The sequence below is a fragment of the Panicum virgatum genome, chromosome 8N, assembly GCF_016808335.1.
Source record: "Panicum virgatum strain AP13 chromosome 8N, P.virgatum_v5, whole genome shotgun sequence".
Classification (NCBI taxonomy): Eukaryota; Viridiplantae; Streptophyta; class Magnoliopsida; order Poales; family Poaceae; genus Panicum; species Panicum virgatum.
Window position 1 is genome coordinate 5411 of NC_053152.1, and position 72089 is coordinate 77499.

A 72089-nucleotide genomic window follows, 5' to 3' on the forward strand; every position below is an offset into this window, starting at 1 on the left:
CCTTCCGCCGGCTTCTCTTTCTCCTGGCCAGCGCCGGGCCACTTGTCGTGGTCGTCGCCGTCGGTCTTGGCTGTTCTGCGGAGGAGGCGCTTCATCATATTGCAATCTTTGAACTTGTGGTTCACCGGATAGCCATGGTTGGTGCATGGCTTGTCCAGGAGCTGGAAGAAGTGGTCGTTTCTCGGAGGACGCTTGTCCTGGCGCTCGGTCGCCGTGACCTCGCCGGAGGCGGGAGGTCAGTGGTTCTTCTTGTTCTTCCTATCCTCGCGGCTCGAGGAAGGCCTGTCGTGGTCGCGCCGCTTGTCTTGTGCCGTGCACTGGTCGCTCTCGAAGACGGCCCCGACCGCCTCCTCGCCGAAGGCGTGGTTGGTGGCAATCTCCAGGAGCTCATGCGTGGTACGCGGCTTCTAGCATCCCAGTTTGTGGACCAGGGTCTTGCAGTGCATCCCACCGAGGAACGCACCGATGATGTCAGCGTCGACGACGCCCGGCAGCGAGTTGCACTGCTTGGAGAAGCACTAGATGCAGTCACGCAGGGACTCACTGGGCTCCTGCTTGCAGCTCTTGAGGTCCCAAGAGTTGCCAGGGCGCACGTACGTGCCTTGAAAGTTACTGATAAAGACCTTGCAGAGGTCTGCCCAGCAGCCGATGGAGTCGGCGGGCATGAAGTCCAGCCAGGCGCGGAAGTTTTCTCCCAGGCAGATGGGGAGGTACTGGATGATAAAGCGTTCGTCGGTAGCTCCTCCGGCTCGGCATGCAAGCCGGTAGTCCTCCAGCCACACGCCGGGGTTCGTATCCCCAGTGTACTTCATGACGTTCGCCGGCGGTCGGAAGCGTTGGGGGAAAGGTGCCCCCGGATTGCTCTGGAGAAGGCATTTGGCCCGGTGGGATCCGGACTTGGACTCCGGTCGTGATCTGCGTCGGGGTCGCAGGGACGTCCTCTGCGGCGGAGCGGTGAGCGTTCCTGGTTGGGGGCATATGCCCACGCATCTTCTACCCGAGCGGCCATGCGATCAACGTCGGTGTGGTGCCTCGCCTGCCGCCGGCCTCGGATCACGCTGCGCGCGTCGTAGTTAGGACCGACGTGGTTGTGGATCGGTGGCCTCGGAAGGAGTGGAGCGGATGCCGCTGCTGGGGCTAGCGCGCCGCCCACATTGGGCTGCCGTGGGGGTGAGGTACATTGCTCTTGGAATGGCTCCCGCCCACCATGGCTTGCGCCGCCAACTGGGCATGAGGCGGCAGCCTGCCGGCGGTGGAACGAGAAACTTTCAGCCTGCTGGACGGCGGCAAGTTCGACCAGATTCCTCACTTGATGGTGAAGGTCTCTTTGGGCCGGATCTTGCGGCTCCAGCAGCGTTTGCAGTAGGATCGCGGCTGCTGCGATGTTCTGACCCACCCGGAACTCCTGCGGGAGCTGCATGCGGGCGTCGTTGATGATGTCGTGGTTGACCGCACGCGCGCGCCGGCGCGCGGAACTTCTGGAGTTCACCTCCTTTGACCCGGAGGGATCCCGTGGAGGCTGTCCCGCGGGCGGAGGCGCTTGTTGGCGATGGAGGGGATCTTCTCCATGGGCCTGCGCATTGGCGAGTGCGTGCTCGTGTTGGTCCGCTGGGGTGTGCGTCTGCTCGGACGGCACCACCCCTTGTGGTGGATCGCCATCGGCCATGGCACACATGCGCGGTGGCGCGGATGTACCTTCCAGGCAGTTATCCCCTGTGCTGGAGTAATCGCTCAGGGGATCCTCGTAGCACAGGAGGTCGTGGACGGAGTCGGGGTAGCTCTCCGTCATGCCCACGAATTGTGACGCGGGCTGGAACCATCGGGCAGCCTTGCGCGCCTCCCGAACGAAGGCGCTCGCGGCATTGCAAAAACCGACCGGGAGCCGCTCTGAGAACGAGCAAGGTGGGGCGAGCGGAGGTCCGCCCGCGAGCTGTCGAGACACGTTGGCCAAAGAGAAGAGGACCAAGTTGATGTCCTCGACGGCGGGGTTGGAGGCCATCATGAGCGAGATGCGGCGAAGCACCGCACGGGTTGGCTGCGATGACCTGTGCTTCTTGAGGCGCCAGCGAACCGATCGCCGACGCCTCAGGTTGCGAGGCTTGGGAGGAGGAGCTGGCTCCTCAATGTCCGCCGGAGTGGCTTCCTCCTCATTGAGGTGCAGTGCACCGAGCTGGTCGGTGATGAACTCCAGGCTTCCAAACTGGATGGTCTGGGAAGGCGAGAACGGTGGAGGCGCCCATAATCCATCACGAGGGATAGCGGGGAACTCCAGCGAGCCGAAGTGGATCGTCTCGCCGTTGCCGGCCGCCAGAGCGGCGAATAGAGTGATCGAAACCATCCGATCGCCGACGCAATGAACGCACAAAGCGCTCCCCACGGACGGTGCCAAAACTGTCGCTACGAGAAATGGGTGACTACAAAACAACTCGATTGCTTGATTGTTGTGCGCTTGATCAGATATGGTCTAGCACGTAAAGACTCGAGGATTTAGACTGGTTCGGGCCTGAAATGCCCTACGTCCAGTATGGGGGTGGTGTTCTTGCTCTATTGCTCTCGAGCCCGGGTGCTCAAAGTTCAGATGGGAGCTTACAAGCTGGTCTCGTAGTGTCGAACCCGTGGGAGTCCAACCCTTTCCGACATGGGGGGGCTTCCCTTTTATAGTCCAAGGTGGGGCCCCCATTTACAGTTATCTAGTGTTGTGCCTTTGCACTGTCGGGGCGCAAATCGTCCTTGTCAGTCGTCGGGGCAAACTCAGTCGGTCGGGAGTGGGTGAGCTTGATCCTAGCGATCTTCTGGCCCAAGGAATGATCCCAGCGATCTCCTTGAGTGGTGTGTCCCCCTAGCACTGTCCCATCTTTGGCTCAGTCGGGGCGGCGCGACCACCCGGTCGGTCACTCGGGGGTCTCCTTCGGTCTTGTCCGCCGGAGCCTGGGTTTCTTACCTGGGAGGCTATCTTTCGTAGCTCTATCACCAGACGGCGCACTTGGTGTGGGGTGTCTTACTGAGGCCTGGCTAGGTGTGTCCAGTCACGGTCGCTGGCGTAATGGAGTGGTGCGCAGAGGCGACCATCATTACGGCAAGTGGAGGCAGCATCTGCGGACGCCCCCTCCCATTATGTCAAGGGGCCCGCGCGAGCGGCGCTGTCCCCTTGTCAGGGAGGCCGACTGGCTTGGCCCTTGGCATAAGATAAGGAGAACTAGCGCCTTGGGTCTTGCACGGAGGCTGTCTTGGTCGGCACGCCTGTCAGAGCGCGCGGAGCCCTTGGAGCGCATGTCTCAGGCCTCCAGCTTGGCCTTGACCCGGGGCGCTAGGTCGGGGGGCTGCCATGTGTCTGGGAGGTCAGGATCTCGGCCTCGTTCGCTTAGTGGCGAAGGCAGCTCCCCGTTCGGCTTAACGGACCGTCCCGTCCTTGGCCCAATAAGTCTGCTGGGCCTTGCTTCCTATGAGTCGGGCCCGTCAGGGACCCCTGGTTTACTCTCCCGTCAAGAGGCTTCTCCCAGGTTCTACAAATGGCTTCCATCTCCGAGATCCCTCAGGTCCAACAACTCCCATCCTCTTTTGTGCTACCATTTCAATCTACGATTTGCGACTGCTCTTGAGTTTCCCCTTTTCCACCATTGTTTTCTAGGCCCTTAGGAACTCTATCTTCATCCCTCTGTCCGATCAACCTAGTAAGGTCTGTCTAGGTCCCATGGGTAACCCAGATCTGACTAGCATAATCAATCTAGAAACCGGCAGAATCCCCCTCAAGGCCTCAAATATGACATCAGACTAGTCCCTCGCCTTCAGATCTTGGCCAAGCATCACTCCAGGGTGGAGAAATTGGTTTCGCAGAGTCGTAGGCAGTCACCAAACCACTTGGGAGCAATATGATATCAGCCAATGTCTCAATTTATCTTTTGTCTGAAATGATTAGGAACAAGCCAATGCTCATATCGGCTTCCTTCTTTTGGTTTGATGCCATCAACACCTTCTTGTTTGGTCATAGTCCAATGACTCCAACCTTGCTAGATGTCATGATGCTGACCGGTCTTAATATCACAGCCTCCAACTGGTCCTTTAACTTCCTGGACAATGCTTCTTTCAAAATAGAGACCAGGACCATCGGCAGGTGGAAGGGATATATTACCAAGAACATGAGAACTGGTTCTGTATCTCTTAGAGAACACACCGCTTTCCTCAATATGTGGCTAGAAAAATTCATCTTTTGCGGCAAAATAGTGGGTCCAACAAACAACACCTTGAAGATGGCTGAAACTCTGGCTAGTTGAAACCCAGTACCGCTTGGTAAACATCTTTTTGGATCAGTTTATCATCTGCTTCACCAAGTATCGGCCAAACTTAGGGCCGATCAACCAATCTCTAACCTGGGTGGTCCATGGTGGTTCATACAATTATGGCTAAATATGTATATGCATAGAACCATGGGTATCAGATTGTCAGAAATGTCCTTTCCATCAGAAGACTTTGGTGAAGAGGAAAATCCAATTACTCGTCATTGCACTTCCTTTGGTGAAGCTGCTATCATGATTGCTAATGACCCCAATATCTTTGGCAAAACTAATTTCTTCAAATGCTTCTACAATGGCTTCACCGAGAATTCCACCATCTGGTTTGCATACCACAACGATAATAAGGAATATGAAAACCCCTTCAAGTTCAATCTTGATTCCTGGAGAGATGACGAAGAAGCCACAAACATCATGAGAGAGGCCATGTCCCCAAGAATTCTGCCTGCCAACTTCACCTCTGGAAAGAGTGCGATCGGTTACGAGTTCTGCTACCCATCAAAGCCAGGCAACTGGGATTTGTCCAAGTACTGCCTCTCCCTTATTTTGCCGATAAAGTTCAGACAAGGAACCCAATCGGCAATGCTCTTGCATACAATCGGCTGAAAAGTTTGGAACCTGTCATTGATATGACACAACTAGCTGATTGGCAAGTAGCACCTCTTACTACCATACCCTTCACACAATGGTGGTCAGAGTGGCAAGAACATCTCTTCTGTGGATCACTGAAGGTTTACCGCATTGCCTTGGACAAAGATTACCAAGGTGTTGGTGATGAGGTATGTTGACGCTCCTTAGAGCCCCAATTTACGTACCGCAAGCGCACGGATCTTGTAGCTTTTACCTTAGAGTATTCCCCCAAGGTTTATCAATCCACGGAACAAACGTTCTACTATGCTTAACTAAGCACTAATGATGTTGGTAAAAGATCTATATTGAGTGATTGAGTGTGAAATAGATCTAATCTAACCAATCTAATCTAATCTAGACTAGTGAGCAATGATAGGTGTGTGCACAAGATATGAAGAGCATTTGTCCATAGGGTCTAGGATCACTAGAGATGTAATCGCTGAGCAACAAAGAACGGATCTAATCTACCAAAGGTGTGTTCCAAGATCAAAACATTTCCCTCCTGCATACTGTCACTACACGAGGATAATTGGTAACGAACAACAAGAACACGAAAGTTGATGTAATCTAAGTAAACCATGCAAGAGCAAAGCAAACCCAAAGCCAAGTCACGATCTATTAAGCATCAAAGCACATCAACAAGAATCATGATAGATCAATCTCAAAAAGGATTCGGCAATTACAACTCAAGATCTCCTTACAACCCCATGAACAAACGAGGACTTTACCCCATGAAGCTAGGCGAAGCGTAGTCGATCATGGTGATGAAATCTCCGTCAAAGGATGGATCCCTTGCTGTCCTCCAACTTGCAGTGGCGCCAAGGGACGATGAGGCCTTCGGTGTCGCCTTTCTCTTGTGTCTAACTCGAATGGATTTTTGGAAATCATCTCTGGATGCTCTCCCCTTTCTTGACGGCGGCTTCGGGGCATATATAGGCAGCTCTGGTCGATGGTTTTGGTAAAACACCGGCTAGGGTTGCGAGTACTTCGCGCTGAAGAAAGTTGAGGCCGATTGGGCCCTGGAATGGGCTAGGCCGGCCGGCTTAAGGGCTCCAGGCCGGCCGACCTGGGCTCCTTCTGGCCCCTTTCGGCTCCATCTTTCGCGTGCGGGCTCTTCTCCTTATTCTTCATCTTAGCCCAGTTGTGACCTTGCGTCAAAACATCTCCAAAAATTTCTAATTTCCTACCAAAATGCAACATGCTCCAAAATCTAAGACAAAATCGAAAATGGTCAAGTTCGGGTGCCAAGTGGCGGGTTAATACATGAATCTTCCCGAAGAACTTACCAAAACCACTCCTAATTATATAATAAAATGGGTACTTAAGGAGCGCCAACATTCCCCCCATGCTTAGCTTTTGCTCGTCCTCGAGCAAATCAAATCATCAAGTCCTTCCATGGGTTGCTCGAGAGTTCTCAAACTGCAAAACTTACTTATGCAAACAAGTCTAACAATATTTCTTCAAACAAAGGTCAGAGGAGCAGCGAGGATATTCATATCATGGGCGTTTAAAAACTCATCCAATATTACTCCACGACTCTTACCTTTAGCCGGCAACTTAAATATTGACAACACTTGCTTTTCTTGCCATCCTCGGAGGTTTTTTTTAGTTTTTAGAAGCAAAATACCCTGCAACAAAGGTTAGACCAAAAATTCTTGCACAAGTCCTTTCATGTCTCTCGATATAAGTGGCTATCCTATTATTATTTGCAAACTCTCATCTCCCAAAAGTCTCTCAAGTATAAAGTGGGGCTATATGTGAGGCTAGCAAAGTATATACATATATTGTCAAATTAAGAAAACCTTCTAATGATTGCTTACCTTCCGAGGCAATGATCATGAGAGTTTCTCCATAATGTAAGGGGTTCAAGGGTAAGAAGATTTAGAATGGTGGACATGTGCAAAGGCATACAAAAAGATTGACTTCAAGGCACAAGCGTCGTCCTCGTTGTCGGATTGCACATGATTGGAATTGAGGATATTGTTCTCAAACAACAAGGTGATATCTCCTTGCACTTCTCTAACCATAGAATCCCTTCATTTATTCTTTTCTTTTCTTCTCATACATTTTTTTCCTTTCTTTCTCCCGAATTTTCTTTCTCTTTTCCGAACCTTTTCATAGGACACTTTCTATAAAACATAGATAGGAAAATCTCCGAAGTGGCTCCCTGAATTTTTGGAGCCCGAGCCGAGGCCAGAGGGGTCTAGGCCGGCCAGCTCAAGGGGTGTAGACTGGCTGGCCTGGGGCTTTCCCAACTCGGCTTCAGTCCGTCTTTCTAGTACTCCTTCCTTTCTTCATCCCAAAATTATTTTTTATACAACTCATGCGCAGGAACTGAACGTATCCTCATAATTAGGTTGTGGTCAAGGAAAAGGATAATAAACAAGATAATCTCGGGTTTGGGTTTTGGAATCCGGTAGATCTCATGAGTTGTTCCAATGAGGAATTCTCATTACCGAATATTGACGGGGCTAGCAATTCAGAGATGAAAAATATGGACATGATCATCGCTCGAAATTAAAACTCCCAAGAGAAAGAAATCCTAACTCAACTCAATGCACATCCAATGCTTATGGTGGAACAAATATAGCTTGTGGATGATAGGATTTTTACTCTCGACTTGTCAAGAACTTGATCAACCTTATGTTTGTAGGTGTTTTATTATTTTTATGAAATTAAAGTCCTCCAAATCATGCCTTACTCGCAAGCGTAATCAAAACCAAGCGCTAGATCAAAGCTCAAGTGTGGGTATTAACATGGACGAATAATTTACTAAGCTCCACAAATAACAATTAATTTTCATGACAACGCTCATGAACAATTGCTTTAAAGAAAATAAAGTAAAACTGAATGCATAAATAAAATTGCACGATCCAACAATTTAACAAAAAAAACAAAGACTCGTTTTATTTCGTTTTCATGACTCAACACTAATTTAAGACTCACTCTCACACATGCGAAAAAATAAAGCACACAACGCTAGACTATGACTCTCACACAAACGAAATTAAAGACGACGAACTTTCGACTAAACAAAGACTAACAAAATTCAATCTACGAACCGTCACACCTCTCCCCCATGCTTAGATTATGCAGCGCCCTCGTCGCAATGATATAAAAGATGAGTGTGACGCTCGTCAGTGTTCTCAACGGCACCTAGGGCAATTGCACCTAGGGCGCCCTCCTCCTCCTTGCTTTCATAGATCTCCGACCATCCCGAATAACTTCCTTATGTTGCGGAGAAGGAAGTTGTAATCTTTTTCGGCCAAGCGCTCGATGTCGTTCATCCTTCTATCCATTGCCACGAGTTGATCGTGACACCTATCGATGGTGGAGCAGAGATCTGGGATTACATTACGGCACTTGAAACAGCACCCGAAGTGATGGCCGCCACGGTTGGGGCCGTCGTCCTCGGGCTTGTCGTCGTCCTTCTTCTTCCCCTTATCGCGGTCACCTCTGGAGGGGTCGTCATCCTCTCTTTTCTCCTCTTCGGCCCACCCCGGCCAATCATCGTCGTAGTCACGACCGGCGGCTCCCCATGAACCGGGGCTCATGTAGCTCTCCCAATCGCTGTCCCCCGCATAGTCCTTTGGCTCCAGGGTGTGCTCGATGTAGTTTTTCCTTTTAACTCCGAGAAGGCGCAAGGAATGCCTAGGTGCGGGTGGCTCATTGTCTTGTCGCTTCTCGCCCTCGTCCTCGTCACTAATGATGATGACCACCCTTTGGGCTTGAGCTAGCTTCTCCTTGCGCCACAGAGGGCCCTTCCCTCTGACTCATCCGTGCTTGGGTATTAAATTTCTTTGGAGGGAGCTTCGCTTCGCATTGCTTTGCTTCGACAAGGAGGGGCGGCGCACCGGTTGCCGAGGTGGAGCTATGCATTTGCTGGTTTGGCGTGGGGGTGTCGGGCACCATGCCCCCTCCTTGATCTCCATCGCTGCAATCATGGCTCTTGCATTCACTGGAATGGCTATTGTCGATGTCTCTCACGAGGTGGTGGTGTAGATTGAAAAGTATGAGAGAATTGACCTAAACCGCGCCTCTATTTAAGTCCTGAAAAGACTAGGACGAGAAGTCCAATATCTCTGCATTTTTGGCATGCGAAATCTATAAAGCACGGGTTTAAAATTTCCTTATCTCGTACCTACCAAAAATCGAGACCGAGACGTGCACGAGACGGCTCAGGCCGGCCGGCCCAGGGGGTTTTTCTGCCCCCTGGACTCCAACTTTTTCCGAGGTGCCCACCAACAAATTCTAAGCCTATGTTTTACTCGAAGTTTGTCCAGAATAAAAATAAAACTACGAAAATAAAATCTAAAAGAGAATATTTACAAACTTACCTTGCTTAACGTCGTTAGGCTTGACGTTCCGGTTCCTCATCCATGGTGTATATGTCGATGTAATGAAGGGGCACGACGTCGGGCTCCAAGAATACCTTTAGTCGCTGCCTGTTCACCACATATTGGTCGCCTTTCGCATCCATGATTGTCACCGCTCCCGTAGGTGAAACCAAGTGTACGACGTATGGTCCGTCCCATTTGCTTTGCAATTTTCCTTTGCCAAAGAGTTTGAACCTTGAATTGTAGAGTAGGACCTTGTCTCCTTATTTGAATTCCTTGTTTTGTAATCGCTTGTCGTACCATCTCCTCATCCTTTCTTTGTAAATTGTTGCACTATTGTACGCTTTCAATCTTAACTCCTCCAATTCGTTTATTTGGATTCTCCTTTTAATTCCAACGGCTTCCGCATCAAAGTTCATCTCCTTCATCGCCCAATACGCCTTATGTTCTAGCTCAACCGGCAAGTGGCATGTTTTTCCATAAGGAGTCATACCAATCGGGGTTTTGTGTGCCGTACGATATGCCCATAGCGCATCATCTAGTCTCTTCGACCAATCTTTTCCTCCTTTTATCATGGTCTTCTTTAAAATATCCTTCAATTGCTTGTTCGAAGTTTCCGCTTGTCCGTTTGTTTGGGGGTGATAAGCCGTGGACACTCTATGTTCAATTCCCAATTTCTTCAAGCATTTACTAAAGTCTTTGCCCGTGAAGTGTGTTCCTCCATCGCTTATCAAGATTCTTGAGACGCCATGTAGAGGGAAGATTACCGATTTAATCATGTGTGAGGACTCCTCCGTTGATGCCTTCCGACATGGCATAGCTTCAACCCACTTTGAAACATAGTCCACCATCACCAATATATCCTCAAACCCATGTGAGTTCACGAATGGTCCCATGAAATCGATTCCCCAAACATCAAATAGATCTATCTGCAAGTTGTAGTTCAACGGCATGGCATTCCTTTGCGAGATATTCCCCGTCCTTTGGCATTCCGGGCAAGTCGAAACAAATCTTTTTGCGTCTTCATGCATCTCGGGCCAATAGAATCCACTAGCCCATACCTTAGCTTGAGTTCTAAAGTGCCCATAATGTCCTCCATATCCCGACGAGTGACACTTTCTTAGAACTTCTTCACGTTCCTCCCTCGATATGCATCTTCTTAGGACTCCATCTTCTCCATATCTATATAAGTATGGTGGATCCCAATAGTATTTTCTTATTTCCGCGATCACTCTTTTCTTTGCATTCTTTTCCAAGTGATCTAAGGGCATCCCTTTTATTGCCCTTATTATATCATTCATCCAACCATCTTTGTCGAGAATTCTATATAGGTGATCATCTCTCATTTGGTCCTTGATAGGTTCTTTTCCATCATTTCCATGGTACATCCTTGATAGGTGGTCGGCCACAACATTTTCCGCCCCTTTCTTGTCCCTTATCTCCACATCGAATTCTTGTAGCAATAGGATCCATCGAATCAAGCGTGGCTTAGCATCTTTCTTGGACAAGAGATACTTGATTGCCGCGTGGTCGGTATAAACTATCACCTTTGGATTTACTATGTATGATCTGAATTTTTCGAAGGCGAATACCATGGCAAGCAATTCTTTCTCCGTTGTTGCATAATTAACTTGGGCTTCATTGAGAGTCTTGCTTGCGTAGTAGATAGCATTTACCTTCCCCTCTTTTCTTTGTCCAAGAACGGCTCCTACGGCGTAGTCGCTTGCATCACACATGATTTCAAAAGGTAGGTTCCAATCCGGAGGTTGCATGATAAGAGCACTTATGAGAGATTGCTTGAGTGTTCGAAAGGCGTGAAGACAATTATTATCAAAGGTGTATTCCACATCTTTTTGGAGAAGTCGTGTCAATGGCTTGGTGATTTTTGAAAAATCCTTTATGAACCTCCTATAGAATCCGGCATGACCGAGGAAGCTCCTCAAAGATTTGATATCCGTAGGTGGTGGCAATTTCTCCACGGTTTATATCTTTCCTTTGTCCACCTCTATCCCTCTCTCGGAGATAACGTGACCGAGGACAATTCCTTCTTTCACCATGAAATGACACTTCTCCCAATTAAGCACAAGATCAACCTCTCCACATCTTTTAAGAACTTTCTCCAAATTTGCAAAGCAATTTTCAAAGCTAGTACCATGCACCGAGAAATCATCCATGAATACCTCCATAATCTCTTCTATGAAATCTGAAAATATAGCCATCATGCACCTTTGAAAAGAAGCGGGCGCATTGCACAATTTAAAAGGCATCCTCCGATATGCAAAAGTTCCATACGGGCAAGTAAATGTGGTCTTATGTTGATCATCCGGATGAATAGGTATTTGGAAGAATCCCGAGTATCCATCAAGGTAACAAAAGTGTGAATGCTTTGCCAACCTTTCTAGCATCTCGTCAATGAATGGTGGTGGAAAATGATCATTCCTCGTTGCCTTATTCAATTTTCTATAATCGATGCACATCCTCCATCCCGTGATGGTTCTTTGCGGTATCAATTGCTCCTTCTCATTTTTCACAACCGTGAGTCCTCCTTTCTTTGGAACGCAATGCACGGGGCTTATCCATTCACTATGTGGCACGGGGTATATTATTCGGCATTCAACAATTTGATAACCTCCTTCTTCACCACATCACGCATAGCATGGCTCAACCTTCTTTGATGCTCTACGACCGGCTTGTATTACTCCTCGAGTTGTATACGATGTGTGCAAAAAGTGGGGCTAATACCTTTCAAGTCATTAATCGAGTAGCCGATCTCCTTTTTGTGTTTCTTCAATAAATTCAGCAACTTCTCCATCTCTTCCGGGCTTAATTCGTCGCTAACAATCACCGGGAAAGTCTTGCCATCTCCCAAAAATTCATATTTCAATCCCTTGGGGAGCGGCTTCATCTCAACATTGGGCGCACCATCCTCTTCTTGATCTAACTCCCCAATGTCTTCAAATTTTTCTTCCTCCAAATTCCCGTGTTGCGGCTTCAACTCTTCCATTGTTTCTATTAGTTCTCTATCTTGATCATCTTGAGCGTCCCCATCCTCCAGAGCGCGTTGGAGAGGATCCCTGAAAGAATCAATGAAACGAATGCTCTCTACCCCTTCGTTATCAAGAGGTAGAGGTAAAGCACGAGACGGTTTTGAATAAAATTTGAAAGTGTGCTTCTCTCCATCTAGATCAAAAGTGACAATCCCTTTCCCAACATCTAGAATAGCATTTACTAATTTGAGAAAGGGTTTTCCAAGAATTATGCTTTCATGTTCATCATCACTAGCATTAATCACAAAAAAGTCGGTAGGAATATCTTTACCCTTATGGCAAAATTTAGATTTCTAAGCACTCCTAGCGGTTTGATTAATCTACCATCTCCCATGATCAATTTAATGATTGTAGCATCTAGGTTTGGTGTTTCGCTAAAAAGCCCAACATAAATCTTGGAACTCATCACACTAACATGGGCGCCAATGTCACATAGAACATTGCAACATTTTACTCCGTCAATCATGCAATCAACACGAGGTGTGGGTGATGGATTACCTTCGCCTTGATTGCTTCCGATCGCATATACTTGGGCTATGTGCGCGTAGGGTGATGATTCAGATTTCACTCCCATGATCCTTTTGACCTCCAGCACTTCGTCCAAGTCAATATCTTCCTCTTTTTCTTCAAAAAGTTTTCGAATAATATCACCGGCCGATTCCTTGCCAAATGTATATCCCGTGTGATTATCCGGCGGAAAGTCCTCCGCTATCACCTTCGCCATTCCTCGTTAATTTGGATGCGGTCTTGCTTTGTCGAACAATCTTCCGAAGTCAATTGGTATCCAATCAATTTGCTCGAATTCCCTTAGCGATTTGGCGGTGCCCAAGGTTCTTCCTTTTTTTTCTGGGTCATCTTTCGTTGCACTCCGGATCGATGCTTCTTCATCGTGGTTTGTCTTTATGACTTTCCCATGCTTCGATTGTTCTTCCCTCACTTCCGATGTCTCTTTTCTGAAAAATCCAGCAAGCACCCGCACTTGAGATTCTTCCTCGGAGCTTGCCGAACATCATTTTTCCCAATCTCTTCGCATGGCTGCACCCTTGCTTATTTTTTGTAGGAGTTGGGTGGCTTCCGTGAGTGTTTTCTCCATGAGATCTCCTCCTGCACACATTTGAACAAATTGCATGCACTCGGGGGTTATGGAAAAATAAAAGGTATGCAAGAGTACATCACCGGAAAATCCGAGCTTCGGTCCTTGTTCAATCAATCCATTGAATCTATCCCATGCTTGATCTATCTCTTCTTTTTCTCCTTGCGCGAAGTTGATCACTTGCTTCCGAATATGTTGAACCTTGCTTAACGGAAAGAACGACTCGCAAAATTTCTTCATCAAGTCATCCCAATTTCCTTTTACCTCGAAGGATGCAAGTGCAAACCATCTTCTCGCTTCTTCCGCAAGTGAGTATGGGAAAAGATTCCATCTAAACCAAGCAAGCGGAACTCCGTCTTGTTGTATCGTGTTGCATAGCATTGTGAACCACTTGATATGTCTATATGGGTTGTCCATCTCATCTCCTCTAAAGGGGTTTGCTGCCGCCATCTTGATGATTTGAGGCTTGATCTCGTACTCGGTGGCTCGCAACACTGAATGAGAAGGGCCATCTAGACAATCAAAACAAAAACAAAAACAAAAATTTTCTAGGGAAAAGGTTAGGTGTTAGTAACCAACAAAATTAATACAAAGTTAAACGTGGCAAAATCACTTGTTCTCCGGTAACGGCGCCAGAAAAGCTTGTTGACGCTCCTTAGAGCCCCAATTTACGTACCGCAAGTGCACGGATCGTGTAGCTTTTCCCTTAGAGTATTCCCCCAAGGTTTATCAATCCATGGAACAAACGTTCTACTATGCTTAACTAAGCACTAATGACGTTGGTAAAAGATCTATATTGAGTGATTGAGTGTGAAATAGATCTAATCTAACCAATCTAATCTAATCTAGACTAGTGAGCAATGATAAGTGTGTGCACAAGATATGAAGAGCATTTGTCCATAGGGTCTAGGATCACTAGAGATGTAATCGCCGAGCAACAAAAAACGGATCTAATCTACCAAAGGTGTGTTCCAAGATCAAAACCTTTCCCTCCCGCATACTGTCACTACACAAGGATAATCGGTAACGAACAACAAGAACACGATAGTTGATGTAATCTAAGTAAACCATGCAAGAGCAAAGCAAACCCAAAGACAAGTCGTGATCTATTAAGCATCAAAGCATCATCAACAAGAATCATGATAGATCAATCTCATAAAGGATTCGGCAATTACAACTCAAGATCTCCTTACAACCCCATGAACAAATGAGGACTTTACCCCATGAAGCTAGGCGAAGCGTAGTCGATCATGGTGACGAAATCTCCGGCAAGAGATGGATCCCTTGCTGTCCTCCAACTTGCAGCGGCGCCAAGGGACGATGAGGCCTCCGGTGTCACCTTTCTCTTGTGTCTAACTCGAATGGATCTCTGGAAATTGTCTCTGGATGCTCTCCCCCTTCTTGACGGCGGCTTCGGGGCATATATAGGCGGCTTTGGTCAATGGTTTTGGTAAAACACCGGCTAGGGTTGACGAGTACTTCGCGCTGAAGAAAGTTGAGGCCGATTGGGCCCTGGAATGGGCTAGGCTGGCCGGCTTAAGGGCTCCAGGCCGGCTGGCCTGGGCTCCTTCTGGCCCCTTTCGGCTCCATCTTTCGCGTGTGGGCTCTTCTCCTTATTCTTCATCTTAGCCCAGTTGTGACCCTACATCAAAACATCTCCGAAAATGTCCAATTTCCTGCCAAAATGCAACATGCTCCAAAATCCAAGACAAAATCGAAAACGGTCAAGTTCGGGTGCCAAGTGGCGGATTAGTACATGAATCTTCCCGAAGAAATTACCATAACCACTCCTAATTATATAATAAAATGGGTACTTAAGGAGCGCCAACAAGGTACGCACAAAAATTCCTTTCGTGGCATCTCCCTTTTCATATTGCTCCTTTATATTCTGACAAATACTTGCAACAGGTTGACAGTACCCCACCTCCAACGGTCAGCAGAAGCGGGCATCCGATCAAATATTCCCCACCAACAAACCATAGTCTCATCGGCTATGATGCACCAACCCTTGCTGATGTTGCTGCTGGCAAAAAAACGCAAGATGACCAGTACTAAGAAAACAGCTCAGAAGACCTACGGCTCTTCCAGTCAGGTCTTGACCATTGCGTTGGCACCAAATGTTGATGCTCCAACAGATGCTACTCCCCCTCGCTCAGAAGGTAATAAACAACTTTTATTTCCTTTACTGACTATAATGCATCCCTTACTGATCACATTGTTCAGCAGTTTAAGATATAGCTACCAAAGATACAGATGAGGAAGACATCCAAGAAACTGCTTCTCAAACATCTCCAATAGTTCAGGTATTTTACTCGTCCTTCCACCATTCTCCAGTATTCATCTGACATTTGTATTTTCAAACCAGATTCAACGCCTGCCCTCCAAAAGAGCTAGAACAACTGCATCGCCATCTCAGGCAACACAATCATTTTTCTCTTTGACTTACTTCTCGCATCCGACATTAATTTCATCATTCAGCAAACATTGGTCGTCGCGCAAGAATCACCAATCATCCCACAAGATGCTCTTCCTGACTCTGGCATCTCAGCATTGTTGCCCACATCTTCCTCTACACCAGCCACTGATGAAGTCCTAAGACAAGTAAGATATTTCTTTTATCTTCTCAGAAACCCAAAAGACACCACCTGATCATCTCCTTCTTCTTAATCAGGCACAGGACAACCCAGACAACAGTTTTTCTCTTTTCAACTTGGGACAACCAGTGCAGAAGATGAAACCGTATCGTCAGCAGAATCGGTTCCATTATCTGAAGAAACCAAGGCCAAATTCCAGGAAATTCTGCAGTTGTTGAACCAAGATATTGGCCAACTGGTTCAAGATGCTGAGCCGATTCGCATTATCTTGAAGTCTCTGAAGGTCACTCTCTCTGAATCTCTTAAGGAAGCGCTACATCCTGCTACTTATATTGAGAGCCACCAGATCTCTGTTTTCAAAGCCCAGAAGCGTCTCTCTGATCGGCTTCACCAAGAGCAAATGATCAAACAAAGAGATGACCTGAAGAATCTCATGGAAACGACTCGCGGGAAGATTGTTTCCCTGACTCATTCCAAGGTAGATATGGAACAATCTAAAAGAGACTTGGAAGCCAAACGGGAGCGCCTCATCAAAGAACTGGAACAAATAAATCAAGAAATTGCCGATGTGGATAACAAACTATCCCAGCTTTCAATGGCTCTTCAGCAACTTGAGGCAGAGAAACAAGAACAAGCTCGCCAGACTTATCAAATCCACAAAAGCATCAAAACAGTACCAGGTTTTCCCGAGGCTGACATCCAAGAGATCTAGAATGCTAATGATATTCGCCTGCGTGTGATTTCTGTGATCCAGAATGCCCTTGGATCCTTGTAAACTGCCCTTGGAAAAACTTCAATCTGATGTATTGTAAACAATGTTTAACTTTCAATCCTTGCCTCTAGCCAATACATCTTTTTCCTTTTGGATTTTATTGCCCTAAGGTCGATACAAAATTATATTGGCCACCCATAGCCAATGTTATCACAACATCACTGGCTTTCCTTTACATTTTTTGCTCTAAAGGCGACACTTACTATGTCGGCTATACTAAAACCTAGCCGATGTTCGTATCATCAGCTTTTACAATGCCATTCAAGACTCATCTGTAGATCCAGTTGCTGAATTTGATGACATCTCATAATCAGTGACCTTCAGAAACTCTGCTTCCCATGCTTGACTAGAAAAACATTTTATTCTTTCATAGCTTTCCTCACAGGCTTCTGCCGATGCAATACTGAACGATGAATCAGCAGCAACAACTTCAACAACATCACCGATCCATTGTATAAGGCATTGATGCATAGTAGATGGAATGCAACAATTGGCATGAATCCAATCTCTCCCCAATAGCAAACTGTATGACCCCTTCCCATTAATGACAAAGAAAGTAGTAGGTAGAGTATTACTGCTGATGGTCAAATCAACACACAATGCTCCAACTGCCGGAGACACGATTCCTTCAAAATCCTTGAGCATCATATCTGTCTTGGTCAGGTCTTCACTACCCTTCCCAAGCTTGCGTAGCATGGCATATGGCATTATGTTCACTGCTGCTCCTCCATCTACTAGCATCTTTGTAACAGGCTTACCATCAACAAATCCTTTTAAGAATAGAGCTTTGAGATGTTTACGTTTTTCATCCTCTAGTTTCTCAAAAGTAGCGGGTATAGGTTCCAAATTTAGCTGAGCCATGGCCTCTTCCAAATCTTGCTCCTCATCATCATCATCATCATCTGGAGCCATGAACTCACTAGGTAGCATGAAAACCATGTTGATAGATGTAGCCGATGATCCTAATTGTTGCCCTTCATCGGCCTTTGTCTTGACACGCCAAACCTCTGATCTGACTCCTCTCTTGGGAGCCTCTCTTCTTTCCTCTTCCTCCAGTGCCTCTGTTTGTCGTAGCCTCTGAACTCATCTCTTCTGCGACCTGGTCAAACCTCTCGGGCACCATCGAGGCTGATCAGTGTTATCATGAACAAGCTCTCTCTCTGGATCCCTGCGATGTGGGTACTCATCTGAAACTTGAGCAGCAGCAGCCTGCTCAACTCGCTCATCGGCAGAAATCCTTCCTCCTGTAGGGTCACATAGCATGGTCCTGCCCCCCAGCCGATCATGCACTGAAACCCTGCCCCCAAGCAGATCATGTACAGAGATGCGTCTGTCATCACCCCTCTCAATAATGATCGGCCATCGAGGCCTCTGGTCGAAACGTGGCTTCTTGTGCGATCGGTCTTCACGATAAAATCCGTTGCACTCTGGACAGTTATCTACTGTCGGCAAAGTCAACCCTTCCTCCCAACAGTACACAAAGAAAGGACATCTCCAGTGCCCTTCATGTCATCGTGCAGACTCTTCTCTGTACTGTCTCCTTTCTTGATCACATTGGAACTTGTTCAGCAACATCTGAGACGTGACCTTCTTCTTTGGCGCCGCTGATTCTTCTTTCTGTTACGGCTCCTTGCCTTTGGCTTCATCAGCCGTTATCTGTGCTTTGGGATCAATAGCTCCAGATTCCTTGGCTGATTGCGGTGTGAGCATCTTTGTTTGCAGTGTGTTTCCCTTCTTTCCAACATCTACCATGTTTGCTGGAAACGAATGCCCATCAATCTTCGTCAGCTTTTTGGGTGTCTCAAACTTGAGTCTACCCTGCTCTATAGCTGATTGTATCTGCTGACGAAACACTTTGCACTTGTTTGTGTCATGAGATGTTGCATTGTGCCACTTGCAGTACTTGATATTCTTCAACTCTTGATCTGTCGGGATCTTGTGATATGGCTTCAGCTTAATCTACACTTCTGACAGCAATAGGTCGAAAATCATGTCAGCCTTGGTAATATTAAACCCATACTTCTCGAGTTCATTGTTACCAAAAGGACATGAGATCGGCTTTTTGTTGTTTTGAACCCATTCAGCTGATCCCACCATCTGGTCATCATCTGAATCAGAAGTATCTGAGAAGTCAACGAAATTGACCTTTTTCTGAAAGTTGCTTCTTTTCTGCTCATACGGTCTTACCTCCCCTGTCATCCTGTTGGCCATCTGACTGATGTTATAGAACTCCTGGGAAGCATACTTCTCCTTGATGTGTGGCAGGAGTCCTTGGAAGGCAACCTCTGCAAGCTGCTGATCAGATAGAACCAGACTGAAGCACCAGTTCTTGACATCTCTAAATCTCTGAATGAAGGCAGCAACCGATTCATCATTCCTTTGCCTCAGGTTAGTCAAATTGGTAAGTTTCATCTGTTCTATACCAGAGCAGAAGAACTGGTGGAACTGTTTCTCCAGATCGGCCCAGAATATAATAGAGTTGGCAGGCAAGGTTGTAAACCATGTAAAGGCCGATCTAGAGAGGGACATACAAAACAAACGCACTTTTAATGCGTCTTACTGAGCTACTTCTCCACACTATATGATGAATCTATTGATGTGTTCCACTGTGGAGACCTCCCCCTGTCCAGAAAATTTGGTGAAATCTGGAAGCTTGTACTTATGGGGCAATGGCAGTTGATCATAAGCAGCCGTATATGGAGTTCTGTGCATTAGATTCTGCTGCTTTGGCTTCAAACCAAACTGATCTCTCATCACCTCAGCAATCTTGGATGCCCAGTCAATCTATTGACCACCATGTGATGCTGCCTGTGGTGTTGGTGGAGTCATCGGCAAGGTTGCCGATGTTGGCTGAACATTCGGTGTGGTCATCGGCTGAGCAGCCGATGCAGTCTGCGTGACTTGCTGAGGGGATTGATTGGATGGTGATTGATAGAGCACCATCTCATTACCATGACTGCTCTACGCTGTCCTCTGGCTAGGTTGTGTTGTGCCATAGGAGGCACGTTCACGTGACGCACAAAACCAGTCGCAAGATCATGGAAAACCCAGGTGACTCCATTAGCATGGGGAATCCTGTTTGCCAGGACTTCTGTAGGAGACTTGGGCTGCAGTATCATTACCAGATTCTGTTGTTGAGGCGTCATCCATGGGGCCGACACGTTGCTTGGGCTTGCTGGCGAAGGTACTGACGTAGGTGTAGTCGTTGGTTGTGAAGCTGGTGCGGTATCTTGAGGCTGGGTCGGCTGTGGAGCCGACGCATTGACTTGCTGATTCATCGGCTGAGAAGCCGATGTACTTGGTTGCCTTGTTGGAGACGGAATCGAGTATTCTGGAGGCATACCAAGTCTAGTAGTAGGATCCCATCCAGCTAGGTATCCTGACATAAAGCTTCCCTGTGCATATGTAGCCATTAGTGTGGAATTGGTGTACATAGGAGAAAACTGAGTCGACGCCACAGTACTAATCGGCTGTGCATCTATAACACCCTCATCTGCCTGAGCTTGAGGATGAATCTATGACGTCCCAGTAACCGATCCAGTAGGAGAAAAGACCATCTGACTGGCCTGTTGATAGGCCAGTCCCACGAACCCAGGTGTTCCCCTGTTTTGCAGCGTCTTGAGCACAGCATTGTGGACATAGTTAGCCATGATTGGAGCATGATTCACAAAAGCATGCCCGATCACCTGATTCATTTGATGTATCATCTTGTCCTCCTTTTGTGACTCATTATGGGGTGGAAGAGTAGGAAAATCATACTTTTTGATTACCTCTCCACTCCTGTTGGTGCTGTAGGATAAGAGGCACTGTCGCTCAAAAGCCTCCACAACTGCCCGGAGTTCTGCTTTTTGTTCTTCCTTCAGCTTATCCTTGTCGATCGGGATCTGGTTTCGCTCAGAAACTTTTGCTTTCCCGTCAGTTGACATCTTGATGTTTTTTGTCCCACCAGACGTGCCAAAAGATGTGTTGACGTGAGATGATCACACACCAAGCCCAGGAGCCCCGTACGCCAAGCCCGGACTGCACTTGATTTGAACCAAAGCATGCCAGTCAATTTGACCTATGAATTGACAAGGAAATAGCAAACTGTCAAATTCAAGAGTGTATCGATTGGATTTTCGAATCACTCTTACGCGGGGTATCGGCAAGGCCCTGCCGATATAGAAGACAACGATAGATCGGGTATGATAAGCGTGTAATACAAGAGATCTACAAGGGATCGGCAATGAGCTGCCGATGCCGATAAGCAACTAGACGGCTAAATCTAAAGCTGACACATGACAGGTAACAGTGTACAAACCCACGAATGTATGGATCTGGACAAAGCTAAGCTTATGATCAAATCTAATCGGCTTTACAAGATTTATCATGATAAACAAGGAGCTTACAGCCGATTAAACAGATCACTAAGCTGGGTAGTTTATGAATAAATCTAAACAAGAAAACAGCTATGCGCCCCAGATCAAAGCTTACATAAATTCGGTAAATTTTGAATAGATCTGAACGAAGCTACAGCGATGCGCCCGGAAGCTAAAGCTCAGATTTACTCGGTAAACGAAGACTTACCAGCAAACCAAGTCGCTCGAATGTGAGGCATCCTTGATCAGCTTGAAAGAACTCGTGGAAAAGAAAAGGATGGCAAAGTCGCCGACGAGAAAGTAAATTGCAAGTAGTAAAGTTTGTTTGTTTGGATGTGTATCAATCTTTACAATAGCCGGGGGGTTCATATTTATACCCCACGCTAACACAATCCTAGCCGATTACGGCAAAGCATGACTCTATCTTTAAGAAACAAAAAACTAACCTAATAAAATGATACTTTCTAAGCCGAGACCTCCTCGCACCAAAATTGCCCATAAATGCCACCGTATCTGAACGGTACCAAATCATGACCGATCCTTCCACGCACATTGCATCTTTCAATCTGGAATTCCTTTCCTTCTCCAATCCTTTGACACGTGCCAAAAAATGGTCTCAACAGGCGGCCAGTTGTTTGGGTATGGGTTTGTTGTCGGTCGAAACCCACTAGCGAGCAGCGACAGGCAACACGAAGAGCCAGGAGGTCGCCGGGGCGCTGGCAGGCACTGTTCCCTCGTCGACGGCCTGCAATTCTAGCAACGCGCCGCGGCTTGTGAAGACGCAGGGCGTGCCACCTGACCTATACCCGATCAGGAAGGTGCGGGCGTGCTTGCGATGATTGACCTGCACACACAAACACGTGGAAATATAAGTCCGAGCCGTGGTCGGCTCCCCGGGACGACTCTTGCATCGGCTTTAAAGAGCCGATCGAGTCCCGGTGTCAGATGGGATCTGTATTTATCCGGATATTGATGAATAAAGCAAATAACTGTAAAGCTGCTTCAATTAAATCTAATTGATCTAATCCACAACGGTAAAGGCTTCACTGCTAGATCGGAACATCCTACACGTGACTGGGCCTAATAAACGTAACAGATAACTAAACCATAACTAAAACAGAGGCCTAAGAACTAGCAAGAGCCGATTCCCAGATCAATTCCCCGTTAAGACTAAAGCAAAGCATCTAAGACGCCACCGGATCGTCCAACCCGTTTGCAAGGCCTAACCTAGCAGATATTACGCCAACTCTTAAGAACAAGAGCAAACCGTAACAGATCAGATCTACTAAACATGAAAGAAGTAGGGTGTCGTCTCTGTGCAACTAATCCTATATGACAAGAACTAGCATAAGATTGAAACGTGACTGCACAGAGACAACATGATATTCGTAGATGATAAATAACAAGGCATGATAGATCTACTAAAAGCCATGCTACGAATATCAAGATAAGTAGCATTACTCGCCATCAAAAATGCTTCAGTACGAGTAATACCAAGGTAAAAGCAAGAACAACGCTGCCCTGACCGCGAGAAGCGATCAGGGCAGCATGGCGCTTACTTGGATGAAACCCTAGGATTAGGGGTGGCGATGCGCCGAGAGTTGTTGTTTGCGAGACGTGATGACGTTCTCCTTTTCATGAATAACATAGGGTACATATTTATAGTCCGGAGACTTGGGAAACAATCTAAATTAATCTTGTCCCGATCGGACTCTATCTCTAATCTTAAACTAAATCTTAAGGATACATGGTCCATGTGGCCCAGATGCTCACGCAGGAGCCGATTTACAAGTCTTCTTAATCTTCTGCTTTAAGCCCATCTTGCTTTCGGTCCATAAATTAATCCTGTTAATTTATGGCGATAACAGGGTTATAGGAGAAAGCGGTCGTGGGTTGGAAGGTTGGATTGTACAGTGCAGGTGCTGGTGGGAACGGCGGTGCCGAAGGTCTTGACCATACAGTGTGGCTGACCATTTTTGCCTTTTTTTTTCTTCTTCCATCCGTTCTAATGTTCTCTTTTTCTCAGGGCAGAAATTGGTTGTATGATCTGACTCATTTCCATGGAAATGAAAAAAAAAAACTTTTTTGGTCCATGCGGAGGTCCACGACCTTTTCCGTGACCAAATCCGTAGCCTCGGCCTCTGTGTCCTGAATGATTGTGGCCTTGGCTGTTACTTTGATCTTCGGGGGACTTGTTCGGGGGAGTCATGAATGGGTCCTGATCTTGTTCGGGGTTGGTTTCCTGCGAAGGTTCCACAGGAAAAACGAAATGTGGGTTTTTGTTCTGATAGTTCCAGTTGTGTTTTTCAGCCTGCCTCATTATCCTTCATTGTTCGACCCTCCGTCTATGGTCTGCATCTGACCTGGCATATTTTTCTGCTTTTGCATATAGGCCACTCAGTGTTCTAGGTGGCTCTCTGGACAGGTGCGAAGCTAGCTGTCCTAGTAGTAAGCCGGCGATGCACTTGGCGATCGCATCTCTCTCTAGGAAGTTTGGGATCAGGGCCTTTTTCTGGACAAACCTTCGAAAGTAGTCATAGAGTGGATCTCTGTCCCCTTGGAGACACTGGAAATTTTTTATGGTGTTCGGGTCGAGTCGTCCGAAGCCTTGGAAATCTTGCCTGAGTTTCGCCTTTAGTTTAGGCCAGTTTGAGATGGAACCCGAGGGTTGGTAAGAGTACCAGTTAGCTACTGGACCTTCGCAGGCCACGATGAAGGATTTTGCCATGATGGGGCCATCGCTGCCAGCCAAAGCTATGATGGCTTTGTAGGCCATGATGAACTGAGTGGGGTCCACAGAACCGTTGTACCTGGGGAGCTGTGTTGGTTTGTAGCCCAGCGGCCATGGTGTGTGTTGCAGAGCTACGGAAAGTGGCGAGCTTGGGTCATATGTACTGGCCGAAGGTATAGTGTAGTGCTCTTGAAAGGCGTGATTAGTTCGAATGTGGACCTCATTCTGATGGGAAGCCCCTATCGGAGGGTGCTGTGGTGGCTGTTCATGATTGGTCTGAGTGCTTGCACATTCTTGCTGCATTTTGTCAATTTCTGCTTGCATGGCTGCTACCTTGTGCTTGGCCTCGGCCAGTTGGTTTGCTCGCTGCAGCATGTTTTGCTGTGTGGCCAGCTGTTTGGCGAGGATGTCTTTTTGTCTTTCCAAGGCTTGGAGCTGGAGGCTCACGATGGTGAGCTCCTCTTGGTTGGACCCCGAAGGTTCTGTGACTTCGGGTGTGGTATTGGGTGGCCGATTGTCATGTGGTGGGAGCTGCGTGGATGGGTGTTCCTGGGAGGTTCGGGAATCATTTTGGTTGTCCTCCATAGGAGGCTCTGTGGGTTTCCTCTTTTGCGGTGCCATCAGGGGTTAGTTTACGAGCTGGGAACACGGTGGGTGCCCTTGTTGGGTTCTCGGCTTCTTTACAACCCAACCAATATGCATACACGAAGGTTAGACAGAGTAAAGTGGCATAGTGTCGCCTTCGCATTAGCACGTGTCCAGTACAGATTGGTTAGGGGGTATTTATACCCCTAACTTTTGTTACATAATGACTATAATGCCCCAACCTATCCGGAATATCCTGCGAATATTCCGGGCTGGAGGTCATTTCACATAGGTTGGAGTGTTCAAATTGCCTACCCTATCCGATTCGTAAGCGGGACGCTACCCCGAAGGTACTTCAGTAACCTTCGGGTCAACCGGTGACCTTCGGGTGCTTCCGGGGATCTTCGGTAGCTTGTTAGGACCTTCGGCCTCATCTGGAAACCTTCGGGTGCATCCAATGACCTTCGGGCGACGGAGTCATCCTCGGGTTCCAGACACCTTCGGCTGGCTCGGCTCCCGCCTTGCACCTTCGGGCAACCTCCGATACCCGAGACGGTGATCCCCAACAGCAGACAGCCAAAGAAGAGCTAGCGTAAACTGTTCACAGACTAAAATATTATTTCTGATATCTCTAAGCCGACCATTGGAGAGGGCCTAAGCTTGTGCAGATCTGAAGCGACAAACGGGCGAGGATCCCAAACCATTGAGCATGGAGCTAGCCAGCTAGGTGAGGGAACGCCGAGCCTCGGGAAGGCGTGTTCGCAGCCCCGGTCCTGAGTGGGGGCAAGAGGGGTGGCCGCCCCGGGCCCCTAAAATAAAGGGGCCCCTTGGCACGTACGTATGCAGGAATGCAGCAGAGGTAGAAGTAGATTGATGCGTGTGAATACTAGAGCCCAAGTACGACGCAATGCATGTTTTGTCAGACCCGGGGCAACGGGACTGCTTATATGCATAGAATGTTCTAGAGTAAGGGATAGCTCATGGATGTACCTTACCTCTCTTGTAACTACCCGAATAGGTGTAGAACTAGCTACAGTACAAGGAAACTACCCGACTGTGTTGTAGTAGGACTCCACCTGTAGTCGGCTTGGATTTTCCATATAACCCTGTCCCCCCAGATATATAAGGGTGGGCAGGGACTCCCTCAAAACACATCAACACCTAAGTCAATACAAGCAACCACACAGGACGTAGTGATATGACTTGGTTTCCCGATCTTTCGAAAGGTTTAAGATACCTATCGATTTGGTGGATTCGAGACACACCGATCCGGCTTCAAATCCAAAGAAATGAACCCTGCAACCTTAGCACCATGAATCCTCTGGTTATCAACCTAGCTGCTGCTCGATTGACCTCGCCAAGAAGGCTTACTCTTTCCTGCGAATCGAAGAACACAAGCAAGTGCACGGAGAAGCAATCAAATCACAGAAAGCAATTGATTCAACTCACGATTGGGGTTCCACAACCGAAGAACGGCGTCCTGTTCTTGACAGAAATGAACTAAGCAAAACCCAAACCCTAGAGGAGGGGGTGGCGGCTGGATAAGTAGTCTCAGGGGCGGCCAAGACCCCCTGGGCGCAACCCTAATGGGCCTAAGCAAGATACACGGTCCAGAAGACCAAAAGGCAGTGGCACAACACTGAGACAGATTCTAGACGCCAACTTGTAGAACATTTTCCCGTCGACTCCGGAGGATTTTGGGCCTCGGACCAGTGCCATTTGAAAGGTTATCTTCTTAGCTTTCCATCCATATAAAGATCTCCCAAATCTGAGTCCATATGTGACCTGGGTGGGCATTTTAGTGCAGACTGCTCCTAGACCTCGAAACAGACCCGAGGCCAACTTGTTTTGGGCCTCCCTCTTGACTTGGTCGCCCGAGCTGGTCCTACATGCCTCCAAGACCATCTCCAAGCATTCCCTCACCTTCTCCATGGTTCCTAATCACAATATAATCATTAGGTAGCAATCTATTTTTATAATCATACAAAGAGGTACCTTAACGGACTGGTTATGCACCGTAAATTGATTCCGACTCATCTACACTGTCCACGCTAACTCCCTATGCATCACTCATGCCGCAAGGAACTCATCTACGAACACGGAAGGGCCCAGACATCTTCGTCAGAACTGCAAGATTTTAGTGATACGAGCGTTGCTCTATGGCCTATAGTAAATGAGTTTTAGAAAAATCTAGAGGGGTCAAATCTTTCCGATTAAGGTTCTGCGGGGTGAGGCTTTTGATTATGCAGTCATGAAAAAAAACCTAACTCGATTCCGTGTCCGGATGGCAAAGATACCAAGGTTTTACTGTCGCCGCAAAATCAGCATCGGCGGTCCACGGTGTCGGGGGGACTTGGTTATGTGCCGTGATTGATTCCGACTCATCTACACAGTCCACCCTACCTCCCTATGCAACACTCGTGCTGCAAGGAACTCATCTAGGAACACGGGTGGGCCTAAACATCTTCGTCAGAACTGTAAGATTTTAACGATACAAGCACTGATCTGTGGCCTATAGTAAATGATTTTTAGAAAAATCTATAGGGGTCAAATCTTTCCGATTCATGTTCTGCGGGGTGAAGCCTTTGATTCTGCAGCCGTGAAAAAACCTAGCTCGATTCCGTGTCCGGATGACAAAGATATCAAGGTTTTACTGATGCCGCAAAATCAGCATCGGCGGTCCTCAGTGTCGGGGTTGGCAAGATACCTTAACGGACTGGTTATGAATTGTAATTGATTCCGACTCATCTACACAGTCCACCCTACCTCCCTATGCACCACTCGTGTCGCAAGGAACTCATCTAGGAACACGGATGGGCACTGATTTTAGCGATACCAGAGTTGTTCCGTGGCCTATAGTACATGTTTTTTTAGAAAACTATACAGGGGTCAAATCTTTGGTCCTCCCTCCTATTGCAACGCAACGATGCCCACTGACCGCCGTGGCACGCCCACCAGCTGTTCGACGGAACGCCTGCCCCACGCGCACCTCGCATCGCGGCCCGACCGAGGCTTCTTCGCGCGGGGGTGTTGCGCAGTCGCTCAAGCTGTCATGCTAATGTTGCAAACGAGGCTACTTGCCAATTTGGTGCCTGTGGCGCGTGCGGCTCAGTGGCTGCTCGTTAGCATTGTTCAATCAGGTAATGCCTTAAAAACACTGCAGGGTTTCATACATCAATTCTCGTATACACAAGCCTGGCTACAAGCCTGGCTACCCGATTTTGTAGTTACGAAACAAAAATTAGACTTTTGTGATAGTTGAGGAAGGAAAAATAATCTTTTCCTTCTTTTATCTTTTTTAGGGGAACTGGCAAGCATTCTTTTTTTTCTTACATACAAAGGTCAAGGGATATTGTCAAGCCTTTTTGTTTTTCATTAGGGTAATTGACAAGCATTCTACAGACAGCAACGACATCGATAACAAAACCCATGCACGACACTGACATCACCACAGCATGCAAGTTTGTTGCTACACCAAAACTAGTAACCAGAAAAGCGCTACAAGGTAAGGTGGCTACACAATTTCATCATCCATCCCTCCTTCCCTAGGATTCATCTCACCAGAGCCCGTAGGCGCTGAAGTGCTCCACCCTGAACTTCCACTCTCCCTTGGCAACGTCAAAGGACACGAACTCTGCGCCCTGCTCCTCCGCCTTCTTCATAAGCATCTGCCTGTACCTGTCCACCCGCGGGCCATCTCGGTACTCATCCCCTGTCTTCTTGTTCATGCACTTGATGTTCAGAAGAGTCACCTCCGCAGCCTTGTTAAGCCCCTCACCCACCGGGGGCTTCTTGCTGTCGTCCTTGTACACAATAACCTCCCTGTTGTTGAACTCCACGATTGACTCCAGATCCAGGCCCCGCACATCCGTCTCCCCAAGGAACTTGATGCTGCCATAGCCATGGCGCCCCACAACAAAGTCCTCCACACGACCGCAGTAGCCTGGCTCACCACGTTCTTTGGCAGCAAGCTCCTCCAGATTAGGTTCCGTGAAGTAATCTGCCTGAGGGAGCTTAGGCAACAGCCCCTCAACTGAAGTGCCCTTCCCATTCCCATGATTGCTGGGCTCATGCTGCTTGCCATTTTCCACCAGAGAAGGATTGCTACTTGGTGGCTTGACAGCCTTATCACGCGCACTTTCAGTGGATGCATCTGCACAAATATACCAAACCAGAACCTGAAATCCGCCCTTGCTGGAGATAAATCTACTACAAAATAAATAAAAAACCTTCATATTTGTCCAAACTAGCTGAATCCTTTGGAACTGATTGCCTGTTAATTCCACTCCGCGAGGGCCACTGCTCGAGTGGGCGGATTATCAGATTCCTCGGGTTCTCTCTAGGGATGAAGAAAGCATCCGCTTTCGGTGTTGCAGGAGATTCAGCATCATCAGCAAAGAATGGAACCTAGAGAAGTAATAAAAGAAATTTAGCACCACCCTCAATGTGTTCTTAATGACATTCACAAGCTCATGAATCAATCATGTAAAAGAACATTACCTTGCCATCTGATATTGGATTATATTTTCTTGGCAGCAATTTGATCCTTCTCTGTAATAAATGCCTAGGAACTGTCGCGGACAATGTTCTACTCGGAAGAGGTTTCTCAGCAACCTGCAAACCATCAAAATGTTGCAATCAAGCTAACTCATAGCACCCTTCGTATCAAACATTCCCAATGAACAACAACCCATCTTGCTATCTCACACCTGCTCTATGAAAACAATTAGAAAACGTAAGGGGGAAATACTAACCGACAAACTCGATATTCCATATTGAACCGAAGGAGAAGATCCACCATTCCCGATGGACATCTGAGGCATTGCTGGAAGTGTCCCAAATGGATTCGAGACAGGAGCAGGTTGCATGACCATATTGGATTGGCTAGGAGTTCTGTTTCAAAATGCAACAAGATATTGTCAAGTTAAAACAAATAATGTATAACGTCAGAATAAAAACATTCATATGTGCTGCCAAAACTCATTTGCAAATTCTGAGGATAACTATGATCTAAGATTCTAAGTCAACACCATGTTCTTAGACAACAGGTAACATATATGGCAATTCCATGTAATCACATATAAGCTACTAGCTCAAAGAATCATTCAAGAACGTTTCTTCTTTGCCCACAACATTCATCTCCAAATTCGACTGATCACAATATAATTCCTTCACCATGTTAGATCTAAGAGTTTCAAACCATCAAAAGGAAATTATTAAAAAAAAAGGGAAAAAAGGAAAAAGAATATCAAGCTGAGAAGTAGCAAAAGATCATACTGCTGTCCAATGAGGGCCTGATTAGCAATGTTGGAAAAAACAGGAAATCCACCTGAAGAAGCTGCAATATCAATGAAGGCATGCATTTGTTTAAAATTAAGATGCTCATGTTAGTTTTGAAGATATAAATTATAAACAGAAGAGAATGATTTGGATATAAAATACTGACCTGGTTGAGGCGGAGGTTGGAAGGAGAACATGCTTGAAGTTTGAGCAGGGGCAGATTGCAGAAATGTTGGCTTAATAAGAAACAAAGATGAAATTGTTAGAACATTGCAACCAAAAAGATGTTAAATATGATAAATGATTATCTAGTCTATAATACAACAACAACAACATAGCCTTTTTTCCCAAGCAAGTTGGGGTAGGCTAGAGATGAAACCCGAAAGAAAAAAAAAAGCAAGAGATGCTCACCGTTGTAAAAAGTGAAGGTCCGCTGCCAAACAGACTGCTAGTATTAGCTGCGCTAAATAGATTTCCAGAGGAGAAAGCTGGTGTACTTGATGGCTGTTGTGTAAATGCAGGGGATGATTGAAATAGTGGGGCTGATTGAGTGTTAGCCAACGACAATCCAGTGCCGAATAGACTTGAATTATTTGGTGCTGACGTGCCAAATAATGAAGATGAAGCAAAAGCAGGAGCAGCATTTGGAAACAAAGATGATGAACTACTTGCTGGAAATGCAGAAACACCTGTTTGTCCAAACATTGTGGTACTAGTGGACGATGTGAATGGGCTTGAACTTGCAACTGATGTATTGTTAAATGAGGTGTTGAATAGTGATGCACTAGTTGAACCATTCTTAGCAAATGGATTGTTTGATGAAAATGGGTTTGGAGTAGTTTGGCTAAATGCACTGTTTGTTGTAAAAGTATTCAGTGGTGTTGATGATGGAAAGGTAGGCATCACTGTTGGAGTTCCAGAAGGGTTTGGTCCACCTGTATATCCAAACATTAAAATTTAAAACATATTTTACAGCAACAAGTCATATGGATCAAACAGATCTAGCAACATTGTAACAATAATAACAATTAATAAAGGGAGTATGAAATAGTGTGTTTCTTTAGTTGATTCTAACTACAGTTTAGGCTGTCCAATAACACAGGGAGTAATAGTGACTTGGTTACTGTTCATACAAAAAATAAGCACGCTAAAATAATATGAGTTTAAACATGTGGTCGATGTGAGGGCTTGCAAATCTAGCAAAAATATTTAAACAAATTTTATAGGAACAAGTTACATAGGCCATATAAATGTAGCAATAACAATAAACAATTAATAAAGAAAGTACCAAATAGCAGCATGTTTTATTCATATATTCTATTTATGGCTTAAGATGTAGCATGGAGTCATGGACCACGGCATAATAGTTAATTGGTTACTCCAGAATCATACAAAAACAAGCATGCTACAAGAATACACGGATTAAACATATAGTTCAAAAAGTGTTTGCAAATCAAGCAAAGCATTCCCAAATTATTTCCCTCACCCTTGTCTCCACGCTGGTAATCTTCCCACCTCAACTCTTCATGACTCTTATCTTTGTATTCTGGCATCGCTGATATGGAATCAAGTTTTGCAGCAGGCTGAGTACCACTGGTAGCACCATCAACATCTGGTGTTTGAGCGTAAGGTTTTATTCTAGTCCCTCCAGCTTGATTACCAAATTGTGCTTGCCCAAAAGTGGGTGCTGCTGTCTGTGAGCCTGAAAGTAAAGAGTGAGCAAACAATTGTTAAGATGGATAAATGATGCCATAGCCAGGGTAAAAACAGCGAAAAAGAAAGATCTGCAGTAGAGTTGGACTGCTGAAGTAAGAAAAAACAAAAGAATCAGTAAACATACTCGATTGCTACATTATATGGAGTTGAATAGAACAATTGATTGATCACAAATTACAGCTAAGAAATTATGAGATTTACAATGGGAAAACCTACCAAATGCTGGAGTCTGCACACCGAAAGGTGATGTTGTTCCAAAGGGGGAACTACCAGAGGCAACTGTTGTTTGTCCAAAAGATGGTGACGGACCAAAACTGAATGCATTGGTTGATGTGCCAAATGATGGTGTGCTGGAAGATCCAAAACCTGTAGTACTACTACTCACACCAAATGCTGTGGTCGCTGAAGTTCCAAAACCAGGAGCTGATGAGCCAAACGCCGGGGTGCTAGAAGCACCAAATAAAGATGGCGATGTTGAACCAAATGCTGGGGTAGTCGTGGCGCCGAAGGCTGGTGTAGTTGTGGTGCCAAAGGCTGGTGTAGTTACACCAAATGCCGGCGAAGTTGTGGTACCGAATGTTGGTGTAGTTGATGTACCAAAAGTGCTGCTGCCAAATGTTGGCTGTGTTTGCTGGAACGTGCCACCAAAAGGACTTGACTGGCTAGGAGATGATCCAAAACCCCCAAAACTTGGCTTTTGTCCAAATAAAGATCCTATAACATGAGCAGAGCACAGTGTAGTATAGACATCATATATATATACACATCACTGTTGATCTAAAGAATAACATATTCATGAATTGAGATAATGTAGCTTGGGTAGCTGTGTTGAACAATTGTAGAATGTGGTATCAGAAACTAATCAAAAGAATTAAAGAAATCTTGGAAGACATGGGAAAAAAAAACAGCAATACTGGCAGGTGATGTTTCCAGCGTAAGAACTTTAGAACTTCAAAAACCTAGGACAATCAGCACAGTGACTCGGCAGGAAAGGAAACAATCAGAGAATGCATACTACATACCAGAGCCAAAAGTAGAGGATGTAGCACCAAAGGCAGGAGTGGGCGATGCACCGAAAGCTGGAGAGCTCCCGAACGGAGAGGAGGACGGAGTACCAAATGTGGGAGTGGATTGCTGCTGGCCAAACGCAGCAGTGGATGTAGTGCCAAATGTGGGAGTGGACTGCTGCTGGCCAAAGGCACCAGTGGATGTAGTGCCGAAAAGTGAGCTTCCAGTCTGTGCCCCAAAAGTTGTGGTTGGGCTGCCAAACGGTTTTGGCGCAAAGGGGTTGTTAGCAGCAGGGGTAGCCTGGCCAAATCCCTGCTGGGTTCCGAATGAGTTCTGGCCAAATGGGCTGGTTGATGACTGCCCAAATGCTGCAATGAAGATAGCACAAATGAGAGATGAGACGATAACCAATCAAGAGAAACAACATTGCGAAAAATACACTATCCAAGCTGACATGTAAAGTGTCACAGAAAGCTAAACCAAAACTGTAATAAGCTAAACCAAAACCGTAGTAAGGAGTGAACAACCATAATCATGCATGTATCGCGTTGTATTGTATGAGCAAGATTTATGATTAATAATAGGGTAACCAAAAAAGGGGCGGAACTGAGTCATTTGCTTGTTTGCAAGGTCTCTTCCTTGGTTGATATTAAGAAGGAAAAGGAGAGTCCGTGGACATAAATCCGGTCCTTCGTATTAGCAGGGCCTAGCTTAGGTATTCCATGGATCGTTGCAAGTAGGCACTGCAACTACCCAAGACTCTATTTGATCGAAATCAGGACAGCAAACGAAACCCTAGCGGGGGCAAGCATCCATCAATCCAGATATGGACTCGAAAGCACAATAGAGCAGAAATACATACATATGCTAGGAGAATAGAGGATTTATAAGCGAACGGGAAAATTAAGGCGAAGGAATCCAATGTGATGGAATCGACAAGAATAGGAGGGGAGGCTGCTTACGGTTGGTGGAGCCGAACATGGCTGCAGCTGCTGAACTGATGATGACGATGCTTCTCCTGGCGAGAGGAGGCAACGCGAGGCAAGGGAAGGCTAGTCCCCTCTCGATCACCGGCGGCGGCGGCGGCGGGGTGCCCTCTTCTCGTTTGGAGAGGAAGAGGGAGAGGCGCTCAGAGAGCCGCAGAGGCGAAGGGGATCCAGATACGGGGCGCCTGTCTGTCTCAATGAAAGGTGGGGCCCCGATGCGCCGCGGCTTTATACGGCGACCTAAACCCGCAGTAGCTTGCATCCGACGCTGCTCCTTGCCGCGCATAGTTCAGGTCAGGTAGCGTGCCTTCAACACAGTCAGGCCAACAAGACACAGGGCTTCATTTAAGGTTGGACCTGCCCAACAAAAGGGCGTTTTTTTATTTTTATATTTTTGGAAAATATTTTTTACAGAAATATATTTTCAATATCATAATTTACAGTTTTGTACCCCTACCGCCCGGCAGGGGGCCGGCAGGGACTTATATGTAAATTAAAAAAAATTATTTGCGCTGAAGCCCTTGGGGAGCCTGTCATCCCCCTGCCGGGCGGCAGGCCCCCTGCCGCCACTCCACTAGGCGGCAAGGGGGCGGCAGGCTCCCCCATCCTGTATAAAAGGTTTCTCTCCCCCCTCCCCCCTCATTTGCTTCCCACGACATCCAGAGAGCGGGAGGGAGAGAGGAGGGGTGAGGGAGGGAGTTGTAACGGCGAAGCCCTGCCAGATTTTGGATCCTAACCGCAGGTAATAAATATTTCTCAACTTTCTCGATCTAAATTTTTTGTATGTTTAATTCTATAATTAGTGTATGCAGAAATAATGATATTTTATCGATTTAGGTAATATTTTTAATATAATTTAGGTAGAATTAAGATTAGTTTTTAGAAAAACCAATTAGGTTTACCAACCCATTTTGTGGTATTGATTAGTTGTTTAATACGAGAAAAAATTTCGAGAAATAGTCAGAAATTGTAGAAAATGTTAGAAAAGTATATGAAACATTCAGATAAATTGTATAAAATGCAAAAAAAATTAGAAAATGTTAGAAAAATATATTTATAAAAATATATTGTCAAAAATTGTAGGAAATGCACGAAAATGTTAGAAAAGTTTATGAAAATTTAAGATAAATTGTAGAAAATGCAGAAAAATTTAGAAAATGTTAGAAAAATATATTTATAAAAATATATTGTACAAAAATTGTAGTAAATGCAAGAAAATGTTAGAAAAGTTTATGAAAATTTAAGATAAATTGTAGAAAAATGCAGAAAAATTGTAGAAAATGCAGAAAACTTATATTTTTTTGTGTTAGGTATGGCCGAAGATACGCCAGCTCTACTTGACGGAGTCATAGACTCGTCGCACCGGTCCTTCCTTGCAGTGGTTCAGCGCGTGAAACTTAACGTGCTGCGTCCACATCCACCAGCGGAGTTTATTCCTGTTGACCCACGATGGGTGCCCAGGTGATATGTCGTCGGATTATGTTTTTAAGAATACATTTGTTTCGTATATGTTTCATACATAATGTACTTACCTTTGATCATTCTATTTTTCAGGTTGAGTGAGGCTGGTCTTCTTACTATAGGTCGTCTTGCTGAGAGTGGTTCAGTACAGCTGGACAGGTCCCTACTGACGGCTCTGGTTGATAGATGGAGGCCTGAGACAAACACCTTCCACCTCCCTTGTGGGGAGATGACACCGACCCTACAGGACGTTGCGATGCTGCTGGGTCTTCCTATCAGTGGGGATGCCGTAGGGCCTCGTGTCGTCCCGCCTACGTGGTTGGACGATCTAGAAGAGCGTTTTGCAAATATTGACATCACGATTGATGTAGAAGAGCACCCAAAAGCAACAGGCCCTGCCAAGGCATGGATCCTCCAGTTGCAGATACATACCTTGTTTTGTTACGATTAATGTTAGAGTTATGCTTTTCTATGCAGCCCGACAATTTGGCACATGATGCTGATGATGATAGCGTCACTCGATCCCTTGAGGCATACCTGTTGTGGTTGTTTGGATACATAATGTTCAATAACTCACACGGGGCCTATGTGGATAGGGTGCTTGTGCCTTACGCACTGGAGATCGCAGAGGCAGCTATGGAGGAAATGCCTCAACACAGTTGGGGTGCAGCGGTACTTGCAGCCACGTACCGTGGCCTCTGCAAGGCATCGGTGCAAAATAAGCACAATGCAATTCTTACAGGATGTCCAATTCTGCTACAGCTTTGGTCGTACGAGAGGATAGCAATTGGTTGCCCGCTTGTCGACCACTCACCGTATGAGCTGGATATGTACGGTGACACCGAGGACGATAGGCCCACCATGGGGACTCTCTGGTACGCTCGTCAGGTACGGAAATGACTGCTACTCGTACTATTCTGTTGGCAATTCTGTTGCTTTGTTTTACCCTCTTTGTATTTCTTATTTGTACATATTATTATTAATTTTGTGCAGAAGAGGTGGGCCCACGTACAGTCTCGTCGGGCCTATCCTGAATTTGTGGCTGAGTTTGATCGGTTGACACATGAAGACGTCGTGTGGGAGCCCTACTCCGAGTTGGCTATAAACACTCGTGCACCGATCGGGATATCTTCGGTTTGCTTTCAGGACCAGGCCTTTTGGATGACAACTACAGCGTTGGTGTACGACGTTTACATTGAGGCTCACTGCCCGGACAGAGTCAGGAGACAGTTCGGTCAAAGGCAGTTGTATCCTGTGCCGTCAGCATTGGATCGGGTCGAACGCCATGACCACAGGTAACAATTCATATACTATTTCAGTGACTATGCATTGTATAGTTAACTAATCATATTTGACTAAATTGTTTTCAATATTTAGTTTATCGAGGACTGGGCAACCCTTCTCCAACATGTGGGTGACAAGGGTGCAGCCTTGGGTCGATGGCTGGGACCAGGCAGAGGAGAACGTGGCGCTTGCGACCCCTGCACACACGGAGGCTTCGTACAGGGCGTACCTGAGCTGGTACCAGCCTCAGACTCGTTGCCGCTTGATATATGTTGACATGCAACCACAGCCGCATGTTGCGACAACACAGGATGGGTACGCACGACATAGGGATGAGGCATTAGCTGGGGCGGTGAGTCAAAGTTATCATCGCTTTTCAAATACTTTGGATTACAGTGTTAATGCCTTTCTTTTTCTTGCTTGCAGTTTGAAATGTGCAGGTTGATGGACTTAGATGCCAGGGCGAATTTGATGAGGATTCGAGGGGGATCTATGATGGATAGGAATGAGCAAGAGTCGGCCTGGACCCGAGTTTCACAAAGAGCCCATTCCATGCTTGAAGCCTTTGGTAGCCGGACATCGTACGATGACTCGTACGGTTCGTCTCAAGCCTCGACCTCGTTTCCTTGTGGTCCCACATAGCAGCAATCTCAGCAGCATTATCCAGGTACGTGAGGATACTTACTAACTTCCTACTTTGAAGCCAACAATTAATTCTCAGTCCATACAGGTGATGCACACCCACCTTACCAACCTCACGGAGGGACTCAGTTTAGTACCATGGCACCAGCTGCAGGGATGTCATTTCAACCAACACAGGCACCACCACGACCTTTCAGTAGACATATAGTCAATATCTTAATTTCAATTAATTGTGGTATGAAGTCTAATTCCTTTTGTATTTACATATAGGATCACAACAGTTATATGATGCTGGACCTTCTTCGTATTACCCTACGGCGACAGCAGAAGGAACGCAAGGTAAATACCTAATCTGTAGCCCGAATTTATCATGTGCTTCTTATTTCTATGAATATTTTAAATAATTTGAACGGTTTACAGGATCGCACCACCAGCTTCCTGATATGGGTCATTCCTCGTATCCACCACCACCAGGTACGTATGATGAATATATACCAAAATATATGACTTATAAGACGATGATTAAGATATCTTAATTGCTACTGTATAGGGCCCACACAGGATACCTTTGAGGCGAACTTCGAAGATTGGAGTCGGTTATTTTCTACACCTAACCAGCAGGCCGATCGTACCTTCCAGACACCTATGGCCACCGGACGTCCAGGTAGAGACGTAGGGCCTCCAGAGCGGCACACCTACTCTACAGACCACGTCCACGCTCAGTGTAAAAGAGGTCGACATGGCCGGGGTGGCCGGGGTGGTTAGGAGGTGCTTCTAGCTGTTTCCGTATTTTTGTTATGGACATGTCGGCATGTTATACCTATTTCGTTCTCATTTGCGTATGTGTATGAATTGCTAAATTATACTTTTCATATTCATATACTTTACTAATGCTTTTTATTTCTATCCAAAATATCTAAAACCACATCTAATGGCCCATTTTGCGGGGTGGGGGAGCCTGCCGCCCCCCTGCCGGGCGGCAGGCCCCCTGCCACCCAGTGGAGTGGCGGCAGGGGGCCTGCCGCCCGGGTGGGGGGGCGGCAGGCTCCCGCCAAGGGCTTCAGCGCAAATAAATTTTTTTTAATTTACATATAAGTCCCTGCCGCCCTCCTGCCGGGCGGCAGGGGTACAAAACTGTAAATTGTGATATTGAAAATATATTTCTGTAAAAAATGTTTTCCAAAAACATAAAAATAAAAAAGACTCCCCAAAAGGATTGGGAGGCCCAGCAGCAGGAGCAGGATGGGCCTTCGATGCGGCGGCCTATGTATATTTCTTATCTCCTATAGCCACTCAACCCGGCCAAGGTGCTACTGGACATTACCGCTTCCTTCTTCCTCTTGTCCTGTTCCACCTTTCTGATGCGCCGCCGCCGCCGCAGTCTTCTCTCCCCCTCTCCTCCTCTTTGCTTCAGTGATGCTATGGATGAGGCTCCATTTGGCGCGGCCTCCGACCAGCTCTTCATCACTTAGGGCATGTACAATTATCAAGAGTCATTAATTAATGAACTGGGGTTCCGTCGAGACAACGGCACCAACTCGTGCTCCCAGGCCAAACCGACGGCAAGTCACCAGTTGTAGCCGTCGTTGCCAGTCGACGACGGTGAGCACAGATCGAGTGCGGGTAGACACATTTTGGCGCGCTCACCCGCCCTCCCGCTTCCGCCAGAGCTCGGCCCGTCCTCCTACACTCATCGGGCAGAGCTGTCGCCACGCTGCAACCCTCCCGCGCTCGCCGTCCAGAGCTACCGCTGCGCTGCAGCTCTCCCATGCTGGTTGCGCCATGCTAACCGCGTCAGGAGCATGTGGACACCAGATTTTGGCACGTGTCAAGGAAGAGTGTTATGAAGGAGAAAAGGTTCTGCATCGTATGATCGGTGGATTCGGAGAGGTGGTCGTGTGCCACGGTTGAAAATCTTGTTGACCGAGGAAGAGGAGATCGACCGGATATTTTGGCTTCGGTTTGGCAAGAGTTATCTTATTTTTAGAATAGTTTTTCGTTTCTTAAGATATAATCGTGCTTTGCCGTGATTGGCTAGAATTGTGTTAGCGTTGGTATAAATATGAACTCCGGCTATTGTAAAGATTGATACACATCCAAACAAACAAACTTTACTACTTGTAATTTACTTTCTCATCGGCGACTTCGCCATTATTTTTTCTTTTCCGCGAGTTCTTTCAAGCTGATTAAGGACGCCTCACATTCGAGCGACTTGGTTTGCTGGTAAGTGTTCGTTTTACCGAGTAAATCTGAGCTTTAGCTTCGTTCAGATCTATTCAAAATTTATCGAATTTATCTAAGCTTTGATCTTGGGCGTATCGCTGTTTTCTCGTTTTGATCTATTCACAAACTACCCGGCTTAGTACTCTATTTAATCGGCTGTAAGCTCCTTGTTTATCACGATAAACCTTGTAACCATTCCCCCCATCCAACTCACCCTATATGTACTTTCTAGGGAAAATTCGATTCATGCCACCACAACTCCGTGAATTGGGTTTCACGTTGAAAATCATGCCACTCAATGGCATGGATCCAACTGACCCTACTTTCTACTATATTTTAATACCTCCCTCCAAAAGATTCCTCCCCCTATAACTCCTTCTCTCCAACCATTCCCCCCATATCTATTGCCCCTATATACTATCACTCATTAACTAACTATTTATTTAACGTTTTTGAATTTAAAAAAATCATACAGTATTTATACTGTCATAATATGTATTATCATCATGTTACGGGGCTCAAACAGAATTAATATCACGAAGAAACGGTGTGATTAGAGATATAGGGGGAGTTAGAACTCACCCTATATATGGGGGAAGTTTCAACTCCCCCCGTATATAGGGAGAGCTTTGGGGGGAACCGTTGGATCGGATTTCCCCCCAAACCTCCCCCTACATGGGGTGGGGGGACGTATAGAGGGCACCGTTGGAGGTAGCCTACCGATTAGATTGATTGCAAGCTTAGCTTTGTCCAGATCCATACATTCGTGGGTTTGTACACTGTTACCTGGCACGTGTCGGCTCAAGCTCTAACCGTCTAGTTGCATATCGGCATCGGCAGCTCATTGCCGATCCCGTGTAGATCGCTTTTATTATACGCTTTTTATATCTGATCTACTGTCGATTTCTGTATCAGCAGAGCCTTGCCGATACGCCGTGTGAGAGTGATTCGGAAATCCAGCCGATACACTCTTGAATTTGACGGTTTGCTGTTTCCTTGTCAATTTACAGGTCAAATTGACTGGCACGTCTTGGTTTGAATCAAGTGCAGTCCGAGTTTGGCGTATGGGGCTCCTAGGCTTGGTGTGTGATCGTTTCGCGTCAACACATCTTTTGTCATGCCCGGTGGGACAAGAAACATCAAGATGTCAGCTGAAGAAAAGGGGAAAGTTTCTCCGCAGAACCAACTCCCGATCGATAAGGACAAGCTGAAGGAAGAACAAAAGGCGGAACTCAAGGCAGCTATTGAAGCTTATGATTTTCCTACTCTTCCACCCTATGATGAGTCATAGAAAGAAGATTGGATGGTGCATCTGGTGAATCAAGCGATCAGACAAGCTTTTATAAGTCATTCTCCGATCATGGCCGACACCGTTCACAACGCTGCGCTCAAGACGCTGCAAGATAGGGGGATGCTTGGCTTCGTGGGACAGGCCTATCAACAGGCCAGTCAGATGGTTTTCTCCCCTAATGGATCGGCTACTGACACATCACCGGTTGACCCTCAGGCTCATGCAAATGAGAATATTGTGGATGCACAGCCGATTAGTACTGCAGCACCTACTCAGTTTCCTCCTGTGTACACCAGTTCCACGCCAGTGGCTACACATGCACAGGGGAGCTACATGCCAGGATACCCGATTGGCTGGGATCCTACTACTGGATTTGGTATGCCTCCAGAATACATGATGCCATCTTCAGCAGGGCAGCCAAGTACGTCGGTTTCTCAGCCGATGAATCAGTAGGTTAATGCATCGGCTCCACAGCCGACTCAGCCTCAAGATGCCGCACCGACTTCACAGCCGTTGGTTACGCCAGCATCAGTGCCTACGCCAGCAAGTCCAAACAACATGTCGGCCCATGGCTGACACCTCAACAGCAGAATCTGGCGATGATATTGCAGCCCAAGCCTCCTACAGAAGTCCTAGCAAATAGGATTCCTCATGCAAATGCAGTCACCTGGGTGTTCCATGATCTTGCAACTTGTTTTGTGCGTCACGTGAATGTGCCCAACATACCTCCAGTGGCACAACAATAGCCTAGTCAGAAGACAGCACAGAACAGTCAAGGTAATGAGATGGTGCTCTACCAGTCACCATCTAATCAAGTCACTCAACAAGTCGCACGGACTCCATCGGCTACTCAGCCGATGACTACACCCAGTGCACAGCCAGCGTCGGCATCCTTGCCGATAGCTTCACCAGCGCTACAGCCAGCATTAACTGATGGTCAGCAGATTGACTGGGCATCCAAGATTGCTGAGCTAATGAGAGATCAGTTTGGTTTGAAGCCAAAGCAGTAGAATCTGATGTACAGAACTCCATATCTAGCTGCTTATAATCAACTGTCGTTGCCCCATAAGTACAAGCTTCCAGATTTCACCAAGTTTTCTGGACAGGGGGAGGTCTCCATAGTGGAACACATCAACAGATTCATCATGCAGTGTGGAGAAGCAGCTCAGAATGATGCAATGAAAGTGCGATTGTTCTCTATGTCTTTATCTGGATCGGCCTTTACGTAGTTCACAACATTACCAGCCACCTCCATTATATTCTAGGCCGATCTGGAGAAACAGTTCCACCAGTTCTTCTACTTTGGTATAGAAGAATTGAAGCTGACCGATTTAACCAACTTAAGACAAAGGAATGATGAATCGGTCGCTGCCTTCATTCAGAGGTTTAGAGATATCAAGAACTGGTGCTTCAGTCTGGTTTTATCTGATCAGCAGCTTGCAGAGGTTGCTTTCCAAGGACTCCTGCCACACATCAAGGAGAAGTATGCTTCCCAGGAGTTCTACTTTATCAGTCAGATGGCTCACAGGATGACAGGGGAGATCAAACCGTATGAGTAGAAGAAGGGCAACTTCCAGAAGAAAGTCAATTTTGTTGACTGCTCAAACACCTCTGATTCAGGTGATGACCAGATGTTGGGATCGGCTGAATGGGTGCAAAACAACAAAAGGCGATCTCATGTCCTTTTGGTAATAAAGAACCTGAGAAGTATGGGTTTGATATTACCAAAGCTGACAAGATCTTCGACCTGTTGCTGTCGGAGGGGCAGATTAAGCTGAACCCGTATCACAAGATCCCGACAGATCAAGAGTTGAAGAATATCAAGTACTGCAAGTGGCACAATGCGACATCTCATGATACAAATGAATGCAAGGTGTTCCGTCAGCAAATACAGTCAGCTATAGAACATGGTAGACTCAAGTTTGAGACACCCAAAAAGGCGATGAAGATTGATGGGCATCCATTTTCTGCAAACATGATAGATGTTGGAAAGAAGGGGAATGCACTGCAAACAAAAGTGCTCACGTCATAATCGGCCAAGGAATCTGGGGCTATTGATCCCAAAGCACAGATAACAGCTGATGAAGCCAAAGGAATGGAGCCGCAACAGAAAGAGGAATTAGCGGCACCAAAGAAGAAGGTCACGTCTCAGATGTTGCTGAATAAGTTTCAACAGGATCAAGAAAGGAGACAGTACAGAGAAGAATCTGCACGACGACATGAGGGGCATTGGAGATGTCCTTTCTTTGTGTACTGTTGGGAGGAAGGCTTAACTCTGCCGACAGTGGATAACTGTCCAGAGTGCAATGGTTTCTACCGTGAAGACCGATCGCACAAAAAGCCACGTTTCGACCAGAGGTCTCAAGGGCCGATCATCAGAGAGAGAGAGGTGATAATAGATGCATCTCTGTACATGATCGGCTGGGGGGAAGGGTGTGACAGAAATGCCCAAATTAAACCGACTTAAGTACGCAAACCATCATCTTAAGCTTTAATCAAGTTACCGCGCACTTAAAACGGTGTAATCCGGCAGCCTGTTGGGTTAAGGATCGAAAACACTGGAAGTCTCGCACGAAGACGAGCATAGATGATTACAAGCAGACAGATGTTTCAAATTTAAAATATAAGGCAGAGCTTTACAAAAATGTTTAAAGACACTATCAGAGTTTAACATGTAGCGGAATTTAAATAAAAGCTTAGTTTGAAAACAACGTTATCTACGAAGACGAGAAGATGTCACATCGAGCCCACTGACGTGAATCCTAGTTAGCTTCAACCAGCAGCAGCTACCTGAAAACAGGGTAACAACAAACACTGAGTATACTAATACTTAGCAAGACTTACCCGACTAGTGGTATATACTTAGTAGACTCCTAGACATGCAAAGTTGTTTGGCTCTGGAGTTATTTTGCTGAAAAGATACTAATAGTGGATCCTTACTTTCAATATTTTAGCACAAGTTTAAAGTAGTAAGTATCAACTAGGTTTGCACCAATATCTAGAACAATCATGGTGAACCACATTAAGCCTCCAACAATAACATCAACATATTCATATCATCATCCTTCCATTCTCATTCCAATTCTTACTACGATGTGACGCGAGTCCCGGCGAATCGATCCGATTTAACCTTGCAAGGTGGACCTAACTCACACGACACATGCAAGCCACACTGGACCCATTTTCTTTCCATATTGATTCATTCTCCAGCAACTTTTCCATAAGTAACAAGATCTATATCTCGCGAGCGATAGGAATCACTCGACTTCTACCGAGTTCCTATTTAGCAAGGCATTTCTAACAACACCTGCATAGTAGTATAGACTCATAGGTACCTAGGGAGAGACATGCATGCTAGGGTTTCATACAACTCCTAGAAACGCAAATGCACAAATACTTAAATAATAACATTGAATACTGAAATTAAGGGTTATGCTCTGGGGCTTGCCTGGGATTAACACTAAGTCAGTGTTAGTACTAGCAAGGCTTTGGGCCCTTCCGACCTTGGGCCGGGTCTTCAGTTGCACCAGCTGGTCCTTCTCTCTTCAGGATACGTCCGCCAACGTCGTCTTGTGGTTCGGTTCCGCCATCACGTGCTTCACGTCCACGCGTTGTCCATGTAGCGTATCTAAATGAGATGCAACCAATGCTGATGCATGAATATATGGAAGTGCAATAGGCAATCCATCAAAAAGGGCAAGCAAGACATGCACAAGGTCACAATGGCATGAGCGTGAGCATGATGCAATGCAATGCAATGCAATTAAAGAGAAAGACATGACTAGGCAAACATTTATTGAGTAACCACAACAAACAAAGCTCACAGGAAAATGATTCGAGGCTTATTTAGCCTGAAATGTTTCCTTCCAAAAAGCATTACTATACTCATTTAGAAAAGCCAAGCAACAATATAAAGCAAGACAGATTAACTAGAGACTTTATTTAACTAACAAGCAAATATAACCATGAGAGCACACTAAGACCATTTAGCTTAACAAGCCAACCTAAGCAAGTTTTATACAAACTACCAACATTCTGGTCCTAAATGATTTAACAATATTTGCACATGAACAAAACAAGTTCTTGAAATTACATATGCAAGAAAACATTTCTTAGCAACAACAATAAAAGGAAACCTGTAGCTAGGAACCAAACAAATGCAAAACATTACTGGCAAGCATAAATTGGTAACCAAATTTTACAAACATGGTAAGATATTGATAAAGCATGTAATAAACATTTAGCAACATTTATGGACAACAGGAGCTATTTCATTTAGCCTTAGCAAGATAAACTAACAAATTAAGATCTACCAACATACACATATCTTTTGGACATGAAAATTTTATAGTGGATTACACATGCCAAGATTAGGCTACTGCACAAATTTCATAATTTTCGGACATCCAGAATTGCAGATACAAAATAAGCAAGATTAAACAAGCATTAACCAAGATTAAATCAATACATCACAGAAACACTAACTATACAGCAGGTTTAATATTTTTCTTAGGTGTTGCATGAAAAAACAAAGCTAACCCAAGTGGTTTTATATTTTTAGCATGCTCCTAACTCCAATTATGCAATTAACAAACTACAAATATATTTATCTTGCATAATTAAAACTGCATAGAAAAAGTTCTCAAACAACACATTTTATGATTCTGTCATCTATAGAATAAAAATATGCAGCTAACAAAACTGATTTTGTATTTTTATCATTTTTCTACAATTTACTATGTATTTTTAAATTTTGCAGCGACAATTTTGAAAAGGTCCTTTGGGCACTATTCATATGAGTCATAGACTTTGCAAAGAGGCCCCCAGAATTGTTTCTATTCTTATGCAGGGTCCCTGGTCACGATTTCTTTTTTTTTATCAAGGAACGTATCCTAGCTTTTATAGAAAGCATATAAAGTTGGAGTACAACGAGCTGGGGACACCAGCTTTCAACACAAGAAGTTCAGAAAGTGAAAAACTGAAAGATACAAACAGAAAAGCAAGCTACTCCTCCCACAAACTCCTAACACCAATAGCTAATCAAGGGAAAGGTCCTCCGCAGTATTGTGTCGCGCTCTGGTAGAAAAGTTCTTCAGCCATCGCATTGAAAGATTTCTGTAAGTCTCCAGCTTCTGACGATCATCATCCTGTAGAAGAATCTTCCATTGCTGCAGAAACATATCAGCTTTGTAAAGTACATCAATCGGAGAAGCAGGGAAATTTTTTTCAATTGTCATCTTGTTTCTATTCACCCAAATAGCCCACATCACTACAGCAAACTGAAAGAGCTTTAAGTGATAGTCATTACACCCCAAAGGAAGCCAATTGCTTAAGAAATCTGCTAGGTTCGCTGGAGGTCTGTCCCACCCCAAAGCCTCCATGCAGCTACACCAGACAAAAGAGGAGATAACACACTAAAAAAAGATGTGATCCACTGACTCTACTACTCTGCATAAGATGCACCTGCCATCCCCCTTCCAGTGTTTCTTCTTTAACGCTTCCCCTGACTACAGCCTGTTTTGAAACAACAACCACAAGAAAACTTTGAGTTTTGTGGGCGTCCTGTTGTTCCATAATTTTTGTAGCCATTTGTTGATCACCCCCTCAAAAGACAACAATCTGTACATGGATTTGGTAGAGTACAACCCTGATTTTTCCATTTTCCATTTGACCTTGTCCTCGTCTCCCCCAATCTGGACATTGGCAAGCTCCAGCATGAGGCTCTCCCATTCTTTCACTTCCAAATGACCAAAATTCCTTCTGAAGTTAATATTCCAGTTGCCATTGTCCCAACAGTCCCCAACCAGAATCTCCTTGTTCTCACAGCAAGCATATAACCTGGGGAACTTATCACACAATTTGTAATCATTTATCCAGATATTCTCCCAAAACTTGGTTTTCTTCCCATTGTTGACCATAAAAACTGACCCCCCAGAAAAACTTCTCTTTTAGCTTGATGACCCCTCTCCAAAACTGAGAGCCTACACTTCCTTTGCAATTAGCCAAATTAGATCTCCTCAATTATTTTTTCTTAAGAAACTCACACACCTTGTCCCCTTCCCTATCCTCATAAAGTCTCCAAATCCATTTGATTAAAAGAGCCTCATTCATTTTCCTTGTATTGACAATGCCCAGTCCACCAAAGTCCTTGGGCACACAAACTTTCTCCCACTTAACCATATGATATTTAAATTTCTCTGTATCCCCTCTCCAGAAAAAAATTGATCTAATAGAGTCCATCTATTGGTGGTTAGATTCAAAAAGCTGGAACATCCCCATGAGATAAGTGGGTAAACTACTAAGTGAAGAGTTAGTAAGGACCAATCTTCCCCCTGATGACAGATTTTTCCCTTTCCATGACTGAAGTTTGTTTCTCATTTTGCCAAGGGGTTTCTCAAAGGCTTTAACTCCCAAATTTCTGTCACTAATAGGCAAACCTAGGTAGGTCATAGGAAAAGAACCAACTTTGTAGTTCAACATCTTGTCAACTCTGATTTTTTCCTCCTCAGACACCCCAAACACAAAGACCTCACTCTTATGATAATTAATTTTTGGGCCAGACATCCACTCAAAGCAGTAAAGGAGGAATTTCATGTTGATAATGAATTTATCCTCATAGCCCATCATTATCACCGTATCATCAGCATATTGAAGATGAGTTAAACCCCCAGAGAAGATATGAGGAAGCACCCCTTGTATGTGCCCTTTCTGTTTGGCTTTTTCCAAAATATGGTCCAAAGCGTCGGCTGCCAGATTGAAAAGTAGGGGAGATAAAAGGTCCCCTTGTCTTAGACCCCAGTGAGTTCTGAAATATTGACCATTCTCCCCATTAATATTAATGCAAACTTTACCCCCCCCCCTCACTGTGCTCATGATCCACTCAGTCAATTTTGGGGGAAAACCTTTTCTTATCAGAACCCCTTTAACAAAGTTCCAATTTATGTTGTCATAAGCTTTTTCAAAGTCAATCTTCATGACCACCCCTTTCAGCTTTTTCTGAGATAGCTCATGTAAAGTTTCATGGAGTATGACAGCTCCATCCAAAATGTAACGCCCTTTGATAAAAGTTGTCTGACTGTTGCTTATTAACTTGTCTACAACCCCCTCCAACCTATCCAGCAGCAACTTGGTGAATATTTTAAAGCTAACATTCAGGAGGCAAATAGGGCGGTATTGCTTGACATCCATTGCATTTTTAACTTTAGGAATCAAAGTAATCACCCCATAGTTTAGTCTCTTGATATCCAACTTTCCCAAATAAAAGTCATTTACCATGTTCATCAGGTCCTGTTTAATAATCTCCCAACAGCCACGATAAAAAGCTATGCTGAATCCATCTGGCCCAGGAGCAGAATCTGGGTGCATACTGAACACTACCTTATTCACTTCTTCCTCAGTGAAAGGCCTTGTTAGTAGAGTATTATCTAATTCATTCAGCCTGTTATAATCTCCCCATACTGAGTCAGCCAAGTTCACAGTGTTCTGGTTCTTCTTGCCAAAAAGCTTCTTGCAGTACCCATAAATTAAATCATGGATCTGCTTAGGATTATTAACTACTTCCCCATTATCTTCCAAAGAGAGAATTGATTTTTTCCTCCTTCTCCCATTAGCAGCAAGATGAAAGAAGTTGGTGTTTGCATCTCCTTCTAAGCTCGATTTTTCACCCCCTCTTTGTTGCCAATAAAGTTCTTCAGCTTCATAAATTTTCTCTAATTCCATTTCAATAATCTTTCTCTCCTGCATTAAGCTCTCTGTCCAACCACCTTGGATGTCAGTTTCATCAATTGGCAATAATTTCTGAAGGAGGTTATTTTTCTATCTTCTGAAATGACCTTTTATGTTGTCACCCCAACCTTTGAGATTTTGCCTTAGGGTGCCTAGAAGCCCATGCCATTTGTCCAGGGAGTAGATATTCTCAGGGCTTTTGAGCTGACCTTCCCTCCATTTTTCCTGCACTTTTTGCAAGAAGCCCTCTTGTTTAAGCCATTGTTTCTCAAAAAAGAATTGCCTTCTTGTACTCATAGTTCCTTCACCAGAGTCTAAAACCTGAGGGCATTGGTCTGAATCTATTCTAGTAAAGCCTCTTACAGAGCTCAAAGGGAACTTTTGTTCCCAGTGAATGGAAACCAAAATTCTGTCTATGATACTTCTGCATGAGTTTTGTTGAGAGCTGGTCCAAGTAAATCTAACCCCACTCCTCTTTAGTTCTCTGAGATCTAGGTGCTCTATGAAGTTGTTGAAAGCATTCATTAACTTTTCATCACCATGGCCTGAACTCCTGTCTTCAAATGTCCTGGTCAAGTTGAAATCTCCCCCCATGACAAAAGGTAAGATTGTTTTTCCCCCAGAGTCCTCAGCTCCTCAAGAAACATCAGAGAATGCTCATGTTGAGCTGGACCATAGATCACAAAGAGACACCATATGAAATTATCCAATCTGTTCCTAATAGTGATACCCACAAAAAAATTGCCTATGTCCCAATTCTCCATTTCCACGATGTCTTCTCTGACCCCAACTAGGATACCCCCTGAATGACCTTTAGCCGGTAGCCACTTCCAAGTAAAACTCCATGGTCGCGATTTCTAACAGAGGAGCATGGGGAAATGACGATTTCGGCGACGAGGGTGCTTCTCGGCGGCGAGGAAGGGGTGGAGGAGCACAAGGAACTCGAGAGCTACCTGTGGGTGCGCTCGGTTGGAGCTGGGGTGGCCGGAGGAGGTCCCGCGGCGGGAGCAGGGGCTTGGCGACGGTGGTGGCGGCGTGCGGCGGTGCTCCGGCGAGGCTGGGCGAGCGGGGGCGGGTTGGGGACCTTTAGTGGGCAGAGAGGGACCCGTTCCGGGGTTCGGCTCGAGCAGTGGTGGTCCGGAGGGAGGGGTCGACGGGGAGCAGGAGCTCTGGGCGAAGATTCCATGGCGGCCGGCAGTGGAGGGGCCGATTTGGCTAGGGAGAAGCTCGGCCAGACCCGGTGCTGCACGGTGGAGGTGGAGGACGAGGTTGGGGAGGCACTTGTGGGAGGAATCGACAAACGACGGCCGGAGTTGGTCGGGATCGACAATGGGGGTGAGGTGGTGTGCTCCTACTCGCTCGAGGAGGAAGAAGGGGAAAGGGGCGTGCCAGGAACTCGGAGGGGTTAGGGCACACGGGTGGAGACTCGGGGAGGATAAGGCAAGCTTGCCGAAACAGGGAGACGCCCAACAAGCAGCGGCCAGGTGGCCGGACTGTGCCATTGCCAGTATGGGCATAGTATGGAGGAACAGAGGAGATGCTACTAAGAAGGTCCAAATGAAATTGGACTCAAATTTTGACAGGAGAAAACCCAATATTTCATATTGGAACATAAATTTTGTCCAAAACAAAAATTATTGAGGGAGATGTGATATGCAAGATTGATGTTGGACAAAAGTTGATTTGAGCTTTGGGTTATGGAGAAAAACTGAATTAAAGTTCAGCCAAGATTGATTAAACAAACCAGCTCAATTAATACTAATGACCATGTCTAAGCACATGATTAGCAACTAATGCAAAAGATTAACACCAGGGGTGTTACAGCCCTACCCCCTTAAAAGAATCTCGTCCCGAGATTTGGAGCGAAAGACTTTCAAGCAAAGAGAAGCAGATGGACCACCAAAGCCAGCAGAAAAAAAGTCATACCCGAGACGAGGCTGACACTATGATCCCTTGTAGACGAGTATTGAACACTTAGAGAAAGATTAAGAGAACAGAGTGGTTGATTGAGAAACACACATCTTTCTTGATTGTTGTCCAACTGGTAACTGGTCCGACTTCAAGTGTTGTATGCCCTCTCATTCCAACAACGCTGGCAAAGGTAGCTTTGAGCCCCTCGGCAGATTTAACAGGGTCGCTTGTCTACCACCTCTTGACGATCACGATGCTTTTAGGAAAGCACCCAAACTTTATTCTGACACGGCTCTTAAACTAGGACGAATAATTGAGTCATGCAAGGTTTTTTGATCCAGATGAAAAAGGTAAACTGAACAAGGAATGATAATGAGACAAGGTAGTCAAGTTCTTACAAAGCTGAGATCACAACATGAGGAAAACAGATGTCGATGATATTCATCGCAAGGCTTATCGATAGCAAATAAGCATAGTATGGAAGAATGGTTTAAGAGGAGTTTTTGGAACATTCTTGCTCAGGATTTTTTTTTCACAAAACATGATTTTTATGATAAAGAAATATCACTACGCTAAGGGATAATGACAGAAGGTACCAACTCATGGTGCACATGCTCGATAATCATGATAATGATGCACTCTTGAGATGCATGATTGCAATGCTGGTGCAATACAATGATGGAATGTTCCATGCGCAAATGAAATGGTGCATATGACATGATGCAATTGCCATGATGCCGACTCAATGATGCATACACCATGATGCAAGGATGACGATGCTCTTGATTCATGCACATAAATAGGTGCACAAGTATGATGCATACACATATGAGTTTATGATGCACATGATTCGCACCCATAACCGTTCTCTCGTGACAAACACCTTGTTAGCTCTATGCCCCTGAGGAAGGATCAAGAGATAGGATACTAGTAAGGTTGCACAAAAGAGGATTGAAGTGAGTTAAGTCACACACACCTAGTCACCAGCGTGCCCCTAGTGGCTCAATCATGTGGTTGCAAAGCACATGAGGCCCTAGGTTCCGTCGGGGCATCATGGTCATGTAACTAAACAACACCACAAGAAAAACAAGAATAACAACCCAATAGTGCCAGCAACGACAAGATAGATTAAGGGAACCGAGGACAACCCGAAGTTATACTCGAACGTATACGTTAGTCAGTCTATGTATTCCCGAAGATGATGCAACACCATGCACTGACCAATGATGTGATGCATGACTGTTGCAATGGCTATACTCAAAAAGTTGTTTTGTCATGAACCTTTCAAAAAAAATTCCAAGATTAACAGAGCAAGAATGAAGGTACAATTTCAAACATTAGTATCAAAATAGCCAGCAATATAGATTACAACAATAAGAAAGGATAGAACGGTCACTAAGCGATGGATTGAAGGATTTCGTTGACAACAATAAAGGCTTGGCCATGGAAGGAAAAGCAACAATGGTTTTGTTGGAATAGGTTCAAGGCATTGATCAAGGGTTGGATTGATTGAAAAGCTTAGATCAACGGTAAGGTTTGCACAAGACCCAAAGCCACTAACTCACACAAGACCTTCTCAACTCAAGATTAGGCTAGCAGATTACGTTAGCCCCACTACTACACAGAAAACCTAGGAGGACATTCAGGTTAAGGCAGCACATTTTAGCAGAACGACATAACAAGCATGACAATCAAACAAACTCAAGGTATGCCATGATGCATGCTCGTTCTGTCGTCCCTCACCAAACAATTGCCAATAACTAGGCATACGGGGACAACCGATGGCACAATACGTACTCTCCCTATATATACTAGTCCTTCCTACGTTCAAAGCTTACGTAACGTGGTTAGTGTACCTGCAGATAAACACAAGATATATCCATTTCTGGACCCTTCGTGCCAGCACACACGAACGGCCCCTATGTGTCCTACGCCACATGGGTAACGCATATGCAGTTTCCCACATATTCACACATACATTACCATCCACTATTGTCACAGGACAGTCCAAATAATACCAATCAAGTGCAATAATTAACACTTAAACTCAAACCAGAATTACTGCACTCAACCAGTACACTCAGATCGCCTGCTGTAACCAGGATCGATTACACAGGAACTCTCGCCAAAAGACGAGCACAGATGATTACTGGCAACAAAAGCGTTCAAAGCCTTTTACAACCCGAGTTTAACAGAAGCAATAACTTAAACTACAACAAGTGTTTACAAGCCAGTTTTACAATTCAAACCTCAGAGTTCAAACGTAGCGGGAAGTAATTTATAATTAAAGACAAGCTTCAAAACATTACGATAGATAACGTCGATGTCACAGAAGACGAACTTCACATCTTTCCCACTGATGTGAGGCTCACCTGCCCGACTTCACGGAGAAGACGGGACCCACTCGACCGACCAACCGGGATGAAGTGGTTGACCGATCCACGAGGTGCAGATCTCTTCGGAGCCCTCCGGAATGCAGCCTGCTAAAATATATGGCTCTCACGTTCGACTCTCCTTCTCAGCCCGAGGTGCTCCGTCCGTCCGTCGTGCGCCCCACTCAGCCAGACCTGACTCCCGTCACGTCTGCTCCTCCGACGGACTCCACGATCATCGCCGCGCCAGCTTCTACCGCTACACCAGCTACTTCTGCTGCTCCGACGACTCCGGTCGAGCAGAAGTCTTCTTCGGTCGACGACGACTGGACGGACGACGACGTCGACGACTCCGCCGCTCGTTTCTCCACCGGACCCAGCCGGAAGACCCCGCCTTCTCCAGCTCAGGATTAGATCGCCTTCCTTTTTGGTGCTTTGTTGCCAAAGGGGGAGAGGTGTTAGGGGGAGGGTAGAGCTAGAGAGAGAGCTCGTAGTTATCAGGACTTTGATTCTTTGTATCACATTTGGTGTTAATTCATGGATATGTACATTTGTCGCTTGAGTATGCCGCTCTTTGAGACATATCTATGGATTTCGTTTGAGCCGTTGAGCTCTTTGGTCCTGCTTTTGGTTTGCTCGTGTTTTTCCTGTTTTATCTTTCTCGCTCTCTCGTTATTTATGTTTGTGTTGTCATCAATCACCAAAAAGGGGGAGATTGTAAGCATCTAGGCACTCAAGGTATGTTTCGGTGATTAATGACAACCATTTTTGTGACTAATGAGTTTGTGCAGCTTAATAGATCATTATCGCTCATTTAGTCATATGTCAAAAGAGGCCCCTCAATTTCGGTCATTCAAAAAGGCGATCTTGGCTTTTAACTTATATTTGTCAAGGCTAAGGATCTTTCTAGTCTTAAGTGTCACAAGGTTGAGAAGGACACTTAGGTTAGTATAGGTTTTATAGTTTTGTAGTGATCGCACTATTAAGAGGGGTTCATGAGTTAGTAGCTTGATCAAACTTAAGTTGGCCCTAGAAATATTACACACTCACTCAAAAACAGCAAAAGATGGTCAATAGAAGTCAACACAACTCTTGGAAGAAGAAACAATCAAAGTCACATTCGAATCCAAGTCAAAACAGCTGAAAACAAAGAAAATCAACAGCACCGGTTGAACCGATGCTCTAGCATCGGAGCATCCGATGCATGGCGGAAGGACCGATGCCCTGTCGGTCTATCTTCTCTGGATGAAGGCAGAAATCAAGTTAAGCACCGGTTGAACCGACGGTTCAGAATCAAAGCACCGGTGCAATGAAAGTCCTTTGTTCCAGAGAGCATGTTTTGGTGGACTTCAACATCTCTTCAGCACCGGTTGAACCGACGGTTCAGAATCAAAGCACTGGTGCAATGAAAGTCTTTTGTTCCAGAGAGCATGTTTGGTTGACTCCAATTTCTCTTCAGCACCGGTTGAACCGACGGTTCAGAATCAAAGCACCGGTGCATTGGATGTACTTTGTTCCAGAACGCTTGTTTGAGTTGATTAGCGAACCTCTTCAGCACCGGTTGAACCGATGCCCCTACGGAGCATGCACCGGTGTAATGACGCAAGCGTAGATACTGTGTCAGAACTTCAACGGCTACTTCTTTGACACAGAGAGACCGGTTGAACCGATGCCTATATTTTCTATACCGTCGGTTCTTCCGGTGGTCACGGTTTTTCTGCAGAAAACCTCCAACGGCTATGTGACCTCCTCCACTCTATATAAGGGTACCCCCTGGTTCATTTCAGTTGCCTTTTGACATCTTGAAAATCTGAGGCCACCCTTGAGAAGAAGAGAAAGAGCTTTGAGCAAAAGAGAGAAGATCTAGTGCTTAGTTTGTGCTTCAACTTTGAAGAACTCATCCTTTGCAAGTGTAGCAAGTGTGCTTGAGCTAGGGCCAACTGAGTGTAGGTCAAGTGAAGGCTTAGGAGCTTGTTACTCTTGGTGTTTGGCAGCACCTAGACGATCTTGGTGATCGAAGTGTTTCTCGCGGAGCTTGCCAAGGATTGTGGGAGCCCGGAGAAGAAGATTGTACGTGGCTTGAGCTCCACCACGCCGGGATGGTGAACGGAGACTCTTAGTGAGCGCCCAAGTCTCGGTGACATGGGAGGTGACAAGACTCTTAGTGAGTGTCACAACGTGGATTAGGGGTGTGTGCCAACACATCGACACCACGGGAAAAATCCGGTTGTCTCTTGCACTCTCTTTTATTTCAAGCACTTACTTTCATGCTTTCTTTCATGTGCTTGACCTTAGAGATCATAGCTTAGCTCTACCTTGCTTAGTTTCATATCTTTGTTAGCTTGTGTAGTTTGCTTTGTTTAGCCGGTTGGTGAATTGAGCCTTACTAGCCTTGCATAGGTTAAGGTTGTTTTATTGCTTTAGAATTTTGAAAAAAGGCCCAATTCACCCCCCCTCTTGGTCCATCGATCCTTACAATTGGTATCAGAGCCTCGTTGCTCATTTGGATCATTAGGCTTCACCGCCTAGAGCTATGGCCAAGATGGGAGGTTCGCCGCCTCACTTCGAGGGCAAGAACTTTGCCTATTGGAAAGTTAGTATGGCCGCATACCTTGATGCGATTGCCCCCGAAGTGTGGTTGGCAACAAAGACCGGGTTCACCGGAACTCCCACCACGGAGCAATTAAAATGGAATGCAAAGGCTAGAAATGCAATTTTCGAAGCTATTAGTGAGGAAGTCTTTGCTAGAGTAAATGGCATGGACTTAGCAAGTGATATATGGAAAGAGCTAATTGAAATTCATGAAGGCTCCACAAAAGTCCGTGAACAAAAATATCACTTGTTTAGAGCAAAATATGATTCTTTTAAAATGCTTGCTCATGAAAATTGCAATGATATGTATTCCCGCTTGAATGTCATTGTCAAGGACATTAATGCTCTTGAAGTTTCCAAAATTGACAGTGGCTCCATCAACCGCAAGATTCTCATGCTCCTTCCGAAGCCCAAGTACAACATTATCAATGCTATGCTTCAAAAGGAGAATCTTGATACAATGGAAGTGGGAGAGCTTGTGGGCGAAATTCGCGCTCATGAAATGAGTATCCTTGGTATGACCGAAGAGCCAACAACAAGTAAGTCAATTGCTCTCAAAAACAAGGCTAACAAATCCCGCAAGCTCAAGATGGTCAAGCAAGAATCAAGCTCAAGCAATGAAGAAGAGGATCATCATGAGAGGTCATCCGATGAAGAAGATGATGGAGAACTTGCTCTCATGATGAGGAAGTTCACACGCTTGAATGACAAGATCAACAAGAAGGGTTTCAACTTTGACCCCAAAAGAAGAATGTTCCGGCCATGGGAAGATGTCAAGAACAAAACTTGCTATAATTGTGGAGAAAAAGGCCACATCTCTCCCGATTGCCCCAAGCCGGACAAAAGGAAGAAGGACAACAAAGGCAAACATCGCCATGATTCAAGTGATGATGAAGAAGATGAGAAGAAGAACAAGAAGCTTGGGAAGAAGAAGAGCCATGACAAGAAGACCAAGCTCTTCCCAAAGAAGAAAGGGCACACCAAGAGAAGCTTCTTGGTGGAAAAACAAGAATGGGTGACCGATGTCTCATCAAGCGAAGATTCAAGTGATGAAGAAGACATAGTCACCATCGCCCTCACAAATGAAGAACCATCACTACCTCCACCTCCAATGTGCCTCATGGCAAAAGGTAACACCAAGGTATGTGAGGTAGATAGTGAAGATGAAAGTGATGAAGAGCTTGATCCTTATGAATTCACTAATCTCATTAATGAGTACACATCCGTCATCAAGAGGGAAAAGGGCAAAGTCAAGAGTACACATCCGTCATCAAGAGGGAAAAGGGCAAAGTCAAGATTCTTGAGAGCACTCATGCCAAGTTAGAGCTTGCCCACTCCGACTTGCTTGGCAAGTACAATGACTTGCTCAAAAAGCACAATGAGTCACTTGTACTTGCTAAGCAAGTTGAAGAGAGCCACAAAAAGCTTAAACAAGAGCATAGGGAGTTGGCTCACAAATATCAAGAACTTGAATTTGCCTATGAAGCAATTGACCCAAGTCTTGAGAACTTTGCTCATGAAACTATTGAGAAGGTCAATGCTTCTACTTCATGTGATGACCTACTCATTAATGCAAATGCCACTAATGCTTTGCCCAAGCTTGTACCTTCTAGGGAAAAGGAATTGATGGATCAAGTGGCAAGCCTCAAGAGTAGTGTGGAGAAGCTCTCAAGAGGAGAATACATCCACAAGGAAATTCTCTTCAACAATGCACGTGACTATGGCAAGAGAGGTCTTGGTTCATTTCCGGAGCCAAATCAAGGCACTACTCCTTCTCCGGAGATCAAGATTAGCTTCATCAAGGAAGTTGGATCATATTGCCAACATTGCCAAGTCACCGGGCACCACACTAGGGAGTGCACTTTACCATCACGTCCTCTTCCTAATTTACCCAAGAATTACTCTTCAATGTTTCAAAATAACCATTTTCTCTTGAGTAAAGTGAAGGGCAAGGTGAAGGCCAAGTTTATTGGCAAACTCACTAAGGAGTCAAAGAAAAAGCTCCCCAAGCAACTTTGGGTCCCAAAAGCTCTTGTCACACATGTGCAAGGCCCAAAGCTTGTTTGGGTTCCTAAAACTCAAAAGTGAATTCTCATGTGTGTAGGTGAACTACAAAGCCGGTGGAAAACATTGGGTACTAGATAGCGGTTGCTCTCAACATATGACCGGCAATGATAGCATGTTCACCTCCCTTGAAGACCCCGGCGATCATGAACATGTCACCTATGGTGATAACTCAAGGGGAAAAGTTTTAGGTTTGGGTAGAATAGCTATCTCTAAAGATTTATCCATTTCTAATGTCTTGTTTGTAGAAGCACTTAGTTTTAATCTTATTTCTATTGCTCAATTGTGTGATCTTGTACTAACGTGTACCTTTGACAAGAATGGTGTTGTAGTAACTCTTGAAGAAGACAAGTCAATGGTATTCATGGGGTTTAGGCATGGCAACATCTATTTAGTGGACTTCTCTTCAAAGCAAACAAGTACCATGACATGCCTCTTCACCAAGTCTTCTCTTGGGTGGCTTTGGCATAGAAGAATTGCTCATATTGACATGAGCAACCTCAAGAAAGCCCACAAGAGAGGGATGATCACCGGCTTGAAGGATGTCACGTTTGACAAGAACAAGCTATGTAAAGCATGTCAAGCCGGGAAGCAAGTTGCAACACATCATCCCATCAAGACGATGTTGTCTACCTCCAAGCCGCTCGAGCTACTTCACATGGATCTCTTTGGTCCAACTACATACAAGAGCATTGGTGGTAACCTCTATTGCCTAGTAATTGTTGATGATTTTTCACGTTACACTTGGGTTATGTTTCTAGGAGATAAGGGTGAAACTCCGGAAATCTTCAAGACTTTTGCAAGAAGAGCTCAAAGGGAGTACAACTCCCCAATTGTGAAGATCCGGAGTGACAACGGCACCGAGTTTAAAAATATGAAGATTGAAGAATGGTGCGATGAAGAGGGCATCAAGCATGAGTTTTCCGCCACCTACACTCCTCAACAAAATGGAGTGGTGGAAAGAAAGAACAAGACACTCATCACCCTAGCTAGAGCAATGTTGGATGATTATGGCACGTCCGAGAAGTTTTGGGCGGAAGCAATCAACACGGCGTGTCATGCATCCAACCGAGTGTATCCCCACCGACTCCTCAAGAAAACTCCATATGAGCTCATCACCGGGAGGAAACCAAATATATCATACTTTCGAGTCTTTGGTTGCAAATGCTTCATCTACAAGAAGAAAAGGCTCGGTAAGTTTGAGAGTAGATGTGATGAAGGTTTCTTTCTTGGTTATGCATCAAACTCCAAAGCATATAGAGTATTCAATCAAACCTCCGGGTTAGTTGAAGAAACATGTGATGTGGAGTTTGATGAATCTAATGGCTCCCAAGAGGAGGTTGTTGGCTATGACAATGTAGGTGATGATGAGATTGACGAAGCTTTGAAGAAGATGTCCATTGGGGATATCAAGCCGGAAGAGGTGCATGAAGGCAATGATCAAGGGGGAGGACCTTCCTCATCTACACCAAGCACCTCCACGGCGCCCCAAATGGATGAAGATCAAGAAAAAGATGATCCACTACCTCAAGAAGATGTGCCAACACCAACACCCCAAGTCCAAGAACAAGAAGAGCAAAGTGTTCCACAACAAGCACAAGTCACAAAAGATCCACCCCAACAAGCATCCACGCAAATACCGCTAGTGAAGCATGGTCGCATCTCCAAGGATCATCCAATTGGTCAAATCATTGCATAGAGGAAGCACTTGAGGACTCGGATTGGGTGATGGCCATGCAAGAAGAATTGAACAACTTCACCCGCAATGAAGTTTGGATCCTCGAAGCTCCTCCAAAAGACAAGAACATCATCGGCACCAAGTGGGTCTTTCGAAACAAGCAAGATGAACATGGGGTGGTGATACGCAACAAAGCAAGACTTGTGGCAAAAGGGTTTTCTCAAGTCGAAGGTTTGGATTTTGGTGAAACTTTTGCTCCGGTCGCAAGACTTGAAGCTATCCGTATCCTTCTTGCTTACTCTTCACATCATAACATTAAGTTGTATCAAATGGATGTGAAAAGTGCATTCTTAAATGGTGTTATTAACGAACTTGTTTATGTTGAGCAACCTCCCGGGTTTGAAGATCCGAGGAATCCTAACCATGTTTATAGGTTGCACAAGGCACTCTATGGGCTCAAACAAGCTCCAAGGGCTTGGTATGAGAGGCTTCGTGACTTCCTAATCATGCAAGGCTTCAAGATCGGGAGGGTGGACACCATGTTGTTCACAAAAGACGTCAACGGGGATCTTTTCATTTGTCAAATTTATGTTGACGATATTATCTTTGGCTCAACTAATGATTTACTAAGCCATGAGTTTGCTACCATGATGTCTAGGGAATTCGAGATGTCCATGATTGGCGAATTAACCTTCTTCCTTGGTTTTCAAGTCAAACAAATGAAGGAAGGGACATTCATCCATCAAGAAAAGTATACTAAAGATATCTTGAAGAAGTTCAAGATGGATGAGTGCAAGCCAATCAAGACACCCATGGCAACCAATGGGCATCTCGACTTGGATGTGGACGGTAAACCGGTTGATCAATCCCTCTATCGTTCTATGATAGGGTCTTTGCTTTACCTTACCGCATCTAGGCCCGATATAATGTTTAGTGTGTGTTTGTGTGCCCGCTTTCAAGCAAACCCAAAGGAATCACACCTCTCGGCTGTGAATAGGATCCTTCGGTATCTCAAGCACACCCCAAGCATAGGCTTGTGGTACCCCAAAGGCGCTAGCTTAGATCTCTTGGGATACTCGGATTCGGATTTTGCCGGAAGCCGTGTGGATCGCAAGAGTACCTCCGGGGGTTGCCACTTGCTTGGGCGCTCTCTAGTTTCTTGGTCGAGTAAGAAGCAAAATTCCGTGGCTTTGTCCACCGCGGAAGCGGAATATATAGCGGCCGGTGCATGTTGTGCCCAAATCCTATATATGAAGCAAACCCTTTTGGACTTTGGTGTGAAACTAGATAGGATCCCGCTCCTTTGTGACAATGAAAGTGCCGTAAAAATTGCCAAAAACCCGGTTCAACACTCTCGCACAAAGCACATTGATATTCGCCATCACTTCTTGCGTGATCACGAAGCCAAAGGAGATATATCTCTTCAAGGTGTGAGATCCGAGGAGCAATTGGCGGATATTTTCACAAAACCTCTAGACGAGAGTACTTTTGTTAGACTAAGGAGTGAGCTTAACGTTCTAGATGCTTCTAACGTCATATAATTGCCTTGTCATATAGATGCATTTCACATGTACATGTGCTAGGGGCTTGTCTAACCTTGTCAAGATAGTGATGAACATGGGTCTTGCATGAGCCGGTGGTCTTGGTTTCGCTCATGGCATGAAGAATGGTTCATCATGAAGAAGCTTGACGAGAGTTCAAACTTGACAAGATAGATTTAAATTTTGCAATGCATGTGCTTGTCATATAGAATGCATCCATGTTTAATTTCACGCTTTGCATTGGCATTGCATCACGTTAGTAGCATCACAAGGGAGCAAATCACACTTCGAGAAAGATATTCATGCTAAATATGATATATCATCTCTACAAGGGTGATAAGATCAATGTTGTGCTTTCATGCCTATTGAGTCACGTCCTATCGAACTTAAAGTTTCTATCTCTAAGTTCATAGGCAAAGTGGCTCATACATTTGGTTTTTGTGTTTAAACCTCGCTCGGTTCTTATTTTGTCTATGTTTATATAAAAGCTTGCGAGCACTTAGTTTGAGTGGTTGAGGGGTGAGGTTGTCTCTCGAAAATGATCCAAATTGAGTGTTTATGGCTTTGGTTTTGAGAATTTGGATCAGAAGTAGAGTTTGTAGTTCAGCAGAAATTTTCCTTAACCACCGGTTAAACCGACGCCCTGTGTTTTTGCTTCATCGGTTCAACCGGTGCTTAAGTCTTCGTGGCATGGTTTCTGCATCGCCTCTGGAACAACCTCCGACCGTTACACCGGTGGTCACCGGTGCTTCCGATGCATGGCGGATGAACCGACGCTTCTGCATCGGTTCAACCGGTGCTACTGCGTGGAGTAAATGGCCCTTGCATAGCCTCTGGACCTTACTCCTGCTGTTGCACCGACGCCCATCGGATGTTCCGGTGCCCCAGTAACGGTTCTTCCGGTGCCCTTTTGACCACGGTTTTCCTCTCTTTCAGATCTGGTCAACATTACACCGGTGTTTACACCGACGCTAGTTTCTCAGCACCATCGGATCTTCCGGTGCTTAGGGTTGGCGGGCCCGCTCGTACTGTTTCCTCTTAACTCTTCCGCGGGTCCCACGCGTCAGTCTCACACGTTTGTTTCTTCCTCCTCGCGAAACCGTCGCCCCTGCACCCATGCCCGTACACCGCTCCGCCGCCGCCGCTCACGCGCCGCCTGCTCGCCACTCCAAGCCGCCGCCGCGCCCGAGCTTTCCACTGCGAGGCCGCCCGCGCGCGACCCCACCTCTCCTGCGCTGCTGCTCCGCAGTCGCTCGCGCGCCCACGCCGTGCCTGCGCCACCTGTGCGCCGCTGACCACCAGACCGCCGCCATCCAACCTGCGCCGCCGCCTGCAGCGCCAGCACGCACTCTCCACACACGCGCAGCCTCCCCTGCTCCAATCAGCCTCCCACGCTCAAGCATTCAAGATCGATTTGATCCCTCCACCTTTTGCTTAGGCGCCCTCAAGGTGTTCGAGGAATTGACTCTTAGGCTTTTCGTCGTTTTCGTCCCTGTTTTGCAAGGGTATGTCTACACACTCTTAAGCATGTGTTGTATCTTAGCTTTCTCATCCTTGACACACATGTTCACATATGACCCTTGCCTCTCACTCACACATCTTGGCCCTTGACTCGATATGATCTATATTAGTTTGTTCTTTTAAAGGTTAATCCACTAGATTTCTTGTCATAAGCTCAAATCGAATCCATGTTTTGGCTCTATGTCAGATGGCTGGTGACAAGAAGGGCAAGAGCAAGATGGTTGTGCAGAAGAAGAAGAAGCGCACCCGTGAGGACCGCGAGCGAGAGCAGGCTGAGGCAGTGGCAGACGCAGCTGACAGGCAGGGCTCGCTCAGGATCAGGGATCCTCAGGCTCAGGGGGAGCCACAGCAGCAGTTACGACACTCAGGACGTACTCAGACGGCTCAGGCCACACCAGAGTCCCGCTCACGTCCACGGACTCGAGGTGGTGGCACACAGAGGGGAGCAGGTCATGCACCGCAGCAGCACACCGTCAGTCAGACACAGTCAGGGGGTCAGGACAGTGGTGAGGAGTTGCCCGAGGTTGAGTTGTTCGATCTCAGGGGTATTCCAGGACCTAGGGTCAAGAGACTGCGTTATGTGACCCCGGAGCAGTGGTTTCCCGAGCAGAGGGATGTTGGAGTTGATCGTCGCTTTTACACTCTGCTTCAGGAATCTTTTTACCACACCTACTGCCAGTTGGACATCAAGATTAGTGAGCACAAGATGCTCCACTGGGTAGCTATGCGTGTAGCAGCAGGTGGGACTCCAGTGCTTCCTCTTTTTGAGAGATATGTTGGATTGCCTACTCTACTCAGTGAGAGGTCCAGGTACATTCGAGAGTGGGTTCGTGTCTTCTACGCCACTCTATTCATTGAGGAGGACCGGCAATTTATTGACTTCATGTTCCAGGAGAGGCACTATCGTTTGACCCGAGCACGACTGGCTACCTTTCTTGGAGTTCAGATTGCCGAGGAGCCACACTTCTTACACTATCAGGCTTATGGCAGCACGGTACCTCCTCGACGTCCTCATGAGTCTCACGTACCATCTGACGAGGAGATCAGTGTTCTTTTCCAGCAGCCCTTCCTGCCTGGCACACCGAGGACTCCGGACAGGCTGACTCCCATGGCACACTCTATCCATCTAGCTTTGAGGAAGAGTCTGTTATTTCGGATTGGATACAATGAGGGAATTACAGCTCTGCAGCAGTGGCTTCTACTTTATATCATGACAGGTCGTGACTTTGACCTAGTCGACTTCTTTATCTGCGAGCTAGAGGATGTGATTCTGGATGGCATGACAGTTCACCGTCGTCATCCGTTTGCTCATTGGATCTGTTGGATTCTGGCTCAGCTAAGTCAGAATGAGCATATGGATGAGCTGGAGCACTCGAGGACACAGTTCAGTTTTTACTCACCAGCTACTCCTCGAGACGGTCATCGTGGCTCGAGAGGCCAGCGCCGAGCACAGCGGGTTCTTGATGAGCGTGTCTTGGCTGAGGGCAGAATTGCAGACGATCCGACAGCAGCCGAGGACGCTTCACTAGCAGCAGCAGAGGCTCAGCTCCCACACTACCTGATCACTGACTCAGAGGACTCGGAGGATGACGAGGACTTCATTCCTACTGTTACAGTCCCTCGAGGAGCTCATGATGATGTGGCAGGATCCTCTGGTGCAGCACGAGCCCCTGCTCCTCCAGTCACCACTGCTCAGGTTACTCAGCCTGATGCTCTTGCTGCCATTCTTACTCGGCTATCAGATCAGCAGGATCGGTTTGCTGCAGCTCAGCTGAGTATGCAAGCCGAGCAGGCTCGCCAGCAGGAGGCCCAGACTCTAGTGCTTGAGGGGATTCGGCAGCAGCAGGAGGCCATGAGGCTACAACTACAGCAGCAGTCCCAGATTCAGCAGCAGATGTTCACATTTTTTTTCGGGATGCTTCGGTCAGCTGTATCGTCACACTGGACTGCCTGAGCCTCAGCTCCCTACACCCCAGCAGCTCCAGTTCGACCCCCACTGCTCCTCCTCCACCTACTGGCGGATTTATGCAGACACCCTTGTCATCTTTCCCGGTATCACCACTTCTTCAGACCGGGTTGTTTGCCAGTCCTGTTCCTACTGCTGCTCCGGATCCTGCTTTTCAGCCTAGTGTTTGGACTGCCGAGCAGCGTGCAGAGTTTCATAGACAGCAGCAGATCCTACACCAGCTCCAGCACCCCTCGGCTCAGTCACTCACGTTCGACTCTCCTTCTCAGCCCGAGGTGCTCCGTCCGTCCGTCGTGCGCCCCACTCAGCCAGACCTGACTCCCGTCACGTCTGCTCCTCCGACGGACTCCACGATCGTCGCCGCGCCAGCTTCTACCGCTACACCAGCTACTTCTGCTGCTCCGACGACTCCGGTCGAGCAGAAGTCTTCTTCGGTCGACGACGACTGGACGGACGACGACGTCGACGACTCCGCCGCTCGTTTCTCCACCGGACCCAGCCGGAAGACCCCGCCTTCTCCAGCTCAGGATTAGATCGCCTTCCTTTTTGGTGCTTTGTTGCCAAAGGGGGAGAGGTGTTAGGGGGAGGGTAGAGCTAGAGAGAGAGCTCGTAGTTATCAGGACTTTGATTCTTTGTATCACATTTGGTGTTAATTCATGGATATGTACATTTGTCGCTTGAGTATGCCGCTCTTTGAGACATATCTATGGATTTCGTTTGAGCCGTTGAGCTCTTTGGTCCTGCTTTTGGTTTGCTCGTGTTTTTCCTGTTTTATCTTTCTCGCTCTCTCGTTATTTATGTTTGTGTTGTCATCAATCACCAAAAAGGGGGAGATTGTAAGCATCTAGGCACTCAAGGTATGTTTCGGTGATTAATGACAACCATTTTTGTGACTAATGAGTTTGTGCAGCTTAATAGATCATTATCGCTCATTTAGTCATATGTCAAAAGAGGCCCCTCAATTTCGGTCATTCAAAAAGGCGATCTCGGCTTTTAACTTATATTTGTCAAGGCTAAGGATCTTTCTAGTCCTAAGTGTCACAAGGTTGAGAAGGACACTTAGGTTAGTATAGGTTTTATAGTTTTGTAGTGATCGCACTATTAAGAGGGGTTCATGAGTTAGTAGCTTGATCAAACTTAAGTTGGCCCTAGAAATATTACACACTCACTCAAAAACAGCAAAAGATGGTCAATAGAAGTCAACACAACTCTTGGAAGAAGAAACAATCAAAGTCACATTCGAATCCAAGTCAAAACAGCTGAAAACAAAGAAAATCAACAGCACCGGTTGAACCGATGCTCTAGCATCGGAGCATCCGATGCATGGCGGAAGGACCGATGCCCTGTCGGTCTATCTTCTCTGGATGAAGGCAGAAATCAAGTTAAGCACCGGTTGAACCGACGGTTCAGAATCAAAGCACCGGTGCAATGAAAGTCCTTTGTTCCAGAGAGCATGTTTTGGTGGACTTCAACATCTCTTCAGCACCGGTTGAACCGACGGTTCAGAATCAAAGCACCGGTGCAATGAAAGTCTTTTGTTCCAGAGAGCATGTTTGGTTGACTCCAATTTCTCTTCAGCACCGGTTGAACCGACGGTTCAGAATCAAAGCACCGGTGCATTGGATGTACTTTGTTCCAGAACGCTTGTTTGAGTTGATTAGCGAACCTCTTCAGCACCGGTTGAACCGATGCCCCTACGGAGCATGCACCGGTGTAATGACGCAAGCGTAGATACTGTGTCAGAACTTCAACGGCTACTTCTTTGACACAGAGAGACCGGTTGAACCGATGCCTATATTTTCTATACCGTCGGTTCTTCCGGTGGTCACGGTTTTTCTGCAGAAAACCTCCAACGGCTATGTGACCTCCTCCACTCTATATAAGGGTACCCCCTGGTTCATTTCAGTTGCCTTTTGACATCTTGAAAATCTGAGGCCACCCTTGAGAAGAAGAGAAAGAGCTTTGAGCAAAAGAGAGAAGATCTAGTGCTTAGTTTGTGCTTCAACTTTGAAGAACTCATCCTTTGCAAGTGTAGCAAGTGTGCTTGAGCTAGGGCCAACTGAGTGTAGGTCAAGTGAAGGCTTAGGAGCTTGTTACTCTTGGTGTTTGGCAGCACCTAGACGATCTTGGTGATCGAAGTGTTTCTCGCGGAGCTTGCCAAGGATTGTGGGAGCCCGGAGAAGAAGATTGTACGTGGCTTGAGCTCCACCACGCCGGGATGGTGAACGGAGACTCTTAGTGAGCGCCCAAGTCTCGGTGACATGGGAGGTGACAAGACTCTTAGTGAGTGTCACAACGTGGATTAGGGGTGTGTGCCAACACATCGACACCACGGGAAAAATCCGGTTGTCTCTTGCACTCTCTTTCATTTCAAGCACTTACTTTCATGCTTTCTTTCATGTGCTTGACCTTAGAGATCATAGCTTAGCTCTACCTTGCTTAGTTTCATATCTTTGTTAGCTTGTGTAGTTTGCTTTGTTTAGCCGGTTGGTGAATTGAGCCTTGCTAGCCTTGCATAGGTTAAGGTTGTTTTATTGCTTTAGAATTTTGAAAAAAGGCCCAATTCACCCCCCTCTTGGTCCATCGATCCTTACAGCATACATGGTTGATCACATTAATCTTTAACAACAAACAACTCAATTTTCCATTCCGGTCTCATTCCACTTCTTTACTACGATGCGACGAAGTGACCAATGTTCTCATAACCGCGAGTCACGGCGAATCGATTCGATTTAACCTTGCAAGGTGGACCTAACACACACGTCACATAAAGGCCCCGTCGGACCCTACATGGCAACCTTTCACATATGCACCCCGAACAGTCGAACTGCCCTGCGACCCGGGACTGCTAGCCCCACCGATACCAACGAAGGGTCAGCCATGAGTTTGTATACTAGCTCCACTGGTGAAGACAGTATCAAGTCCGCCTACCGGTGCACATATGGTACTGAGCTTACCGGTTTCGACTACCTCCTACTCCCGGCATGTGGTTAGTACTGTTCAAACTTGGTCAGCACGGCCAGCAACGATATGGTCCTCAACCGACACAGGCGGAGACTCCACTTTCCTTTATTCCACGGTCTTATCCAACTCTTCCTCCGCCTGGTCTCCATTTCCATTCTCATAGCATTATTTCTCATGTAACTGCCTGAAGTGACAACCCTATATCTCGCGGGTGACAGGAAATCACCCGTCTTCTACCGAGTTTATTTAAGCATAGCAGTGCTAGCGATAACTGAACTAGTAAAAACACTGGGTATCCAAGATTATGCATCTATGGTTTCAATCAATTCCTTGAACGTAAATGCACAATACTTTATATATAACATGGAGTAATTAAAATAAGGGTCATGCTCCGGGGCTTGCCTTGCCAGTCAGCGGGGTTAGCGACTTCTGGACCTGGCTTGACGGCTGCTTCGGCTCGCGGTTCCCCTGCTTGCGGCTCCTGGATCGGCTCAGGGATCAACTCGTAGACGGCTTCACTCGTGACGTCTACACGTAAGGAAAAGATGCCATGCACTAATTAAAATGGTGCAAAGAAATGATACAAGCGATCAAGATGCAATGCTAACACCGAAAGAAAGATTATTGGCAGCGCAAAAAGGAAAACTGCGGCTAGGAAAGAAACACGTGCAGGAACTCAACTTGCCGACATGAGTAAAATAGCAACACTTTACTAGCATGAAAAGACAGTGATATACATGCAAGAAAAATTTATAAACTTTTATTGTAAAAAGGAAAACATTTATTTTTGCCCTAGCAGAATAAACTGAGCAACAAAAGATCCGCACACATGCACATAGACCATGCACCTGAAAATTTTACAGTGGACTACACATGCAAGGAGTAATCAACTGTGAATTTTTCATAAATTTTAGAGCAACAGAACAACTGGCATAAAATAAACTAGGTTAAGCACAAACTGAAATTTTAGCAAGGGCAAAAGTGACATTTCCCATGCCCAAGCATTTTTACTCTGAAGATCTAGATTTTAGAAACCTAACAAAATTTGTTTTTGTATTTTTCTCATTTTTCCTTGATTTTATACCAGTTTTGCAAACTTCACCCAATTTAAACAAAAAAACAAAAGCTACTCCCCTACCCCACTGACCCGCGGGCCCCACCCGCAGGGAAACAGAGGGAGCAGGGCTCCCCTGCTCTGCCCCGGCGGCGCACGGAGCGCGCCCGCGGCGGCCGTGGGGGCCGGCCGGCCAGCAGGGCCGCGCGGCCGGCTCGCGCGCAAGGGGCCCGCACGCCCGCGGCCCAGCAGGGGCGCGCGCGGGGGCAGCCCAGGGCGGAGCGAGGAGATGGCGGCGCGCAAGGGCCAGGGTGGCGGCGGCTTGCGACGGCGGCGGCGCATGCGGCGGCGCTTGGCGTTCCAGCCCGCGCGGCGCAGGGCGGCGGAGGAGCGGGGCGCGGACGCGACAAGGGTGGCCGGGCGGCTTCGGTGCGCGCAGTGGAGGTGCTCGGGCTTGCGCTAGGGCGGCCCGCGGTGGCACAGGCGGTGGTGCCATGGCATTCACGGCGGCACAGCGGTGGTCCAACACCGGCGATGGTGGTTTCGCGCGGGGAGGAGGTCGGGAAGCACAAGTGGATTGCAAGGAAGCTCACCGGGGGCTCGATTGGAGCGGAGGGAGACTGGAAGGTGGAGCTCGACGGGAGGGGCGAAGCTTGGGCGGCAACAATGGCGGCCGCGGTGGTCTGGATGCCGATTTGGCCGGGGAGCTGCTCAATCGAGCTCGAGAAGTGGTGGTGGAGCTTCGGGGCGAGGCTAGGGAGGTCGGGGCGCGGGGAATCGAGCGGGGCGCAAAGAACAGCAGCGGAGGACGGCCGGAGGACACCGGCGACGGCCTGCTCGTGCTCGGCTCGGCTGCGTGCTCCACAGGGGTGAGGAATGGGGAACGGGGAGGCGAAAACGGGCAAGACTCCGTGCGGATAAGGACGGTGCGGGGCACGACGGGCGAGGTTCGTCGGCACGACGCGTGGCGACGCCAACGTCGATGGCCGACGGTGCACTGACTAACCAGGGATGCACAGTACCAATGTTGAACTCGTTTGAAAGATTTTGATCAAAGTTTGACTGCCCAAAACTCCAAATTTCCATCCAGGTAAAGCGAATGTAGTTGCAGATGCGGTAAGTCGCAAAGCTCACTGTCATTGCATCTCAGCTATACCATTAAGCGAGTCTCTTTGCTTTGAAATGGAAAAGCTGAATGTCACAGGACAGTCCAAATAATACCAATCAAGTGCACTAATTAACACTTAAACTCAAACCAGAATTACTGCACTCAACCAGTACACTCAGACCGCCTGCTGTAACCAGGATCAAATCATAACCCTTTTGAGTTCGAGGTAAACCGACAATAAAATCCATGCTGATGTCTTCCCATTTCCATTCAGGAATACTCAAAGGTTGCAACATTCCAGCTGGTCTGAAATGACTAGCTTTGACCCTACGACAGATGTCACATTCTGACACATACTTGGCAATCTCTCTTTTCATCCGAGTCCACCAAAACTGTTGTTTGAGGTCTTGATACATCTTGTTGCAACCAGGATGAATTGATAGTCGAGAGGTATGAGCTTCGTCAAGAATTTGCTTTCTGAGCTCAAAATCTTTAGGCACCACTAATCGGTTCTTAAACCATAACACATTCTCACTATCTTGGTGAAAACAACTTACTTTCGAATCTCCTTCTGATAATCTCCTCTGAATTTCCTTTATTCCTTTATCTTTCTTTTGTGCTGTGATGATTAGATCACGAAGAGTAGGAGTAAGTTCTAGATGGGCCAGTGTACCATGTGGTACAATGCTCAAGTTTAGCATTTCCATTTCAAAGCAAAGAGACTCGCTTAATGGTATAGCTGAGATGCAATGACAGTGAGCTTTGCGACTTAGCGCATCTGCAACTACATTCGCTTTACCCGGATGATAATGCACTTCAAGTTCATAATCCTTGATCAGTTCCAACCATCGCCTTTGGCGCATGTTCAAATCAGGTTGAGTAAAAAGATACTTAAGGCTCTTGTGGTCAGTGTAGATGCGACAAGGACTACCCAAGAGATAATGCCTCCATATCTTCAGAGCATGAACTACAGCAGCTAATTCCAAATCATGGGTTGGGTAATTTTCCTCGTGGCGTTTGAGTGACCTAGATGCATATGCAATCACTCGGTTCTCCTGCATCAAGACACAACCAATACCAATACCAGATGCATCACAGTATATGTCAAATGGTTTTGATGTATCAGGTTGAGCCAGGATAGGTGCAGAAGTTAAAAGCTTTTTCAGAGTATGGAAAGCCTCTTCACATTTGTCATTCCAATGAAACTTGACACCCTTCTTGAGTAGCTCGGTCATAGGCTTGGCAATTCTTGAAAACTCTGGGATGAATCGACGATAATACCCAGCTAATCCTAGAAAGCTGCGGATTTCCTTAACTGATGTTGGAGCCTCCCAATCCAACACATCTTGAACTTTTCCTGGATCAACTGAAATACCCTCTGCAGATATGACATGGCCTAAGAAAGGAACTTCATTAAGCCAAAATTCACATTTGCTGAATTTTGCATACAGCTTGTGCTCTCGTAGACGTTGAAGAACAATATGAAGGTGCTTGGCGTGCTCTTCTTCATTTTTGGAGTAGATCAGGATGTCATCAATGAATACCACAATAAACTTGTCCAACTCGGGCATGAAAACCGAATTCATAAGATACATGAAGTAAGCTGGAGCGTTAGTCAATCCAAAAGACATGACTAGGTAGTCAAATAAACCATAGCGAGTGGAGAAAGCAGTCTTGGGAATGTCCTGAGGTCTGATCTTTATTTGGTGATAACCGGATCGAAGATCTATCTTAGAAAATACCTTAGCTCCGGCTAACTGATCAAAGAGAATGTCAATGCGAGGCAATGGGTATTTATTCTTGATGGTAACTGCATTTAGAGGCCGGTAATCAACACATAACCTCAAACTTTGGTCTTTCTTTTTCACAAATAAAGCTGGGCACCCCCACGGTGATGAGCTTGGACGAATGAAACCCTTATTCAGTAGGTCTTGCAATTGTACCTTCAGTTCTGCCAATTCATTTGGTGGCATCCGATATGGCCTTCTAGAGATAGGTGCTGTACCCGGTTGGAGTTCAATAACAAACTCAACGTCCCGATCAGGTGGCAGTCCAGGTAAATCCTCTGGAAAGACATCTGAATAATCGCACACTACAGGTATCTCCTCTAAGCTTTTACCCACCAATTTATTCATGGTTGTATTGTGTGTCTTGTACTTGGTCAAAAGTAACACCGTAGAACCATGTGCACGTGAATTGATATGAACAGCATGCGCCTGAGTATCCAACACCACTCCATGCGCCTTCATCCAATTCATACCTAATATGATATCAACCCCTTGATGTGGAAGAATGATAAAATTGGTCGGAAAGATTCTCCCAGCCAAGTTGATTGGTACCTTTCTTGCCATTTGGTTTGTGATTATTTGACCACCTGGGGATTGAATTTTATATGAAGTATTCATGCACTCAATTTTCAATCCATGTCTATCTGCACAAGTCTTACTAAGAAATGTATGCGAAGCACCAGAGTCGAATAGAACCCTAATTGGATGATCATTGAGGGAAAATATATCCGCCATCACGTTTTCCCCTTCTGGTACATCCTCACAAGTGGTGTAACTCACACAACCATCCTTAATATACGGTGCCTTCTTTTTCTTATTTGTATTGCTAGAGCCTTTTCTCGGCTTGGGTGGAGTGTAACAGATATTCTCCAAGTAGTGGCAACCCTCGGCTAGGTGATTCTTGCACGGTTCAAGGTGGGAGCGAAAAACATGCTGCAATACGGTTTTCTTTTGCTCCAACTGTGAAGGAGCCACATGTTCAGACATCCCCTGTTGTAGTTGATGTTGAGTTTGGGAAAAGTTCGTGGATCCCAGGCGTAGGCGTTGCACCACATTCCCAGAAGACCCAATAGGTGATTTCTTCCTCTTTTTCGCCTTTTCATGCTTCAGCATGGCATCTTCTTGGAGTATAGCTTTACTGACCAAGTCACTGTAGCTGATAAATGTTCTCACTGCTAAACGCATGAGTAACTCAGTATTTAACCCTTTCTGGAAACAATCTTGCTTCTTTTCGTCGGTATCTACATGATGTGCAGCATATTGTGCAAGATGATTGAAAATATTGGCATATTCCATCACTGATTTGTTCTCTTGTTTCAGATTTAGAAACTCCTCCACTTTCACTTTTATGAAACCTTCTGGAATATAATGTGCCTTAAAAATCTCTCTAAACTCTGACCAGGGAATCCGTCTCTCTGTTAGTTGCATAGCTAAATGACTAGCCCACCATATCTTTGCCGGGCCTCTCAGCTGCTGCGC

General features: G+C 46.1%; 1 protein-coding gene across 1 annotated transcript; it reads right to left on the reverse strand.

The window, feature by feature from the left end:
• Window positions 1-27786: 27786 nt before the first annotated feature.
• On the reverse strand, window positions 27787-33726 carry LOC120684376 (nuclear pore complex protein NUP98A-like). The gene is made up of 11 exons (XM_039966243.1): window positions 33403-33726; window positions 32455-32808; window positions 31649-32146; window positions 31203-31418; window positions 30128-30651; window positions 29883-29952; window positions 29714-29774; window positions 29191-29329; window positions 28937-29050; window positions 28666-28843; window positions 27787-28589 (listed from the first exon to the last, which is right to left on the reverse strand). Exons 1-11 carry the CDS (start codon window positions 33710-33712, stop codon window positions 27994-27996), a joined length of 3060 nt encoding a protein of 1019 aa, XP_039822177.1. The 5' UTR covers window positions 33713-33726; the 3' UTR covers window positions 27787-27993.
• Between the last annotated feature and the right edge of the window lie 38363 nt (window positions 33727-72089).

Excerpts from the sequence above, each read along its gene's own strand:
- LOC120684376 (XM_039966243.1), bottom strand. The coding sequence starts at position 33,712 with ATGCGCGGCAAGGAGCAGCGTCGGATGCAAGCTACTGCGGGTTTAGGT. Across the intron at positions 30,652-31,202 it reads TTACCAGCGTGGAGACAAGG|GTGGACCAAACCCTTCTGGA; the intron begins GTGAGGGAAATA and ends TTGGATATACAG. Across the intron at positions 29,330-29,713 it reads CAGGCCCTCATTGGACAGCA|AACTCCTAGCCAATCCAATA; the intron begins GTATGATCTTTT and ends ATTTTGAAACAG.